At 53.2% G+C, this 70,832-nt stretch overlaps 1 protein-coding gene and 1 non-coding gene across 2 annotated transcripts; both read right to left on the minus strand.

Moving 5' to 3' along the window:
- Positions 1-867: 867 nt before the first annotated feature.
- On the minus strand, positions 868-1,005 carry LOC114813948. The gene has a single exon (XR_003761692.1). It is a non-coding gene; the product is annotated as a small nucleolar RNA SNORA7 (small nucleolar RNA).
- A 10,420-nt stretch (positions 1,006-11,425) lies between these two features.
- Positions 11,426-51,747, minus strand: ONECUT1 (one cut homeobox 1). The gene is made up of 2 exons (XM_029070920.2): positions 50,470-51,747; positions 11,426-16,335 (listed from the first exon to the last, which is right to left on the minus strand). The coding sequence occupies exons 1-2, from the start codon at positions 51,710-51,712 to the stop codon at positions 16,043-16,045; spliced, it is 1,536 nt and encodes a 511-aa protein (XP_028926753.1). The 5' UTR covers positions 51,713-51,747; the 3' UTR covers positions 11,426-16,042.
- Positions 51,748-70,832: the final 19,085 nt, after the last annotated feature.

The raw sequence follows: 70,832 nt of genomic DNA on the forward strand, positions 1-70,832 counted from the left end.
AGGGCCCAGGAACAAGTGCAGGATCACTTGGGTGCGGCTCAGATATCTCTTCAAATCAATCAATCACTCAATCACATGTGTTGGGCACCTACAGTGTTTAGGAAAACATTAAGAGACATAATAATAATAATAATGTTGGTATTTGTTAAGCGCTTACTATGTGCAGAGCACTGTTCTAAGCGCTGGGGTAGACACAGGGGAATCAGGTTGTCCCACGTGGGGCTCACAGTCTTAATCCCCATTTTACAGATGAGGGAACTGAGGCACAGAGAAGTTAAGTGACTTGCCCACAGTCACACAGCTGACAAGTGGCAGAGCTGGGATTCGAACTTATGAGCCCTGACTCCAAAGCCCGTGCTCTTTCCACTGCGCCACGCTGCTTCTCGTGATTCTGCCCTCAAGGAACTTCCAGTTTAGTGCGAGGAGTCAGATATGTAAATATGTTTCAGATGGGAGAGAATAAGATTGTCTAAGCTCCACATAGAAGTGCTTAGGGGGCTGTGGGAACTTCAGTACTAAAGTGGCATGGAAGATCTAACGGGACGGTTAGGGGATATAAAGTAGGGAGACGAGAGATTATTTGGGAAAGTCCTTCTTAATCAGTGGTGTTTACTGAGTGCCTACCCAGTTCAGGGCCCTGTCTTGTCTTAGGCCGTCGAGTCGTTTCCGACTCATAGCGACACCACAGACATATCTCTCCCAGAACACCCTGCTCTCCATCTGTTATCATTCTGGCAGCCAATCCATAGATTTTTCTTGGCAAAAATACGGAAGTGGTTTACCGTCGCCGCCTTCCGAGCAGTAAACTTGAGTCTCCACCGTCGACTCTCTCCCGTGCCACTGCTGCCCAGCACGGGTGAGTTTTGAATCTGTAGCAGATTGCCTTCCACTAGCTAGCCACTGTCCAAACTAAGAATGGAATGAATAAGCCTCTGCTTGACTCTCCCTCCCGTAGCCGAGACTGGTAGAGGACTGGACACTCTCCAGGTGTGACCCTGAGAGGGGAAGGAAGACTTGAACAGTATTACATTTTAGGAAAGATTAACTGGTCAACAAAATAAAATGTGCACCAGAGACTTGAGTCAGGGAGGCCAGTGGGAAGGCTGACATCAAGCCAGAATATGAGAAGTACCTGGGCCAGAACTGTGGAGAGGAAAGATCCTGGGAATGTTGTGGAGGAAAAACCAATAGGATTTTGTGAGGGACTGAACGTGGGGATTGAAAAAGAGGGTGGAGTCAAGGATAATGCCAAGGTTGCAGGCTTCAGAGTCAGGGAGAAAGGACTGTGATGGGAAGGTGAGATGGAGAAGAGAATTTTTTGGGGATTATGTGGGATTAGTCATTAAGTGTATGTCCAACTTGGAGGTTTTCTGGAGGCAGAAGGGGATGCAAGATTCCTTAGGTGTATATTGTGTTTGTATATGTGTGTGCATAGAGAGATTGTGAGAGAGCGATGGATTCCTCAGGATTAAAAATGCTGCTGCTTCTTTAGTGAGGTTTTATCCCTGTGTGTGCGTGGATGTAGCTGGCTGAGCTTGTTGCCTTTGCTCTCCTTCCTGCAGGCAGTGTGGGAGCCCAGGACCATTTCTAGTGGGGGCTCTCTTTGTCTGTGGAAAGACAATAAGTGAGGATGAGGATGGTGCCTGAGCTTCCACAGGGAAACGTGAGATGCCAGCTGGACTTCTAAGCCTTGGAGTGAAAGGTCGCTACGTCGATTTGTCCTTTGGTTGTCCAGTTTGCTGTGTGACCTGGTGACTCACCTCACTGAGTCTCTGAAGGATTCAGGAGCTGGGACATCGTGACTCCCCTTGAGTTTTTATGACCAGCCCATACCACCGCTGTCCCGGAAATGGCAGTCCTGCTTTACACTTGCTTTTATGTTAATCCCTTGAACCGACCCCCAAATCAGGTGTCTTGTAAACCACTAATACCGATTGAAGTACAACTTCCTTCCATTCAGGTCACGCTGTCCAGAGTATTTTTGCCAAAAGAAAGTCTCACACATCCATCGTAGAGGCATGTGTCAGTCACTCAATCGATATGTCACATCTACTTTGCGTAGAGTACTGTACTCAGCGCTTGGAAGGGTATGATCGAGTTAGTCGATGTGATCCCCGCCCTCAGGAACTTACAGTTTAACGGGGAGAAAGATACTAAAATAAATTGCAGGTAGTAGTCTGGTTTAGTGGATAGAGCAAAGGCCTTGGAGTTAGAGGACCTGGATTCTAATCCTGGCTTTGCCACCTGCCTCCTGTGTGACCCTGGGCAAGTCACTGAACTGCTCTGAGCCTCAGTTACCTCATCTATAAAGTGGAGATAAAATATTAGTCCTCTTTCCCTCTTAGGTTATGAGCCCCATATGTGACAGGGACTTTGCTCCATCAGCTTACATTGAATCCATCCTACTACTTAGTACAGTGGTTTTGCACATAGTAAGCGCTTAACAAATACCAACATTATTATTATTATTAATAATAATAACTGTGGTATTTGTTAAGCGCTTACTATGTGCAGAGCACTGTTCTTAGCGCTGGGGTAGACACAGGGGAATCAGGTTGTCCCACGTGGGGCTCACAGTCTTAATCCCCATTTTACAGATGAGGTAACTGAGGCACAGAGAAGTCAAGTGACTTGCCCACAGTCACACAGCTGACAAGTGGCAGAGCTGGGATTCGAACCCATGACCTCTGACTCCAAAGCCCGTGCTCCTTCCACTGAGCGATTACATGTAGGAGGGAGCAATTGCATATAAAAATATGTACATAAGTGCTGCGATGGGTGGGAGAGGCAGGAGGGCTGCGTACCCAAGAGCTCAGGTGACGAGTTAATGCTGAAATGGCAGTTTTGGGTTGGAGACAAGGTAGAAGGGTGAAAGATAAATTAGGAATTGCCTCCTGGAGGAGATGTGATGTCAGAATGGGGAGAGCAGTGGATTACATCTTGTCAAGGAGGAGAGTGCTCCAGTCGAAAGGACAGACAGAAGGAAAGACCTAAGCAAGAGATTGTTGGTGGGAGAGGGCTTGAAAGAATCAAAACATGTGCGGCGCCAACTCCTCGGCCAATCAATCGTTAGTATTTATTGAGAACCCACTGTGTGCAGAGCTCTGTACTCAGTGCTTGGGAGAAAACCCTAGAAATAGCCGACATGATCCTGGCCACAGTGGAACTTTCAGTGTTTCAGAGAAGTTGCACTTGACTGCCCCTTGGTTCACCAAACTCTGGATTTTGCATAAAGGAAGAAGAGGGAAAAGTGGTTGTGTGTATGATTTATTGCTGAAATAATAGGGGAAGTGAGGCAGGTTAGAAATGATATGGGTGGACGGGAATACCACTCACAGTTGGTATAGTTGGCCCCAAAATGGTGAAGCTGTGGTTGGGGATGCAGCCTGGAGAGAAGATAAATTAATCAGGGAAGGCCTCCTGGAGGAGATGCAATTTGAGGAGGGTTTTGAAGGGGGGGAGAGCTGTGGTTTTAGCACATTTGAAGAGGGTGGGCGTTCTGGGTAGGGAGAAAGTCACGATTTTTTAGACGGTATTTGTTAAGCACTTACTGTGTTCCAGGCAGTGTACTAAGTGCTGGGGAAAATACAAGCTTATTAGGTTGGAAACAGTCCCTCTCCCACATAATAATAATAGTGGTATTTGTTAAGCACTTACTGCATACCAGGCACTGTGCTAAGCATTGGAGTGGATACAAGCAAAGCAGGTTGGACAGTGTCCCTGTCCCACATGGGGCTCACATTCTGAATCTCCATTTTACAAATGAGGTAACTGAGGCCCAGGGAAGTTAAGTAAGTTGCCCAAGTCACACAGCAGACAAGTGGTAGAGCCAGGATTATATATTGTTATACATTATAAATTATTCATATTCATCTCTCTCTCCCCCTCTAGACTGTAAGCCCGTTATGGGCAGGCCACGTGTCTGCTAATTCTGTTGCACCATACCCTCCCAAGCTCTTCGTACAGTGCTTTGCACATAGTACATAATCATTCATTCATTCATTCAATAGTATTTATTGAGCGCTTACTATGTGCAGAGCACTGTACTGAGCGCTTGGGATGAACAAGTCGGCAACAGATAGAGACGGTCCCTGCCGTTTGACGGGCTTACAGTCTAATCGGGGGAGACGGACAGACGAGAACGATGGCAATAAACAGAGTCAAGGGGAAGAACATCTCGTAAAGACAATGGCAACTAAATAGAATCGAGGCGATGTACAATTCATTAACAAAATAAATAGGGTAACGAAAATATATACAGTTGAGCGGACGAGTACAGTGCTGTGGGGATGGGAAGGGAGAGGTGGAGGAGCAGAGGGAAAAGGGGAAAATGAGGGTTTAGCTGCGGAGAGGTAAAGGGGGGATGGCAGAGGGAGTAGAGGGAGAAGAGGAGCTCAGTCTGGGAACGCCTCTTGGAGGAGGTGAGTTTTAAGTAGGGTTTTGAAGAGGGAAAGAGAATCAGTTTGGCGGAGGTGAGGAGGGAGGGCGTTCCAGGACCGCGGGAGGACGTGACCGGGGGGTCGACGGCGGGATGGGCGAGACCGAGGGACGGTGAGGAGGTGGGCGGCAGAGGAGCGGAGCGTGCGGGGTGGGCGGTAGAAAGAGAGAAGGGAGGAGAGGTAGGAAGGGGCAAGGTGATGGAGAGCCTTGAAGCCTAGAGTGAGGAGTTTTTGTTTGGAGCGGAGGTTGATAGGCAACAGATAAAATTGATTGATTCATTGCAATGAGGAGGAGGAAGGGATATGGTCTTCCCAATCCCATTTCCTAACAGTGTCTCACAGAATCAGTGAATCAACGAATCAGTGATATTTATTGAATGCTTACTGAATGCAGAGCACAGAACTAAGCATTTTTTATGGTCTTTGTTAAGCACTTACTTTGTGCCAAGCACTCTGCTAAAGACTGGGGTAGATACAAGCTCTTGGGAGAGTACAATGCAACAGACTTGGTAGAAACATTCCCTGCTCACAACGAGCTTACAGTCTGGGGAGGGAGGCAGACATTAATATAAGTAATTTATAGGTATGTACATAAATGCTGTGTGGTTGAGAATGGGGAAATACCAGATGCCCAAAAGGCACAGATCCAAAGGGTATAGACAATGCAGAAGGGAGAGAGAGAGTCAGGGGAAAGAGAGCTTAATTGGGGAAGGCCTCTTGGAGGAGATGTGGCCTTAAAAAAGCTTTGAAGGTGGGGAGATTGGTGGTCTAGCAGATGTGGATGAGGAGAGGGAGTTCCAGGTGAGAGGGAGGATGTTGGAAAGGGGTTGACGGTGAGAAATGAGATCGGGGCATAGTAAGTAAGCTGGAATTAGATCAGCAAAGGGTGCAGGCTGGGCTGTATTAGGAAGACCCCCAAAACCCCAGAAGCTTCAGTTCTGGACATTCCTCCCAATGAGCTGGGATCTCATGAATTTATCTGACCTGCTAGGTTAAGGAAGCCCAACTCCGCTAACAAGCCAACGGTACTAAAACCCAATCAGTATAGTATTCCTTAGCATCCTTTGCCTTCCGAACCCAGAGTGAACTCAGCATTAGTGAGATGAAACACTGCTTGAGCTGTGCTCAGGAGAGCTCAGCTCATTTTATAAAAATAGTATTTGTTAAGCACCTCCTAGGTGCCAGGCACTGTACTAACCAATGGGGTAGATACAAGATAATCAGGGTGGGCAGTCTGTGTCCCACGTGGGGCTCAAAGTCTTAATCTCCATTTTATAGATGACATAACTGAGGCACAGAGAAGTTAAGTGACTTGTCCAAGGTCACAGAGTAGGCAAGTGGAGGAGCTGGGATTAGAACCCAGGTCCTCTGACTCCCAGGCTCATGCTCTTTCCACTAGGCCACACATTTCCCAGCAGCTTTCCCCGAGTCCCTCGATAAATTGGATTTTGGTTCTGAGGCTACAAGAGACCATACTGCCACCTGATTTCAACCCCGGGGTAGGATTTCGCAGCCAAATATTTGACCCTGGAAACCTGGTGAAGACCTGAGTGAAACTGGAAAGCTCACAGGGCCCCCAGATCTCAAGTGGGTCCCAGTGAGCTGGGAGAAGTGAAACATTCTCTTTTAGAGAGAACTGCTCTTTTCAATGTTTAAAAATGTGGTTAGTTCCATCTCATGTGGTATAGCTCGTTTAGACGTTAAGCTTCTGGAAGGCGGGGTCCGTACATTAGCAGGCATCCTGGACACCCCCCCCCCCTTCTTTCAGGTTGGGTCACATGACATTATCCTTAGCTCCTCTCTTACAATCCCCCATATTCAATTTTTTCCAAATCCTCCTTCTCCCCCCAGAATCTGCACTTTCCTCTCCATCCAAAATGCTACTGTGCTGGTCCAAACATCTTGATTACTACATTAATCTCCTCACAGACCTCCCTGCCTCCTGTCTCTCTCCTTTTCCAGGCCATACTTCGCTCTGGTATCTGGATCATTTTTCTAAAAGGAGAAGCAACGTGGCCTAGTGGGTCAAGCACAGGCCTGGGAGTCAGAAGGACCTGGGTTCTAATCACTGCTCCGCCACTTGTCTGCCATGTGTCTCCTTGGGCAAGTCATTTCACTTCTCTGTGCCTCAGCTTCTTTAACTGCAAAATGGGGATTCAACATCTATTCTCCCTGCCCTTTATTCATTCAGTAGTATTTATTGAGTGCTTACGATGTGCAGAGCATTGTACTAAGCGCTTGGAACGTACAGTTCGGCAACAGAGAGAGACAGAACGTCTGACCAATGATGGGCTCACAGTCTAAACGGGGGAGACAGACAGCAAAGCAAAACAGAACAAAAGCAAACTACCCATTTGACGATATTCCCAGTGTGGGACCATGAACTGTGTCTGAACTGATTGAAATCTATCTCCTCCAGCACTTAACATAGTTCCTGGCACATTCTAGGCACTTAAAAAAACCCACAATTATCCTTATTATAACTCAAAAGGGGCTCATCTTCTGTTGTTGGGATGGGATTTAGGATTTAAAAGAAAAAAACTTCCAAAAATAATTTCCAGTCCATGTGAACTCCCATACCATTAAAAAGAACAAAACCAAAAAGCCCCTCCTCAAGCCTCTCTTCCAGTTTTCACCAGCCCACTCCTCCAGGCCTCTTCACATTTGAGAGGCTCCAGAATTGCGATATTCCAGGTCTGTGGCCAGAATTATGCCTCACACTCCCCGCTGATCTCACTGGAACGATTTGCTTCCCAAATGAATGGTTTCAGCATCTCTCCCAAATGCCTGTTCGAGGATTATGAGGTGGAGAGAGGTTTTCCCCAACAGAGATCTCCCCCAGGGTATTCTGAGAGATCACCCAGCCACAAATCACTGGACTTTTCAAACTGAACTGCAGGAATGTGGAGGCAATTTTCCAGTACTGGTGATGGGTGCCAGGTGTCGCCTCCTGACTCCACCAGGACCCATCCTTTTGGAGAAAAAGCCCCAAATGGAGATCCCATTGCTGAGGAGGTGCCATGTTTTCCTCCCCACCCACTCACAGCTTCATCCAGGAATGTGCCGCCCAGCCAGAGTCCTGTCGGGGGAGAGGAAAGGCCACACTGCAGGAGAAGAAAAGAAGAAGATTTGCGGACAGAAAAGCAGAGGTAATGGTAATAATAATAATAATGTTGGTATTTGTTAAGCGTTTACTAAGGTAAGTTGATACACAGATAGTGTTTCCTTGTGCGCTTGGTTTTGCTTTCTTACTCTTCTGGATCCTTGCTAATAATCCTAGGTAGGTCAGCTACGGGGCTACCGAGGCGGCATGGCCCAGTGGAAAGGCTAAGGGACTGACCACTGGGAAACTGACTGTTGGGAGACCTCAGTTTCAGTCCCGGCTCTGTCCCTGGGCTGCTGTGTTGCCTCGGGCAATTCGCCTAACCTCTCTGGGTTTCTTTCCTCATCTGTACATTGGAAACAAGACTGAGTCCTGTTTGGAATGGGGACTGTGTCTGATCTGCTTATCTTGTATCTACCCCAGTGCTTAGCAAAATGCTTGGCACAGAATGAGCAGTTAATTGGCACGGTAACTGAGTTGCCATTTTGCAGCCTTCTGCTCTGACTCCTCTCTCGAGGAGGCCTCGCCCTCCCTCTGGGAGTATTTGGGCTTGCCCTCAGCCATGAGCTGGAAGTTTCCTAGGGCTCCCAGGGCCTCAGCATAGTTTGCTACAGAAGTCCCTTCCTTCTTGAGCCCGAAGGGTTTGCTCTTCTCCCCAACGGGGCCACTGGAACCTCCCCGGGTCTAGCAGGAGTAACCGAAGCCGACAGCCGGCAGGAGCTTAGCACAAGCCATTTTCCCCAGTATCCACTCAGGGCCCCGTGCTGGCCAGCTACGCCATCCAAGCTGATGTCTGCTGGAGAGCCGCCTTCCCCTTCAGCTGTCTTCTCCTACGGCTGCTGACGCCAACTTTGATCATTCCGCACTTGAAAAGAAAAGTCCCTGCATCAGAAATGACCTACTTGCTATCCCCGTTCCAAGGTGTGACGACCAAAGAACTGAAAGACAATCTGGTTTTCTTCATAGGCCCTTAGGTTTCCCTTTCTTTCAGAACCTATGATAAGGTCGAGGGGCCAGCAGTATCCGGAGTACTCACCGAGATCATCTGTTCCACCACCCCAGACTGAGCCCTTGATCCCGGCCAGCCGTCTCGCCCTTCGAGCTGCCGGTCCCAAGGGACCCAGGTGAGAGTGGCGGACTTTCAGAAGACAGTATTTTCAAACTCCCTTCTTTGTAAAACCTGAAGGTCATTCCTTCAGCCAACCGGTTGAAAGTCCACCAGCCCCCAGCAGATCACAGATGTCCCGCTGTTGAAAAAACATCCTCCTGACTAATCTGACCTGTTGGCTTCTCACTTCTCTGCCTCTCCTGAAGCCTGAGGAGCTACTGCGTTTGGAAACTCCACCCTTATCTCTGTTCTCTTCCCACCCACTGAAAGAGGCCTGGGACCTACTCTCTTGTGCCTGGAAGAGGAAAAACCAAAGAAGGCAAGGAATGTCTAAATTTAAAGTGCTGGAAAATCCAACATTTTATTTACTACATTTTTGTGACTACATAAACGCTGAAACATTTTAACACTGAAAAGCATGATGGCGTCATCACTTGCTTTTTTTTTTCATTTTTTTCTTTTTGCTTAGCAAACACAGCAGATGATATTGCACGGCATAAAGTGAAAACAGTAGCAAAGCTTCAAAAAAGAAAAAAGGAAACCTCAATGCAGATAACAGGAGATACCCATAACCAAACCAGAATAATGCCTAAAGCATTACACTTTTTGTAGCTACACACAAAAATACAGAAGAAGCGATTGACTAAGAGAGAGAGCTAGACAAAATATCAGCAATCAACTGTAATTTGATACAACAATCACTTAGTTTGAAATGTGGATGCAATGTATAATCCACCACTGCTTTCTAAATGGCAGACGAAAAGATGACTGCATCATTTGTCTTTTATCAAAATCTTCTAAGCCCCTCATGTTTTTGTTTTTTTTTAGATTTGAAGTTTTCCACTGCTAAGGAAGAACTCCCTTTTGCTCTCGAAAGATTTTCTACCTCTACTGATCCTTTTTTTTTTTTCCACCTGATGATTGTCTTAGGCACCCTCCTTACATGATAAACCATCAAGCTAACTTGAACGCGGAGATCGGCTCCCCCTTAAGCAGAAGCCAGAGTCAAAAGTGTTTTGTGGATGAGAAAAGAAAAGCGGGGACGAGGGGAGGAGTGGCGACTCATGCAAATGACATTTCTCGGGCTGGTTTCACACTGGTCGGAGAACACAGCGGGGAGGATATGAAGACAACTACTGAAGCCGGTAAAAGACAATGCTTTAAAGTTTATTTTTTTTTAATACTGTCGTTTGGTTCATACTGCAAAACTAAAATGATCCCACAATGATTATGCAATAAATGCAGAACATACCATGAAAAATCAAGATACTAACACAGAAACCGAAAACATTCTTCTGTTAATACAGTTCTGTTCAGGGTTTAATTGTTGATGGTAAAAGACTAGTACTCATTTTTTCCTGGGTTTCTCCTTGTCTCATACATAACTCACTGCACGGCATTAGTGTATGTATTCAAGCAGATAATTAGCCAATGCTTACCAACAGACCATTTAATGATCCTGCATCTCAGAGCATCTTTATTGCCCTATTTAAATACTTGAAAAGTATAAAAATGTACCTAAGAAAGTGTAACGTTTGACCAAAAGCCCAAACCCTCCCTTTCCTTCCCACCCTGAACCCCACATTATATCCCTGAAAATGAAAACAATGTACACCTTGAACTGAACTGTTGTGCCTGTAAAGAAAATATTTACATCCATCAGAGATCATGTTGGAACACGATAGTCAGGTAAAACAGAACCCATCGTTCAGATAACATAAATTTATACAGCAGGCATCCTCTCCCCTGGGCCAGAATGCCTCTTGTCAGCTCTGCAGAATTCTCATTGTCTCAATACCACCGAAAAAAAGGTGTATGCGTGCGAGTGTGCACACATGTCTATGGGTATTTATATACAAAATAAAACTCAGGGAAAAAATGGCATTAAGTGAGGCCAAGCAACTGAAGAGCACCTGGGACACGGTGCAAGGAATCATTTCTCGATGGGGAACGATGGATGAGGTGGGACAGGGAGGGAAAAAGAAACTCGACCTGTTTGGGAAACCAATCGGTGGCCAAATCGTTGGTTACTAGGAACCCCAAGTTCCAGAGTTAAGGATCATTCTTTGGGGGGGATGTGTGTGTAGAAAACTGGATGTGGAGGTAGGAAGAGAAGGTAGGGGGAGAAGAGACCATGTCATATGCGCTTTTAGCTCAGCAAATGGCTAGGTGGAATGAAAGAAGGGGATGCTGTTCCCAATCAGTAGTGGCATGAAACCACCTTCGATCCCTCTCCATGGGTCAAATGGGCTGGCTTCGGGCTCTAGGCTTCAGCTCCAGGTTCCAGGATCCAGGGCAGTTCAGAGCTTGGTAAAACTTAGGGGATTTCTAAATTCAAGTTAGCTCGTCTTTAAAATATTTACACTCTCCACACCTTCCATACCCGTGAGAATGGTAAATTGCAGAAAAATGAAGGAAAGAAAAAATCGACAACATCTCTCACAAACACTAGTGCTTTCAAACATCCAAGAAAATTGAAATTCTTTGGAAACGCAGGTCTGACCCGTGAAGTAATTTCTTTTTAAAACAAGACAAATAAATTAAAAGGAAACCGACCCACTAATAATGTCCTCCTGCTTCCTATGTGAGAAAACGACTACGGTGAGACACTCTTTTTTGGCATGTACGGTGTTTGTGGAGGGGAGTCCCGGCAGTGTTTATAACACACATCGAAGTGTCAGCCCAGATGAGGCTGAAGATACACCCTGCAGTTAGGAGAAGCTCTCTCCTTCAGCTTGTCTTAGCATAAAGAATGAAAAGATTGTAACATAAAGCTTTGGCTGTTTCAAATCTACTATATACAATTTTCTGTTTCAACTACACAGTCATAAATTAAAGCAGTGATTAAATAAGCTCATACAAAACGTAATTAAATTAAAAATCACAGCACATTATAGAGAAAAAATAGCGACCCAGTGTCACAAGAGAATATATATATATATTTTTACCCTGTGAAAAAAACGTCACCTAACAAACACAAAATTCCATAATTAAGCATCATATCCTTTCCTGCAATCATACGCAACCCTTAACCAATCTGGGAAACACTTCCAGAAATAGTCATCCTTGAGCATCACCGAGCAGTTCTGTCAACAAAACAAACCCTCGAACAGAATGACAACGAAAACGCCCCAACGACACAAACTACAAAATAAATACGAATTATAAAGCTTTTTGAAAAGTAATTTTTAACAATTATCAAACTAGTAAGTTCTGCCTTATCACATAGACTCTCTATACAACGTAACCCTAAAGATTTATTACTATGAGGTATTTGGAGGAATTGGTAAAAGCGATGCACGGCCTCGTCTGCCGGAAGGACTCAGCGGTGATGGGAGCATCTCAAGGGAAGAAGGAGAAGGAGGAGCTTTGGTTTGTCAGCGAGAAAGTGGGAAAAATAATTTTCCTTTGGTATCAAAGAAAGCTTCATTGCATGGTTGCACGGGAAAAGCACCACGGTGAATAATTATTCCTTTTTTTTTTCATTAGTGGCCTTTCTAAGAGGCTGAGGTATTCAAAGAGTATAAGGTGAGAGAGGTCGACAGCGGTTTAACACTTTGGTTCAAGCAAGGCACTCGTCCTATGAGTTTACAAAGTTTGCAATATGTTCGCCTAGAGATTTATTAAGTAATACTAGCAGTAGTCATGTTCACGTTATTATTATTAATATCATGATGATTACCATTATTATTATTCAGAATGAAGGTAAGTCTACACACTGAGTGAACATTGGGAAGGGGGAGGGAAGGCAAGAGGGGCGCGGGGAGGGGGCGGGGGGAGGAGCTGAGTTCCCTCTGCAGAACAAGGCCGTGCATGAAATATCTTTGGTATTCTTTGGTATCATCAATGTGATTAAAATCACCAATGGAAATCGAGTGAGGTAGCGTCTTTGGTTCACACTATAAATAGCAATCTTTACACATTTTTTTTTTACACGTGGAAGTAGCTATTTCTTACCTTTTGCTTCTTTGTCCTTAACATTTAGGAAATAGTTACCAAATGTATTGTAAAGCTAACCACACCACAATAACAAACCCGAAGGCCAAACCAGTCTCAAAATGGCCTCCGACCGGTGAATGCACCCTAAACACGGCGAGTTAGAAAAGGGAGATAGTGCTTTCTCTTTGTTTGCTAAATGCATAGTTTTCATCCTTGATGTATGAAGAAGGGGAGGGGCTTTTTGCAGCTCACGTGAGGAGACGTGTCCTACGACTCTTTGGTATAGCTAGGTCTGTTTCAGCCTGCGAGGACGAGGCTGTCCAGGAGAGCGGGGAGAGCGAGCCCAGCGCTTCCCGAAAGGAAAGCGGCCCTTATGGCTTTGGAGCCGGGGGAACGGCACTGGTCAGTTCAACCTTGGGCCTTCCGTCGCCCCGACCCCTCCACCTCCCCTTACCGCCCTGGTTCTTTGGTCTCTGGAATCGGCCTTCTGAGATTGGCGTGCTAAGCCCTGGGCCCAGAACCCTTTCTCCTGAACTGAGCCTGAAGCCCTGTCTCTCAAGAGGTCCAGCCCACCTCCCCAGACCCTCTCCCGCCATCCCGCCGCACCCCCCGCTCGGCTCCCCGTAGAGAACCCTTCCTGGCGTGGCCGGACCTGAACGATCGATTGACGGGTGGGATCTGTTTTCTCAAGGAACTGGGAAGGGGATCGTTTAAGTGCAGCTTTGGAACTAAGAAATGTAAAATGTTTTCCTGGGGTCAGTTTTGTGAGGGGACCCCCAAGCGATCGGATCTCGAGTGAGTCAGGCAGTGGTGGGGATTCTGTTTCGGTCAATGGAGTGGGTCGGTATCCCGAACACAAGATCAATAAAAAACTAACCAGAACTTGGGTCATTTCTTTTTCCTCGTGGCATTGGGAGTGGGAGTGAAGAAGGTGTTCCCGGGGCATGAGATAGGATTAGGCTATTGAGTATGAGGAGGCTGAATTTGTCCAGAACTGATTTTAAACAGCGAATGTCTTCTATAGTCCCGAACAGAAGACTGATTAAAAGAAGAAAATCAACTCGTGCAACAATTATTTCTGAGGAAGAGTAACTTTAGGTTCTGAAAATGCATATTGGTGCAAATTCTACGCTGGTATGAATATTCTCTTTGGTTTGAGCAAATAGGTAAATCGCTTGCTTTTCAAAAGACATTACGATGGAAAATTCTAAAAATGTGGTAATGTATTTTGAATCTCCCTGCATTTTTCATGGTCAAGTTTTAAATAAGGCTTTTTTCTATAAATTATAAGTAAATTATGTAGTAGTTTTTAATCCTGGAGAGAGTACATATCAATTGGTGCCGTCCCTCTATTCAGACAGTTCCGACAGTGCATTTATAGAGGAACCTGAAGGGACACAATTTAAATGTTTTCTTTCAATAGCCGAGTTCTGATTTGATAATTATGGTGTGCATAGAAGGCAATGTTGAAAAAAAAAAGACTAGGATTTTGGAAAAAAATAAAAACAGAGAAAACCCCACAAGGCAAATGCACTGTAGCTTTTGGGTTATTATTATTTTTTTTTTTGGTAAAAAATCAACTGGTAGTTTGGATGTTGGCATCCTTTTCTCACTCAGCGGTGGTCTCGGGAGGAGTCATGACAGTTTAGTCTTGCATCTTTCCGAAATGGTGTCGACTAGAATTCAGTGAGCTTGGTCCTAGGGATCCCCAAAGTGTGTCAAAATTGTGCAGCCTCTTTGCTGACAAGAGAATTACATTTTGCCAGACTCTAGTTTAATAGCCGAGGCAACTAAACTCGCGCAAGTCAGCCTCTTAGTCTAATTTTAATTAGGAGATAACTTTCCAGAGGGAACTCCGACCTCTGTAGGTGACCTCGCTCTGACTCCAATACCCCTTTGTTATCTTTAGTTCACTTCTGGTTCTAGAAATCTCCTTGGCCCTGTCTGGGTTTGGGCAGAAATGTGAGGAGGATAGAGCAAGGTCATATTCTGTTGAGGAGAATGGAGCAGTGTGTCACATTCTGTTTGGAGAATTGATTCAGGGACCCTATCAGTGACAACTCTTAAGAGAGTGGAATCTTAGATTTGCATTACCCTTCTCACTGGAGCAGCAACAAGAAAGAATGTGAATTTCTATGGAGGCTGAAATTGTTGAGGTAAAACCTTCTCTTTCAGGACCCTCTGCCACCCAAACTCCCCGTCTTCCCATTTTTAACACTTTGGGAAGAAGACCTGGAAAGAATAGAAATCCCATCAGGAGGGTCTCAGGCCTTTCCTCAGTGTGTGTGTTTGTTGGGGGTGGGAGAACCTGTCGAACTGTGTTTGCCTGGTACAACGTTCGGACCCTTTTATGGCAGGGGCTGGGGTCGGCCTGGGCCGCAGATGGAATCTTAGTGGGGAGTCCTGGATGGGGTTTGTGAAGATTTGGGGCATCTTCCGTCAGGTTAAACCTAAGGAACATTAACGGGGACTGCAGGGAGAGAATCTAGCCCATCAGGGCACGTGCTGCCTTGACCTCTCTGCTGGCACCTTGGTTGCTCCTCTGAAGCTACATTCTTTCTTGCCAGTTCCGAAAATCAACCTATCAAACAAATGCTGCAAGAATTGGAAATAACAGTCGTGATTATATGTGTGTAATGTGTCATACAGCTAGATCAGTTTATACCTATAACTTTACATAGTATTTTGTGTAAAAATAGCTTTGGAATATTAAAATCATTGCAATAAAATACCTGCACTAGGATATTAAATGTGTTCTTTGGTACCTAGGAGATGAACTTTTTTTTCATGGATGGATTTTTGTTTTTTTTTTTCTTCTTTTTTTTTTTTTTTTAGATCTGAACATCCCTTAACAAACAAAGAGAATGCACTGGTTCCAAATTTCTCTGCCGGGTTTGAACCCGCACGCAGGGCTCTTGCCAGGCAGGTTCAAACGATAAAGGAGCGAAATCACACCACCGTCCCAATGAATGCAGACGCCGCCGCACACCCGTGGTTCCGCCATCCCAACCCTTCCCGAAGACCGGCCCTGACCAAGTCCCTAAACCCCGGCCTGTGTGCACAGTGCGAAGACCCCCCAGCCACCTGGGTGGGGCATGGCCGGCGATGAAAGCGCTGGATCGGATGAGGTGACCATTCGACTGCGAGAAATCACGGCCCTCCAACCCACGGACCAGGCAAGTACCAAGAAATGATCGTGAGCTGAAGGCGTAAGACCCAGCGGCTTGTTCGTCCATTGGCCGAGCCGTCCCCTTGCCGAAGTGTGAGTTCCGGAAACAAAGTCGAAAATGCAGGTGAGCTAAGTCTTTGGTTTCTTTGGACTTATAAATATTTTTTTTTTCAAATAGTATAAACCTGCTCTCTTGAGGTTCCAGTCTTTGTCTTCTGGGGTTTTTAAAAATTTTTATTTAATTTAAAGCTTTTCCACCGAGGTTTGAGTCCGTGGTTAATCCTTCATGCTTTGGTACAAGTGCTTGATGAAGAAGATGAATTGCCTGAATTGGCACTGCCCTCATCCTGCCACTTATCCAGACTCCTCCTCCTTGCATTCATGAAAAAGTTGCTGACGGTGCTCAGCTCCAAGCCTAGCTGCTGGGAAATGGTGATTTGTAATTCTTTGGATGGACGCTTATTTTCCTTGAATATTGCATGTAGAGTTCGACGCTGGACATCCGTGAAGACCAACCTGGGCTTTTTGGGGGTGTTTCCTCGGTCCTTCCCGTGCTCTTGTTCTTTCCTTTTGCAGGCTGCGAGAGAAAACAGACAAAGTTAGAGCCAGGCCCAGGAGATGGACGGGCAAGGTGGAGGAGGTCAGGACGCACCGCGGGGGCTTCGTTCCAAGTCCGACCTCTTGTTTTCCCAGCGAGCAGGACCCTTCAGGATTACAATATCGCCCTCGCTCTGCCCGGAGGCAGGACACTGATGGCCTTCACAGAAACCGGACACCCAGATGCCCGGGACTGTCTTGTGTGTTGTGCCGGGCCGGTGGTGCAACCCGATGATGTCCAATGCCTCGTTTGTTGGGTGTCCCCAACCCAAGTCCACCACCTGAACCTAGAGAGTCTCTCTGGGGGCTGGGGGGAAAGCCTGATTACCCCCCCCCCCTCACATCAAAGCCACAGCGGTCCCCACCTGGTTCCCTGCGAACTCGAGCGCTGCTTCTGAGCGCCTCGAGGACAGTAGCTGAGGCGGAGGGAGACTAGGTGCTGAAAATCAAGTTAGTTAACTTAAAGGTGTCACAGTACCAGGCAGGGGAGAGACCCGCTGAAAATGGGACCCACCCAGCGTAAAACCAGAACAACAGCCGGGTCCCTATCCACCCACCACCTGCTAAGTGAGCACTTCTGGGAATTCTACTTCTCAAGATTCCTTCTGTGGGTATGTGCCAACCAAATACAGCCAAAGCTTTGATATCTAGCCCCTCACTGCCTGGGGAATTAGGAAACCGGTCATTGTGAAGGAACCCCAATATGTGGGCAAATTTGGTGAATTGGAAACTCCTTCTTCACAAGGGATCCATGTCTCCCAGGTATCCTCACAGACTTCCTGGATCTTCCTGAGCCCTTGGTTTGATTATGCAGCATTCCTAGCGGGGCCCTCTGACTTGTAGATAATGGACATATTTCATTGTCTGGCACCGTCTGTTCCCCAAAATCATCAGGATATAAAACTTTATTGTGCCGGGAAGCCACCTTCTTCCCCAACCCTCCCCTTCCAGAAACCAGATTGGTCCCAGTTGGACTCAGCCAAGAGAAAACTGTAAGGTTCAGGACAGAACCCACTCACTGGATTTGACTCAGGCTGAGTGAGACCTAACTGTGGAATGGCAACTCATGCCCATCATTTTCCTCATCACAGCCCACTTTCAAATAAAAAATCGAGGCAAGAAAAAGTACTGGATCCTCTGCTGTTTTGGGTCCATAACCGATTCACCCATTCTCCATTAAGAAGGCAATTTTAGCTATATTTTCTTCTTCTTCTTCCCTTCTAGCATATTTTAAAAATAATCTATTCCTTCTGTTGTCCCCCAGATGTCTAGGACAAGTATTTTGCCCACAGGAGGGAACCCAGTAAATGTCCTGTTCCTGGTGTTAATGCTTCTCTTTTTCTTCTGGGCACATCAACAATCAACTCATGGTTCCACAAGGACTCATCCATTCAACGGACGCTAAACAGAATGTAAGCATTCCTTTTTTGCGATTGCCTGAAAATTGAATTTTCGGTACCATATTATTGACAAAAACCAGATCACTTTTCTAAATAGGCAGTAGATTTTCACTGTAATGAAATGTGGCACAAATAGGAAGTAAGTAATATTTGAATTTAGCCACATGAGGGAGATGACATCGCCAATGTGGATCTAGAAAATCTTCAGAAGCCGTTATTTCTCATTCTGTCCCAGTCACCTCAACATGCAAAGCTCCTCTTCCTCCTACTCTTCTGTCTTTTCCTCCTCCTCTTTCTTCTTCTCCTCCTCCTCAGCATGATGTCCTGCAAAGCTGACAATCTAGTGTACTCCAAAGTGTTTATGATTTTCATTTAGTTGCAATTCTGTACATTCTATTATAGGTGAATCGATATCGTTTTATTTATAGGGAGAGAAGGATTTACGAGTGTTAATTAAAGTTCGGACTCTGCTCCATTTTTCCAGAACATATATTTCCAAACCCAGTTTAGAGTAGAAAGTGAAGGCAGTATTAAGAAATAATCTGGCTGGAAATAGGATGAACCAGTCATTACATAAACGAAAACACCCAAAAGGCACCCTAGTCTATGATGACAGAACTTGTAAATATTGTACTCCAAAATGTCCTTAGATATGAGGGTTTTGGATGTGACTGGAGCGACTGTGGATGAAGGGGGAGGGAGGGTCAAAGTGGGAAGAGGTGAGCTCTTTCAAAGCATTTTGCAAGGGGGAGGATGTGGTTTGGTGAAGAACTGGGGAAGGACACTGCAGGAAGAGGGAATGGAGTTGGTAATGGGGAGGGGAGGGAGGAGAAAGTGAGTGGGCAGTTCTCACAGGCCGGGGGGCGAGGGAGGGGTGGTGGAAGAGTTGAGAGCAGAGGAGGTGAGATGGATGAGATCAGAGTAGTGGGCAGAAGAGAGAGCATTCCCTCTGCTGCTCAGCCGCAGCTGCAGCGGATTTTCTCCCCACAGGATGAGAGCCCCAACTCCCCTCTTCCTCAATTGCTTCGTCCCCTACAGTTTTCAAGACCGGAAAAAAACCCCAGGATTGTAATGCCAACCCTCCGCCCTGCTGACCGGATGCTTGGCGCCGAGTGGCACGGCTAAAGAGGCAGCGTGGCCTAGTGGCTAGAGCCCAGGCCTGGGAGTCAGAAGGACCTGGGTTCTAATCCTGGCTCCTCCACTTGTCAGCCGTGTGCCCTAGGGAAAATCACTTTAATTCTCTGGGCCTCAGTTCCCTCATCCTCAAAATGAGAATTAAGACTGCGGGACAGGGACTGGGTCCAGCTGTATTACCTTGTGTCTACCCCAGCACTTAGGACAGTGCCCAGCACATAGTAACTGCTTCAAAAGTGTCATCATCATCATCCCTACTTCCCACACTCACTCTGCTGTCCCTGGACCTGTCTCAGGTTGCACTGGTTAAAACAAAACCAGTTTCTTTCGGAGAAGGTAATTCATCCAGCCCTCCTACTGCACCTCCACAGGGGTAGGCTGCAGACAGAGCTCCCAAACCCTTGTGTGGACGTTTATTTTGAGTAAATTAGTTCATTTTTAGGTGGCACAAATAAGTAATTAAGGTATAACTTAAGCATTTACTTTAGACCAAACACTATTCTAAATGCTGGAGAAGATTCAGGATAACCTGATCTGGCACAATCCCTTCTCCGCTGTTTAAGAGGGAAATAGAACAGGTACTTTATCCCCAAATTAATAATATTAATAATAATAAGAAGAGTGGTATTGTTTAGACTGTGAACCCATTATTGGGCAGGGATTGTCTCTCTCTGTTGCCGAATTATACATTCTAGGCACTTAGTACAGTGCTCTGCACATAGTAATTGCTCAATAAATACTATTGAATGAATGGTATTTGATAAGCATTTACTACATGTCAAGCACTGTTTTCAGCCCTAGGGTAGATACAGCTAATCAGGTTGGACACAGTCCCTCTCCTACATGGGGCTCACAGTCTTCATCCCCATTTTACAGATGAGATAACTGAGGCATAGAGAAGTTAAGTGACTTGCCCAAGGTCACACAGCAGACACGTGGCAGAGCTGGGATTTGAACCCAGATCCTTCTGACTCCCAAGCCTGTTCTCTATCCACTAGGCCATGCTGCTTCCCATTTCTCATGTGGAAACAGGCATTTGAGAGGATAAGCAACTCAGGCCACGCAGGAGGCCAGGAGGAGGGCCGGGACTGGAATCTGCCAGGAACTAAATCAGGATGGCCTGAGTATTTCTCTGGAGGCTCGTCCCATTCCCGGAAAACGAAGCGAGGAACAGAAAGTCAGTTGCTAAGGCAGGATTGCAACTCAGGTGGATGACACCACACATCCTATCCGTTACCAAGACCTGCCGGTTTCACCTTTACAATATCACCAAGATCCGCCCTTTCCTCTCCACCCAAACGGCTACCTTACTGCTACGTGCTCTTGTTATATCCCGGCTTCTCTCTGATCTCCCTTCCTCCTCTCTCGCCCCGCTCCAGTCTATTCTTCACTCTGCTGCCCGGCTCATCTTCCTGCAGAAACGATCTGGGCATGTCACTCCCCTTCTTAAACAACCTCCAGTGGTTGCCTATCGGCCTCCGCTCCAAACAAAAACTCCTCACTCTAGGCTTCAAGGCTCTCCATCACCTTGCCCCTTCCTACCTCTCCTCCCTTCTCTCTTTCTACTGCCCACCCCACACGCTCCGCTCCTCTGCCGCCCACCTCCTCCCGTGGTCCTGGAATGCCCTCCCTCCTCACGTCAGACAATCTAATTCTCTTCCCCTCTTCAAATCCCGACTTAAAACTCACCTCCTCCAAGAGGCCTTCCCACACTGAGCTCCCCCCCTTTTTCCCTCTGCTCCCTCTACCCCCCCTTCACCTCTCCACAGCTAGACCCTCTTCTCCCCCCTTTCCCTCTCCTCCTCCCCCTCTCCCATCCCACCCCCTCAGCACTGTACTCGTCCGCTCGGCTGTATATATCTTTATCACCCTATTTATTTTGTTTAATGAGATGTACATCACCCTGATTCTACTTAGTTGCCATTGTTTTTATGAGATGTCCTTCCCCTGGACTCTATTTATTGCCATTGTTCTTGTCTGCCTGTCTGCCGCGATTAGACTGTAAGCCCATCAAATGGCAGGGACTGTCTCTATCTGTTGGCGACTTGTTCATTCCAAGCGCTTAGTACAGTGCTCTGCACATAGCAAGCGCTCAATAAATACTATTGAATGAATGAAAAGTTTCTGTCTATTCCCGAGCTCCTTCACGTGCTTTAGTGAGGGGGCCTTCCAAGCTGCCCTCTCGGGCTTCTATACTGGCTCCTGACCTCCCCAGGGCCCTCCAAATCCCAGTCATTCAGGCCTTGGAGCTTCCATGCCCCACTGCAATGCACCATTTGATAGGAGGCAGGCAAGGCCCTGACAGGAGCTGGCTCTGCTGGTAAGAGAGTGATCTAAAGTGCTCAGAAAGAAGAGCATGCAAAAATGTTTGAATCTAGGCTATTTTGCTCAACTGGCTCAGAATGCCCTCCCCCGAGTATATCCAGACCAACAGACGGACCAGACCAGAGAAGCCACACTGCTTCTCATTGCCTTGAAATGGGGGCAGGTGTCATCTGTCAGCTTCTCGACCCTCTCCCAGTTCCCAAGAGGATCACCTTTCAGTGTCAGGTGTCAGAAGGGCCAGGTCCTACATATTAGGGCACGGGAAAGGGGTGATTTGGATTTTGTTGGCTGGATGAGGCAAATTACCATTTTCCAAAGGGAAATCCCTTCACTCCTGCCCACTCTTCCTCTCTCTCATCAACAGACCAGCATTTTCCTTTTTTTAAAAGCCGTATTGAAAATCCTATCACCTCCAGGAAGCCTTTCCCCACGAACCTCTCACCCCACACCGAGCTCTCATCCCCCCACCCTCCTTTCCCTCCCTCTGCCTCTCCCACACATTTAGTCCCACCCCCTAAGTAGCATGGTGTACTGGATAGAGCATGGGAGAAGGGTTTGCATGTCAGAAAATTTGCAGCCTGGAGCAGGTAAAAATCAAGAATACAGTTTTGACAAACTCCTGGGCAGAATCCTGACCTCTTTGCCCAGCTGCTTGTTCTATCTTTGTTCTTCCATCTGTTCCACTGTTTACTGACAATTTTATCTCTCTCTCTCTTTCCTACTGGACTATAAGTTTTTGAGGTTAGGAAATGGGTGTCTTGCTTCTGCTTTACTCTCCCAAGTACTTAGAACAGTTCTATGTACTCAATCAGTCAGTGAATCAGTTGTATTTATCGCACATCTACCCTGTTTAGGAGAGTGCAATAGAATTGAGTAGACATGATCCCTGCCCTCAAAAAGCTTTCAGACTAACAGGTTCAGCAAGAATTCAAAAAATACTATTAATTGAATGGTCAATTGGTTTGGTTACTGAAGAGCTTGGCTTCGTGGATAGAGCATAGGCCTGGGAGTCAGAAAGGACCTGGGTTCTAATCCCAGCTCCACCACTTGTCTGCTGGGCAACCTTGGGCAAGTCACTTCACTTCTCTATACCTCGGTTCCTTCATCTGTAAAATGGGGATTCAGGCTGTGAACCCCTTGCAGGATGTGGATGGGGTCCAACCTGATTAGCTTGTATCTAGTCCAGTGCTTAGAACAGTGCCTGGCACATAATAAGCGCTTAACAAATACCATCATTATTATTATTAAGAGGGAGAGAAGGGGGTCAGTGGGGGAAGGAGGAGGAGAAGTGAGGGATGAAGAGTGCTGACATCCACATTGTTAATTGGCTTTTTCTGTGGTTTGGCCAGATGAAAGGTCGGCACCAACACCAAGAACAAGATAAGAGAAGAGGCTCTATGGATTTCTGGAGAGGCTGATTGCAGGGAGGGCAGCCTTCTAGAGAAAGATTTGGAATAAGGATCAAGTTTACAAGAGAAGCAGCATGGTGGAGTGGATAGAGAACAGGCCTGTGTCAAGGTCATGGGTTCTGATGCCAGATTCTCCACTTGTCTGCTGTGTGGTCTTCAGCAAGTCCCTGTACTTCTCTGGGCCTCAGTTACCTCATCTGTAAAATGGGGATTAAGACTGTGAGCCCTTTGCGGGACAGGGACTGTGTCAATCCCAGTTTTCTGGCATCTACCCCAGTGCCAGGCACATAGTAAGTGCTAAACAAATACCGTAATAATAATAATGATAATAATGAGTCATATGAACAGTGTCATCCTGGACAGCACGTGGTGAGATTGGGGATCCCTGAGTCATTAAAGGGGTCCTTGGGGGCATTTCCTGTGCTCCAGAGCCCAGGCGTGGAAGAGATCAAATCAGAAGCAGATCAATGGGATGCATTTGGAAGTTTCTTGAGAAAAGGACACAGTGTTGGGAGAAGAGCTTAGTAGTGGACGCAGAAGGAAAATGTTGGCCTGTGTCATTATGGCTTCTCTGACTTTCAGGGAGCCTCAGGCTCCAGTGACAAACCCCTGGGGACACTGACCCAGGAGTCATCTTGGAGCCCAGTTCCCTCCTGCTGTCTGGGCATGGGTCAGGCTCAGGGTCCACGGTGCCCTCAGGTCCTCTTCTCCAGCTTTGTTTGGAGCTGGATCTGGACAAGGGTTGGCAACTGAGCTACTGCTGTGCCTGGCCAAGGCACTGAGGTGCTCTCCGTGCGCTGCTGGGACTAAAATCCCACAGAAGTCCTCAGGGGATCAATGCACATCACATGGACGACAGTGACTGTGCTCTTGGGGCCTAGACTTGATCTGGGCCGAAACCCCACACTGGGATCCCGGGAAAGGAACTGGGGGTGGTTGGATTGGGTGGAAGAAATACAGCGTCAAAAGGGCAGATGCGGGTGGGACCAGCTTCTCTTTCCCTGTTCCAGCCACCGACTCCAGGCTCACTACGCCCCAAGGCGGCATTAAGACTTCCAAGGAAAGGAGCTGGCCCCGAGGTAGTTCTGCTAAGCAAGATCTCCCAGGGATCTGCAGATGGTTAAGTGGGCCTTTGATAAAGTGGAGAGCGTCACTTCAAAGAGGAGGGGTGCACCTTGTGTCTGGGGATTGGGAGAGTTACTGATGCTCGGGGGAACAGCAAAGAGGAGGAGGAGGGTATTGGGAATTGGCATCGGACCACTGTCAGATTTGGGAACTGTGAGTGGTCCGTATTGAAGTTTACACATCTGGATCTACAGCCAGGTGACTCCTCCTCCTTTGCTCTCCCTTCTCCCGTGCCTCCCTCCCTCTAGCATCTCTTGCAGAGCTCTGGGAACAACTTCAGAGGGTCTCGGGTTGCAGGAGGGCAGGAGAGAGGAGAGGAGAGGTCCAGGAGGATCACAGTGGGAGCGGGATTTTTCTTTACCCCACTCCTACCCTACTTACAGCCTGCCCTCCCCACCACTCCCCTGCTCATTGCCTCCTCTCCCTCTCCCTCCCATCCCAGATTACCTGAAACCCCAAATGCCATATAATAATAATGATGGCATTTGTTAAGCACTTACTATGTGCCAAGCACTGTTCTGAGCACTGATATATAGGCAGCAAGGCTTAGTGGATAGAACACAGGCCTGGGAGTCAGAAGGACGTGGGTTCTGATCCCGCCTCTGCCACTTGTCTGCTGTGTGGCCTTAGGCAAGTCACTTAACTTTTCTGGGCCTCAGTTACCTTATCTGTAAAATGGGGATTAAGGCTGTGAGTCGCATGTGGGACAGGGACTTTGTCCAACCTGATTTGCTTATATCCACCCCAGGGTTTAGTATGGTGCCTGGCACCTAGTAAGTACTTCACAAATACCATAATAATTATCATTATTATTATGTCCTGGGGGCAGAGCCCTTCCAAAAGACCAGCTTCTATCCTGTGCCTAAAGAATCCAGGGTTCTTCAACCTCCGGTAGGCAATCACTCCAGCCCCATGATAGTTATGAAAATATTCTTATCCCTCTAGACTGTAAGCTTGTGGGAAGGGAAGGTGTCTGTTTAGTGTTGTACTGTACTCTGATAAGCACTTAGTATAGTGTTCTGCACACAGTAAGTGCTCAATAAATATGAATGAACGATTGAACGAATATTTGTATATCGTATATAAATAATAACAACCAATCTCAAGGGCCCACTCACCTCCAAAACTCCTAACAGCTCTATCTTCCCTAAAGAAACCCTCCCCTCTTCAGGTTACCTTCCTTCCACCCCGCCCGATCCCTATCCCATAAAGGCAGTCACCATCCCTGACCTCAAGACTTCCAAATGCCCTCAAGAGGATGAAATCAGAGGTGGTGGAGTGTCATGTAAAGCAAGGCCAGTGCTAAGCAGTTTGGTGAGGGTGGAGAAGGAACGGGGACAAGAGGCAGGGGCTGAGGAAAGGAAGGTGACTTTGAAGAGCGAGGAGGCCAGGAGTGTGTGTGTGTGTGACAGGGGGCAGTTGACCTGAGAGGGGAAGGAGGGCAGGGGTGATGGGGAGGTTCCTCAGCAAGGCTTTCTCCACAATCCTGCCAAGGCCCCCAAAGTGACGGAGGGCTAAGGAAGGGTTTCCATGGCCATGATGCTTTTGAAAAGTGTTGGGAAGAAGATCTGGGGAGTGGTGATGTTTGGTGTAATCTCACGATGAGAAGGGTCATCAGGGGCAAAGAGGATCTGGATCAAGACCCGGAATGAGCGGAGAGCAGAAATGTCCTAACGGTAATGCCTGTGAGACTTTCAGTGGCTAATGCTTGCATGGGTTTTCCTATAGCTGTTACGTGATGCTACAGCAAACCTTTAGGGTTAACAGTGAGACTCTTTTATCAGTGAGACTGTGCCTGTCGGTGTCTTCACAGGGCAAGGGCAAAACTTCTCATTGTCCTTTAATGGCATGAAACCTATCTGACCTTTTAGCCAGCTAATGCTGGGAACGTTTTGTCTCAATTCAGGATGGGAGAATGGAAAGCTGTTAGTGGAAGAGAGGTTTCTTCCTGTGAGAAAACATCCCTGAGCAGGCCTTTTGGATTGGCTCGGGAGCCCTCCTGATTGGCCATGGTTGCCCAGAAGTACCGGCCAGAGATGGGCCTGGAAACATCCCCGCCTCAGTCCTGCCACCGGCTTGTTTGGAATCTGGGGGACATTAATGGCAAAAATGAATGGCTGAATTATTTTGTGAAAGGAGGGAGAAAAGGATCTAGAGGCTGGAAGAGAGCACAAGCCAACAGTGTTTCGTCATTATTTTAAAAGAAATAATGATACTCTGCATTTTCCACCTTCTCTCTAGACTAAGCTCCTTGAGGGTAGGGATTGTATCTACTAACTCTTTTGTATTATTCTTTTCCAAAATGCTTAGTCCAGTGTTCTGCATGCAGTAAGCACTCAGTGAATACCATTGATAAATTAATCCCCCTTGGGCACGGATTCCCTCTACATCCTGGTACACAACAGTTTCTATGGTGCCCAATAGGCCCAATTGTGTCTGTTGTGCTCTTCCCCATACCTACCCACACCAAGCTAGTGTATCTTGTGCCTGAGGGTGCTCCTAGGGTCCCCATCTGCCCTCCAGTTGGGGCTCAGTTTCCTGGGCCTGCCGCTTCCAGCCCAGCCTTTAGTCAGCAGGAGAGTCAGGGAGTCAGAACCTGGGAGTCAGTGGATCTGATTTTAATTTCATTACCATCACTCGTCTGCTGTGTGACCTTGGACAAGTCACTAACTTCCCTGTATCTTAGAAAATCATCTGTAAAATGGGAATTAATACGAGCCCCATGTGGGACATGGACTGTGTCTGACCCGAACACCTGGCAAATACTAAGAGCTTAACAAATATGAAAAATATGTCCACTTGGTGCCAAGAGGCTGTAGATTCTGATCAGAACCCTGGAAGGGCAAAGAAATGGCAGAAGAAAGTAGCATTGGAGCCAGAAATTAGGCTGGGCACGGAAGCTACTCCTTCCTTATCTCTCTCTCCCCTTCAACTCCCTAAGGAATTCTTCCCCAACTTCTAGGGCTCCCGAGAAGGTCAGTTCATATCAGAGATGTTAAAGTCACCAAGATGCCGATAAGAATGACAGCACCCTCGGAGGCTTCAAAACGGGTATCACCATGTGACCCAATCTCTGAAAGGAGTCACAAGAATTCAGTGTAAGAGCTGGGGTTAAGATCCCTGGAAAGGCCCTCAAGAGATCATCTGACTAAATCCCCTGCCTCCAGGCACTTACTACCTCATCCAAGACAGATGGGTGACTCTTCTGTTCTTACAGGGCCCCAGCAAGGGAGACTGCGAGAGTTCAAGGTCTCTCTACCTTCTGCCCCTGTTCTCAGCCTTTTTCTGAGATACAAGGAACCACAACTGTCCTACCCGTGAGGCTCTTGGTTGAATGGGAAGATTAGGGAACAGAAAACATGAGGGGCAAAAACTGGAATCCCAAGCAGATGTGTGAGTGTGAAAGCTGAGTTCACTGGCAGCAGCCATTTTAGGATTCCATTCTTCTCTAAATTCTCCAAGGGCACAGAGTGTTCCCACTCCCACTGATGACTGGGGCCCCACGTTGCTCAAGATACATTTCATTCCCCCCACCACACTGAAGGGTTTAACTGAATCATCCCCTGGTTGGCTGGCGAGTAGGAGGGGCCGTTATAAAGGAGGGTTCTGGCTTTTAATGGTCCGGCTGAATATGTTATTGTGTCAGTTCCGGAGCTCCAGCGACCTTACCTTTGCTTCCAGTCCTGCTGAATGGTATCCAGCACCCAGAGTGTGCACAGTGCAGACTCGTTGCTGATGGTGTCCGAGCCACGCTTAGGAAGGCCCGTTTCGTTTCCGGACAGGGCTCGGGGAGAAGGGGGTGGGAATAGCGGGTGGGACGCAGACGTTTCCAAGTTTCCTCTCTTAGCTCTCATTCGTTGACTCTCTCTGCCACAGTTCAGCTTCATCTTGTAATTTCCGGTCAGCCACCATTTGGTCTGGGATGAGGGTTGGGCAGAAGGGATGTGGGAGAGGGCTGATTCATCTGGCCAAGAGGGCAGGCCGTCTCCCTGTCCTCTAAGCGTCCTGGTGCCGTTATTGGAGGCAGAATCCTGGGATAGATGGGCCATGGATCTGATCCAGGACATCACTCAAAGCCTCATAATCATAACAGCTGTCTGACCTCAGTTTTCTCATGGTGGGAGTGAGGAATTGCTCTTGAAGAAGTGATTGGGAAAGGTAATTAGAATTATGATATGTGATATTTGTTAAGTGCTTACTGTGTTCCAAACACTGAGGGAGATACTAGTTAATCAAGTCAGATACAGTCCCTGCCCCATATGGGTCTCACAAGCAAAGAAGGAGGGAGAAAAGGTACAGATGAGGAAACTGATGCACAGAGAAGTTGTGAGTTGCTCATGGTCATACAGCAGGCAAACGGCAAAGCCAGGATTGGAATCCAGGTCCCCTGATTCCCAGGCGATTCTTTCCACTAGGCCTCACTGCTGCTCCTCAGCAGCAGAGAGGTGAAGTGGTCAAGCTGATCTGTGGTAGTGTCCACCTGCTAATTCAGGGCTTTGATGGTAGCCAGGCTAGCTACCTGGGGGACCCTGGAGTGGAATCAGCCCTCAGGAGAGAGGGGCGTGGAGTACAGCCTGGGTCTGTCTGCTCCGAGACTGGGGCTCTGTCCTACTGCCCAAAGAGATGCTGGTCCAGGCTGCTCACTCACTGCAGACCTGCACTGACCCAGTTCCCTCACATTAGCCTCTCCCCACCCCTCCCACAGCCACCCCAGACTGCTCCGCAGCTGGACCTCTGGGCCCTAGGGTTGGAGCCCATTGCTCGACCTTGGAGGCCAGGGGCCGTCCACACGTTTCACTCTGGAGGCAGTTTCAACAGGGTGACAGGATCGATTGATTGATTGGCAGGTGGCTGGATCCACGTTTCTGCCAAGGAAATGCTTGCCCAGCGGCAGTCCCCGCTCCCTTACTGGTGGGCAAGCAGTGTTGGACTGTAACCGACTGTGTGGTCTTATACAGCCCACCAGCCTTTCCACAAGACACACCCAGAGGGTCATGAATTCTAATCCCGGCTCCGCCAGCTGTCTGCTGGGTGACCTCGGGCAAGTCGCTTAACTTCTCTGGGTCTTAGTTAAGTCATCTGTAAAATGAGGACTGAGAACTGTGCGTCCCACGTGGGCAGGGACTGTGTCCAACCTGATTTGCTTATATACACCCCAGTGTACAGTGCCTGGCACATAGGAAGTGCCTAAAGAATACTACAATAATAGTAATAATTATTATTATTATTAATTTGGCTTTTACCTGGACCCTTGGGGGTCCATTGGGGGCATCAGAGTCCCCCCAAGTTGACCTAGGGACCCACCCACGTTTCCCTGAGGACAAGCCCTGCTGTCTCCTATCCATCAGTCTATAGTATTTTTTGCACAGCTATTAAGTGCAGAACACTGTACTAAGCGCTTGAGTGAATACAATTGAGGAAGAGATACAGACCCTAGAGACTAATAGGAGAGAATGACAGACACAAGGAGTTAACCAACGCTACAGCCACTGATAGCCAAAGAAGGGAAGAAAAAAACAGGCAAATAAGTGTAAATTCATCTAAGCTGCAAATGTGCTTAAGTGCAAGGTTGTAGAACCCTAAGAGCTAATCCTTCTTTCTCCCAGATGCTGCTTAAGCCTCACCCCCTCCACGAACGAGAGCACTCTGAGCAGGATTTTGTCTTTCATTAGCAGATTGTGTCCAGGTTTCGTCTCTGTACTGGGTGGAAAAAACCTCAAGGAGACCCAGCGATGAAAAACAAAAAATGAGTGAAATGTTGGAGAATAGGTCCTTAGATGGTAGAGCCCCCTGTGAGAAAGGAACTGAGCTCACCCTGATTATCTTGTACCTACCCCAATCCTTAGAACAGTGCTAGGCACATAATGATGACGATAATAATAATGATCATATTTGTCAAGCGCTTACTAACTGTCAAGCACAGTTCTAGGCAGTGTTCTAAGCTAATCAGCTGAGATACAAACTAATCAGGTTGGGCCTAGTCTGTGTGCTACATGGGGCTCACAGTCTTAATCCCCATTTTACAGATGAGGTAACTGAGGCACAAGGTCACACAGCTGACAAGTGGTAGAGCTAGGATTAGAACCCAGGTCCTTCTGACGCCCAGGCCCATCCTTGATCCACTAGGCCTTGTGCTTCTCACGAGCACTTAAAAATCCCGTTATTATTCTTGTTGTTAGTGTTGTTGCTGTTATTATTATGTCCTGAGAAGAGAGGTTAAAAGACCCTGGAGCAGTTTAGCCTGGAGAAGGCAGAGGGTTGGCCTGGGAATGGTCTATTAAGGGTTTTATGGGAAGAAGGCTGACCAGGAGTTCTTGGCATCCATTAGACTGAAAGCTTCTACAGGGAGAGACCACATCTTTTATGTCTGCTGTACGTTCACAAGTGCCCCGAGCAGAGGTCTGCCCATTCAATGTGTTAATCAATGCTGCTGCAGCTGATGAGTCAGGGCCAGGCTTCCCAGTGGAAGGAGCAAACGTGACAGGTTGAAAGGGCCTTCAGTTCCAGAGGGGCTAAGGGGAGATGACTTCAGCTCCAGAGAAGGGAAGCAGCATGGCTTAATGGATAGACCTGGGAGCTGGGCGTCAGAAGGACCTGGGTTCTAATCCAGACTCGGCCATTTGACTGCTGTGTGACCTTGGGCAAGAGTCTTAACTTCTCTGTGCCTCAGTTCCCGCGTCTGCATAATGGGGATTCAATACTTCTTCTTCCTCCTTCTTAGACTGAGAACTCCATGTGGGGCTTGGTTATCTTGTATTCATTCATTCAATCAGTCGTATTTATTGAGCGCTTACTGTGTTCAGAGCACTGTAGCTAGTACAGTACAACAATAAACAGACACATTCCCTGCCCGTAACGAGCTTACAGTGTGCTGGAGGAGGCAGGAATCAACACAAATAAATAAATGACAGATATGTACTTAAGTGCTGTGGGGCTGGGAAGGGGGAAGAGCAAAGGGAGCTTGTCAGGATGACGCAGAAGGGAGTGAGAGAAGAGGAAAGGAGGGCTTAGGGAAGGCCTGTTAGATGACTTGCCTTCAATAAGGCTTTGAAGCGAGGGGAGAGTGATTAAATGTCGGATTTGAAGAGGGCGGGCAGAGCAAGCCAGAAACAGGACGTGGGCGACGGGTCAGCGGCGGGACAGATGAGATCGAGGTACAGTGAGAAGGTTGGCATTAGAGGAACAAAGTATGCGGGCTGGGTTGTAGTAGGAGAGTAGCGAGGTGAGGTAGGAGGAGGCAAGCTGATTGAGTACTTTAAAGCCACTGGTGAGTTTTTGTTTGCTTTTTTGTTTGTTGGATAGGCAACCCCTGAAGTTTCTTGAGCAGAGGGAACCCATGTATCTACCTCAGCGTTGAGTACATTAATTGCCACATAGTAACGCTTCACAAATTCCGTAATTATGATTACAATTATTATTATCATTCCGAAGGACTAAGGGGTGTGAGTCACCTTCAGCTCGAGAAGGCCTCAGGGGAGTTTCTTTCAACTAAAGCGGGGTTCTGTGGGGTCAGGTGCCTGTGAAACTAAGTGGTGGGGAAAATTGGCTGTTTGGATCCAGTGGGTTACCTGGAAACTGTTAGCCAGAACCTCTCCCAGCTGGGACCTTCACTCTTCCTCTTTAAATCCGGGTTGCTGTCCCAAATCTGCCACAGGGACAATCCCTGGAGTGGGGGCATGTGGCCTGGGGGGGCGGAGAGCGGGTTGTGAAAAGCAGCGTGGTTTAGTGGAAAGAGCACAGGCTTGGCAGTCAGAGATCGTGGATTCTAATCCCGCCTCTGCCACTTGTCAGCTGTGTGACTTGGAGTAAGTCACTTCACTTCTTTGGGTCTCAATTCCCTCATCTGTAAAATGGGGATTTAGAGTGGGAGCCCCACGTGAGACAACCTGATTACCTTGTATCTACCCCAGCGCTTAGAACGGTGCTTGGCACATAGTAAGCGCTTAACAAATACCATCATTATTATTATTATCATCGAGTAAAAGAACTACTTCCAGTGAGGCAGTTCTATCTCTTAACCTGCTGCCTCTGCCCCGAGACTTCCAGTCGTTTGTCCCCGGGGGCCAATTTTCTCTACCCTACCACTTTTTCCGGACCAAGCGGCTCTGTCTCTCCCAAAGAGATACTGGGTTCCCTCCAATGTGGAGCCTGGGCATCTTGCCTTAGGTACTGCCCTGCTTTCTCCCATCTCTCACAGTAGTCCCTGGCTATCACAGCCCAGATCGCTCAGTACGGGATGGGGAAAGCCAGACAGTGGTCCCAGTGGCCCCGGATGAGATTCTGCCTCCAGCTGTAGGTTTTGCTCCCTCTTGGGGGGTGGATCCCGAGGCCTGGCCGCACCCGGAGCCGGGATGGGTTTGTTGGCGGGGGCCGCTCTAGGGCACCTGGGACAGTATGGTCCAGACTGGGGAGCCACGGAGAGGGTGGACCATACCTGTGCGGCTGGGTGTTTTACATCAGTGGTTCTTAATTTGTCGTTTCAAGTGAGGACTGTTGAGGGTTTCAATGGGCCAATGTTTCTGATGACCAGGGAACAAAGGAATTCAGAGACAGCTAAGTCCTCTTTTCTTCTTCTCCCACTCCCTCCTGAGTCGCCCTGACTTGATCCCTTTATTCATCCCCCTCTCAGCCCCTCAGCAGTTATGTAAATATCTGTAATTTATTTCTATTACTGTCTGTCTTTCCCTCTAGACTGTAAGCTCGTTGTGGGTGGGGAATGTGTCTGTTTTTTGCTGTATTGTACTCTCCCAAATGCTTAGTAATAATAATAACAATAATGACGATTGCATCTGTTAAGCGCTTACTATGTGGTATTCACTGGACTAAGCACTGGGGTGGATACAAGCAAATGGGGTTGGACCCAGTCCCCGTCCCACGTGGGGCTCACAGTTTCAATCCCCTTTTTGCAGATGTGGTGACTGTGGCACAGAGAAGTGAAGTGACTTGCCCCAGGTCTCGCAGCAGACCAGCAGTGGAGCTGGGATTAGAACTCATGACCCTCTGGCTCCCAGGCCCATGCTCTACCCACTGCGCCATGCTGCTTCTCTTAGAACAGTGCTGTGCACACAGTAAGCTCTCAGTAAATATGACTGCCTGACTGATTTACTTCACCAGAGGCTTAAGCCTCCCCAGGGGCCCTCTGTGCTGGAGGTTCGAGACACGGACCTTGCTTCGGGCTCCACTTTGGCCTCCCGACAGGTCTGGGCAGCCTTCTCTTGTCCACACCAATATAAGACACATTATTTTGCTGGGGGTGATGCACGCAGGTGTCCACCCCCAACTCTGCCCCTACCACCCCCACCAAAAAGAAGACCCAACCCCCAGCCCAGGCAGTGTTTCCATGTGGATCATACCCATGCTTCCCCCCAGGAGCTCAGTTACCAGAAGCTCCCAATGGTCCAGTTACTAGAATTCAAGAGACAGCAAGAGTCATTCCCGCTCTTGTCCCCACTTCCCCCTCCAGTTATCACCCTATCTCCCTACTACCCTTTCTTTCCAAAATCCTAGAACGAGTCGTCTACAATTGATGCTTGGAATTCCTTAAATCCCATTCTCTCATAGACCCCATCCGATCTGGCTTCCGTCCCCTCCACTCTACCGAGACTGCTCTCTCTAAGGTAACCCATGACCTCCTTCTTGCCAAATCCAATGACTCCTACTCCATTCTGATCCTTCTTGACCTCTCTGCTGCCTTTGACACCGTCGACCATCCCCTCCTCCTCCATACCTTATCTCACCTTGGCTTCACGGACTCCGTCCTCTCCCGGTTCTCCTCTCACCTCTCTGGCCGGTCATTCTCGGTCTCCTTTGCTGGTGCCTCCTCCCCCTCCCATCCTTTAACTGTTGGAGTTCCTCAAGGGTCAGTTCTTGGCCCTCTTATGTTCTCCATTTACACTCACTCCCTCGGTGAACTCATTCGCTCTCACGGCTTTGACTACCATCTCTACACAGATGACACGCAGATCTACATCTCCACCCCTGTCCTCTCCCCCTCCCTTCAGGCTCGCATCTCCTCCTGCCTCCGGGACGTCTCCACCTGGATGTCGGCCCGCCACCTAAAACTCAATATGAGCAAGACTGAGCTCCTCATCTTTCCTCCCAAACCCGGTCCTCTCCCAGACTTCTCTATCACCGTGGATGGCACGACCATCCTTCCCGTCTCTCGGGCCCGCAATCTCGGTGTCATCCTTGACTCGTCTCTCTCGTTCACCCCACACATCCTATCCGTTACCAAGACCTGCCGGTTTCACCTTTACGATATTGCCAAGATCCGCCCTTTCCCCTCCACCCAGACGGCTACCTTACTGCTACGGGCTCTCGTTATATCCCGGCTAGACTACTGTGTCAGCCTTCTCTCTGACCTCCCTTCCTCCTCTCTCGCCCCACTCCGGTCTGTTCTTCACTCCGCTGCCCAGCTCATCTTCCTGCAGAAACGATCTGGGCATGTCACTCCCCTTCTTAAACAACTCCAGTGGTTGCCTATCGACCTCCGCTCCAAACAAAAACTCCTCACTCTAAGCTTCAAGGCTCTACATCACCTTGCCCCTTCCTACCTCTCCTCCCTTCTCTCTTTCTACCACCCACCCCGCACGCTCCGCTCCTCTGCCGCCCACCTCCTCGCCATCCCTCGGTCTCGCCTATCCCGCCGTCGACCCCTGGGCCACGTCCTCCCGCGGTCCCGGAACGCCCTCCCTCCTCACCTCCGCCAAACTGATTCTCTTCCCCTCTTCAAAACCCTACTTAAAACTCACCTCCTCCAAGAGGCCTTCCCAGACTGAGCTTCTCTTCTCCCTCTACTCCCTCTACCACCCCCCTTCACCTCTCCGCAGCTAAACCCTCTTTTCCCCCTTTCCCTCTGCTCCTCCCCCTCTCCCTTCCCATCCCCTCAGCACTGCACTCGTCCGCTCAACTGTATATATTTCCATTACCCTATTTATTTTGTTAATGAAATGTACATCGCCTTGATTCTGTTTAGTTGCCATTGTTTTTAACGAGATGTTCTTCCCCTCGACTCTGTTTATTGCCATTGTTCTCGTCTGTCCGTCTCCCCCGATTAGACTGTAAGCCCGTCAAACGGCAGGGACTGTCTCTATCTGTTGCCGACTTGTTCATTCCAAGCACTTAGTACAGTGCTCTGCACATAGTAAGCGCTCAATAAATACTATTGAATGAATGAATGAATGAATCATTCGACAGCCCCAGATGATCCCAACCTCTCTCGCCATGGGCTGAGCTTGGGCCCCTCTTCCCGTGTAAGTCAGAGCTGGCTGGCCAGCCCAGCTTGTAAAGGCTGCCTCCGGCACCCTTCCTCCTTCTGCAGGGGCAAGAATTGCCCTCTCTCTCTGTCCGTCATCACCCACTTTTCTCAGGGATCCCCCGGGGGACAGGCCCTCTCTCACAACAGAGACACTCCACAGCCTTGGTTGCCCTGGGCCTGCTCTTCCACCCATGGAGATGGGCTGGATTTGGGGGCAGCCTCCAAACAACCATCGTTCCACATTGGCTGTGGCCTGCTCTGCTGCCGCTGCTCTTTCTCTCCTCCCCCGACCCAAACAATCCATGCTCCCTCTCCTCCCACCCCTACTGCTCGGTTCTGGGTCCACACTGGGCTCAACCCTCCCACCTTGGGTGACTGAGATGGATGTGACCAGGGGAAAGAAGCTGCTGCCAGGAAAAAAGCGTGTGCGTGGGGCAGGGGGTGGGGAGGGGAAGAGGAGAAGGTGAGAAAGTGCAGGTGGCCTGCAAAGCGACCCCAACAATCGATCAGTGGGATTTCCTGAGCACCTACTATGACAAAACTTCATCCTCTGTGTTTGGAAAACTCCAGTAGATCCAATCCTTGCCCTCAAGGAGCTTACAGGCTAGCAGATGGGTGGCCCTCGATTCAAGTTCTAAAGACCCTCCCCTCCTGTTTCCATGATCAAAATAGTAACAGGTTTGGTCCTAATTGAGAAGCTTAGAGCATCAGGCAATCACACCCAGTGTTTCTTAGTACGATGTTAATAGTGCCACCCAGCCACACCCTTGGGAGGGCATCTAATTATCTTTCGCTCGCTGGGACTGGGTGTGAGTTTGTGTGTTTGTGTGTGTGTGTGTGTGTGTGTAAGTTACTACTGCTATCGATGTCCTCCTGACTCCCCTGCCATCACTCAGCTTGTCCCTTGGACAGCAGTCAGGCAAAGAGTAGTGATTTCATCCATTGATGGAAGGGCAAAACTTCATTTGGGTCAGCAATCCCCAGGTGCCGTTACCGCTAAATCGGGGGACAGTGAGAGACAGGAAGTGTCCAGTGCTGCCTAGGCCTAACTTTCACTCCTACCTCATGCTCAAAAACAAAAGGCAGAAGGCCAAAAGGAATGACAAGGCAGCAGAGTTGAGTGAAGACCAAAGGCCTGGAAATCAGGAAAGCTCTGCCACCGGGCTGCCGTGTGACTTTGGCCGAGTCGCTCAATCTCTCTTGGTAGCTGTTTCCTCACCTCCGTACTGAGCGGAAACTACTCACCACTGGCTTTGAACACTCAATTGGTCTGCCCCCTCCTACCTTACCTCGCTGATTTCCTACTACTACCCAGCCCACACACTTTGCTCCTCTAGTCCAGCTTGCTCACTGTCACCCGATCTTGATAATTTAATCGCTGACCCCTTTCCCACATCCTTCCTCTGGCCTGGAACTTCCTTCCTCTCCAAACACTCCAAACCAACACTCTTCCCATCATCAAAGCCTTTATTAAGGTCATCGCTCCAAGAGGTCTTCAGGGATTACACCCTGTTTTCACCAACTCCCTCTCCCTCCTGCGTTGTCTACGTACTTGGATCTTTACCCTGTGGATATTTGGTATTCACCCCACACTCAGTCCCAGAGTATTTATGTACATGTCCGTAAATTAATTGTTTATATTAATGTCTATTTCCCCCTCTAGAGTGTAAGCTCACTGTGCGCAAGGATTGTGTCTACCAACTGTCGTATTGTACTCTTCCAAATGTTTAATACAGTGTTCTGCACACAGTATGTGCTCAGTTATATTGATCGATTTAAAATGGAAAATAAATCCCTCTTCTCCCTAACCGGTGATGTTGATGTGAGGATCAAACGATGCCATGTGAAAATGTTTGGAAAAAGTAAAAAGTGCCCGACAAGTTCAAGGTGTAAAAGGGAGTAACTCCTCACTCTAGGCTTCAAGGCTCTACATCACCTTGCCCCTTCCTACCTCTCCTCCCTTCTCTCTTTCTACCACCCACCCCGCACGCTCCGCTCCTCCGCCGCCCACCTCCTCACCGTCCCTCTGTCTCGCCTATCCCGCCGTCGACCCCTGGGCCACGTCCTCCCGCGGTCCTGGAACGCCCTCCCTCCTCACCTCCGCCAAACTGATTCTCTTCCCCTCTTCAAAACCCTACTTAAAACTCACCTCCTCCAAGAGGCCTTCCCAGACTGAGCTCCTCTTCTCCCTCTACTCCCTCTGCCACCCCCCCTTTACCTCTCCGCAGCTAAACCCCCTTTTTCCCCTTTTCCCTCTGCTCCTCCACCTCTCCCTTCCCATCCCCACAGCACTGTACTCGTCCGCTCAACTGTATCTATTTTCATTACCCTATTTATTTTGTTAATGAATTGTACATCGCCTTGATTCTATTTAGTTGCCATTGTTTTTACGAGATGTTCTTCCCCTCGACTCTATTTATTGCCATCGTTCTTGTCTGTCCGTCTCCCCCGATTAGACTGTAAGCCCGTCAAACGGCAGGAACTGTCTCTATCTGTTGCCGACTTGTTCATCCCAAGCGCTTAGTACAGTGCTCTGCACATAGTAAGCACTCAATAAATACTATTGAATGAATGAATGAGTGACAGAAGGGTGAGGGGAGGAGAGTGTGTGGGTTGTCTCTTCAGTGCGGAGAAGCTTCCTGAACTGGGGTGGGTGCTGCCCGTCTGAGGCTGAATACCAGGGAAAGTCATCCTCTTGTCTAACATGAGTTCATTTCTATTTTTAAATAATCTCTTGGTTTGGCAAGGAAGCCCTGGGTCTGCAGGGCTCTGGGGAGCGCACGTGCTCACTCAAAATCTTCCCTAGCCCGTCCTGCCCCTAGGAACAGGATAAAAATGAGGGCCATTTTTAGAAAATAAAGTAGTCCTCTTCCTCCTTCTCCCTCTGCTCCTACTCTTTCTCTCCAATCTCTTCCTTCTCTTCCTCCTCATCTTCCCCCCCTTCCTCAGTTTTCTCTTCGATCCCTTCCTCCTTTTACTCCTCTTCTTTCTCCTCTTCCTCAGCTCATCCCCGGGGGCAGACTCAGTCAATCCATCGGTGGTATTTATCGAGCTCCTACTTTGCGCAGAGCCCTATACTAAGCCTAAATGGCAGGTTTTTTGTTCCATTCATTCATTCAGTGGTACTTATTGAGTGCTTACTATGTGCAGAGCACTGTACTAAGCGCTTGGGATAGACAGTTCGGCAACAGATAGAGACAATCCCTGCCCAATGACGGGCAAACAGTCTAATCGACCGGTTCTAATCGTTCCAGGTCCCCCCGAGATGGTCGTTTTCTCCAGGCCTGCACCAGTCTGAGTCTGTCACCCCCTTCCCCAAGGATCCGGAACCCCAGATTAATGGGCAAACGAGGAGCCGATTTTTCCAGCCGCACCACCCCGCGGACGGTAACTTTCTTTGGCCGAGTCCTTACGTTAACCGCATTAGTGTGACAGATCCTTCTTTGTCCGGCATAAGTAATTAGAATTTAATCACTTGAACTGCATCTTAATTACCACAAATGAATTGAAAGGACATTTAATAGCAAAGATTAAATTGCCTTAATGAACGATTTTTGCGACTCCATCAATACCTGAATTGCCTGGGCCACTCGACTGGGGGGCTGGCGCTGCAGGGGCAGGGTGGCGTCAGTAGGTGGCGCCCTCTCACCGTGTCTTCCCATTGACCCAGGGAAGATGGGAAGATGGGAAGATGGGAAGAGGAGGAAGAGAAGGAAGAGATTGGAGAGAAAGAGTAGAAGAAGATGGGAGCCAGTGGACAAGGGGGAAATAGTCCATCCCAGTGGATACAATATTTCCCCTCTGTCCTCTGGTTCCCAGCTGCTCTTGTCCCCCAGGTCTGCCCTGAGCGGGCTAATAGCCTCCCCGATGAGGGACCGAATGCCTCAGATGCAAGGGACTTTCGAACCCAACGATGCCGTCCTAGCTAAATCTCCCTTTGCTTCTTCTCCAAATGGAACCCTGGACGGACAGGACTGAGCTCAGGTCACCGGCGTTTCAGGCCTCGAGCCCCTCAAGCCCACCCGGACATTGCTCCAAGGCAGCGGGGCCCCGGGGAGCAAGAGCTAGGGGCTGGGACACCTGGGATCCGGCCCTGGAGTATGAATGCCACCCTAGGAAATAATAATAGTATTTGTTAAGCGTTTACTATGTGCCAGGCACTAAGCGCTAGGGTGAATACGAGCAAATTGGGTTGGACACCAGTCCCTGTCCCACGTGGGGCTCACAGTCGCAATCCCCATTTTACAGATGAGGTAATTGAGGCCCAGGGAAGTGAAGTCACTCGCCCAAGATCACAGAGCAGACAAGTGGCAGAGCTGGGATTAGAAACCATGGCTTCTGATTCCCAGCCCTGTGCTCTATCCACTACGCCTCTGTGCCTCAGTCTCCCCACTTGTCCAATGGGAGGGGTGATAAGTCCTAAGTGTCAAAAGGAAAATGAGCTGATGGATTTCCAGGTTTCACGGCTATTGACTGCGGTCCCATCCTCCCTGAGCTGGCGCTGGATTTCCTGGGGTTTCCTTCAAGAACCACTATATTTTCGAGGGAAAAATCCAGAAAGCTGATTTAATTGGCCAGAGGACCGAAGAAAGGGGGAGGATATGACCCAACCAATAACCCCCGCTCCCCCCCCTTCCTTCCCTGAGAAAATGTAGAGAAGATTCTAAAACGTTTTGTAACATGTAATTCCTAGTTTTGAAAGAACATGCAATAATGGAATGCTGGAACAAAGCCATTAATGTTTCTTGAACTCTAGCGTGGAGCCTGCATCATCAAACACCGACCTTAAAGGGTCGGGTTTTGTTTCTAACCCGACTCAGTCAGTCTGCCCTGTACAGCCATTATTCGCCAAGAATTCTTCAACCTCGGCACTTGATTTTAAAAGTTGTGGATTGAACATCTGGAAGGCAAAAAGGCAAGCACAATTTGGGGACAACTTCCCGCACCATCTTTCCTTAAACACAATCTGAAGAGCACAGAAGAGAGAATTATTAAAACATTTCCCAGCCTTTGGTTGTGAGAGCCTGGAAGAGGAACTGCAATTGAAAGTAAGTATTTTGAGGATTCACCATTCAAATGAACAGAAACAGGGTATTCACATCCATGTGATACTTTAGAGTCACCGATCCTATTAAGAGTTTTCCTTCCCCGCATTGTCTCAAAGAATAACCTTCTGTCCTTCCTATGGACTGTTTTCTTACATTACCAGAGTGTTCGGCTGTAAACGTTCAGCTAGGTTAGGATCTCTTTAGGTCCACAAAAGAATTGTTCTCTAAGCTGCCCAATTTCCTCTTATCTTATCCTTTACCCAGTCTCTCTCCTCCATATGCCATCGCCTCTCTCTCCCCTTGTCCCCGTCCAGCCACGCACACGCACCAGAGCTCCAGCCCTGAGCAGTTGGAAGAAATACAATAATAATGAGGTGGGTCATTCCATTATTGTGGAAAAGGCCTTCACACTGTGGATCTGGGCTATTTGGGATTTGGACCATATTATCTTGACCTACCAAAGTTCATGCTGGTAATGTCCTAGAAGCCCGGGGTAATCAATCAATCAATCAATCAATCAATCAATCAATCGATGAATCCATTTTAAGGTCAATGCAGGTGTTTAAAGAATCTGACCAAGTCTGTAACCTCACAATCCAAACTCAGATCAGACAGAAATGGTCTCAGTTTAAATTCAGGTTTTTTGGTAAAAATCTAGTATCACCCTTTCAGTGGAGGAGTTCAGTTGATAACTTCTAACCTGACCCTTTTCTCGGTGATTTCCATAAAACTCACCTGGCAACGATCTTGGGAAAAAAATCAAGCCCTCGGATTTTACACATCTGAGAAGTGCAACTCTATATACCCTGTGGATGGAGCCGAGAGACAGATCTGTGGCTGTAAAAAGAATCCACTTATGTGAGCCACAGAGGCGATGTCTTAGCAGGATTTATGTGGCTGAAAGTTTTCCTGTGGAAATCTCACTGCACTAAAGCAAATGTGCTTATTCATTTCTAGTCAAGCTCCTTTCTCGGAAGAGCGGACACTGATCGGACGCTAATGAGGCAGACGGGGGTCTGGTTCCAACTCCCCAAGCAAGTTTCTTCTGAGCCAAGGATGCGGCCGTGCCCTTCGCCCGGGGCCCCTGCCATCCTGCCCTCTGTAACTGGGGCTGAGATGAAATCACCCAAGTCCTTTTTCCTCTGATCCGGACCCGCCTTCCCTCTCCTGTCCCCACCCCACTTCCTCTAGCCCTCAGTGGATGGGGCCTAGCCCAGCTGGGCCCTAAAGGCCCAGTTTGGGGGGGGACAAAAGTTTCCTTAGGAAGCCACAGAGCCAATGAAATGACGCAGTATCAGATATGCACCCTCTGAGGCCCTCAGGGAGGGTGGCGGGACTCACACAGGGGGGCACAAACGGGCCTCATCTCTTGCCCTGTGCCATAGCCTTCAGCTGGCTCATATGAAGTGGCTATCCAGACCTAGGAGTCCTGGCCCTGCACTGCAGAGCTTGGGTTACGTGTGTGGGAGATCATCCACATCATAGACAGAAATAAATTCTCAGACCCAAATAGATACAAACTGCCACTAACATGTACCTAAATTTGCATGTGTTCACACATATAGATACAGACCCACAAATATAGGTGCATACTCGCACACAGATTCACCCACCCACACACAGTCACCCAGTCATTGATTCATACCCACCTGATACACAAATACCTACAGGCACATATCTTCAGATTCACACACAGATTCACCCTCACACAGAGATTTCTACAGATTTCTACGCAATCACACTGTCAGAGATTCACTCCGACGGATACCCTGCCCTCCTCCGGCCTCGGCCCCAGCGTCCCTCTTCGGACCCACCTCCGTCGAGGACCGAGGTGTGAGCCGGGGTCACCCCGATGAACTTGGGCCACATGGCCTGGGGACCGCCCACTCCGGGCCTTCAACGCTCCCCCCGCCCTGCGGCGGGTTGGGTTTGGGGGGGTTATTTTCTGGAATCTTGACCACTTGAAGCGGCGTGGCCTCGTGGCAAGAGCATGGGCCTGGAAGTCGGAGGACGTGGGTTCTAATCCCGACTCCGCCCCTCGCTTGTTGTGTGATCTTGACTTCTCTCTGGGCCTCAGTTACCTCATCTGTAAAATGGGGAGTAAGACTGTCACTTCCACGTGGGACAATCTGATTACCTGGGATTTACCCCAGTGTTTAGAACAGTGCCTGGCACATGGTAAGTTCTTATAATACCGTGCTTAGAGAAGCAGCATGGCTCAGTGGAAAGAGCCCGGGCTCGGGAGTCAGAGGTCAAGGGTTCGAATCCCGGCTCTGCCACTTGTCAGCTGTGTGACTGTGGGCAGGTCACAACTTCTCTGTGCCTCAGTGACCTCATCTGTAAAATGGGGATGAAGACTGTAAGCCTCACGTGGGACAACCCGATTACCCTGTATCTCCCCCCGCGCTAAGAACAGTGCTCTGCACATAGTAAGCGCTTAACAAATACCACCATTATTATTATTATTATTATTATTATTATTATTGTCGTCATTACTGGCTCTCTGAGCCCGCGTCGGGAGCGGGCGGCGGGGCCTTGTCCGTGGTGCTGAAGCCCGTCCCCGCCCCGGTCCATTCATTCATTCACTCATTCACTCATTCAATCGCGCTTATTGAGCGCTTGCGGTGTGCAGAGCACTGTACTAAGCGCTTGGAAAGTACAACTGGGCAACAGGTAGAGACCGCCTCTACCCAACAACGGGCTCTAGAAGGATGGGGAGGGGGAGACGGACGGCCAAACAAGTAGACGGGCATCACTACCATCCAAATAGAGAACCAGCGCCCACCCCCTGCCCGGCCCGGGCACCGGCCTGACCCTGGAGCCCGGAGATCTGGAGAACCGAGCAGTGCAGAGATAGGGTTGGTGTTTGTTAAGCGCTTACTATGTGCAGAGCACTGTTCTAAGCGCTGGGGGAGATCCAGGGTAATCAGGATGTCCCACATGAGGCTCACAGTCTTAATCCCCATTTTACAGATGAGGGAACCGAGGCGCAGAGAAGTCACACAGTTGACAAGTGGCAGACCAGGGATTCGAACCCATGACCTCTGACTCCCAAGTCCGTGCTCTTTTCACTGAGCCACGCCTTGCCGTTGGCTCAGTGTGATGAGGACGGTGGCGGCTGCCCTGGCGTTGATGACTCCGCTGCCCGGAGGAGGGACCGACGGGGCTGGGCAAGACCCCTGATAATACTAATGTTGGCATTTGGTAAGCGCTTACTCTGTGCAGAGCACGGTTCTAAGCGCTGGGGGAGATACAGGGTAATGAGGTGGTCCCACAGGAGGCTCACAGTTGATCCCCATTTTCCAGATGAGGCCCGGAGAAGTGAAGTGACTTGCTTACAGTCACACAGCTGCCAAGTGGCAGAGCCGGGACTCGAACCCGTGACCTCTGCCCCCCCAAGTGCCTCCTCCGCGGCCCCGAGGCGGCCGGCGGGGCAGGGCCGTGGGCTGCACCGCCCCCGCGTGGCCAGCAGAGGGGGCGCCGACCTCGCGGGACCCGCTGGCCCCGGGGCCGCGCGGGGCCGTGCACGCGCGCGCGCGGCCGTGCGCGCCCCCGCCGGAGCCGCCGGGCCCCTCCATCGCAGGCAGGTGTAGACACGCCCCAGGAGGGCCGCCGCCCCCGAGAGCGGACGATGATAATCATCATGCTCAGGGGATTAGGGAAGCAGCGTGGCTCAGGGAAAAGAGCCCGGGCTGGGGAGGCAGAGGTCCTGGGTTCGAATCCCGCCTCTGCCACTTGGCAGATGAGTGACTGCGCCTTCACTTCTCGGTGCCTCAGTTACCTCATCTGGAAAACGGGGATGAAGATTGTCAGCCTCACGTGGGACAACCTGATTGCCCTGTATCTCCCCCAGCGCTTAGAACAGTGCTCTGCACGTAGTAAGCGCTTTCCAAATACCAACATTATTATTATTAATAAGCGCTGACTACGTGCCGAGCATCGTTCTCGGTTCACTGTCCCAGACTGAGCCCCCCTTTCCCTCTGCTCCCCCACCCTCTGCTCTTCCCCCTTCCCCTCCCTCTGCGCTCATCTGTATGCATTATTTATTACCTTATTTTTTTGTGTTAATAAGGTGTATATGGCCTTGATTCTATCGATCTTGATGATGTTGTCTTGTTTTTCTTCGTTCGGTTTTGCTCGGCCCTCTGACTCCCCCGTTTAGGCTGTGAGCCCGTCATTGGGCAGGGATGGTCTCTCTCTGTCGCCGAACTGTACATTCCAAGCGCCGAGTACAGTGCTCTGCACATAGTAAGCGCTCAGGAAATACTATTGAACGAATGAATGTTCTGAGCGCTGGGGTGGATAGAGGTCATCAGGTGGTTCCACGTGGGGCTCACTGTCCTAATCCCCGCTTTCCAGACGAGGTAACTGAGGCACAGAGAAGTTAAGCGGCTTGCCCAAGGTCACCCAGCAGACCAGCGGCAGAGCCGGGATTAGAACCTACGTCCTCTGATTCCCAAACCCGGGCTCCCCCGCAGAGGATGGAGGTCACCTCTCCTCATTCTCACTGCCCCCTCCATCCTCGAACTCCACCGCCCCGAGACCGCAAAACCAACGAGCAAGGGGAGCCAAGTCTCTTCTGGGTTCGGGGCAAAACCAATCTGGGTCTGCCCGAGGGGAAAAAAAAATCTGCGGAGATGGAAATCTTGCACCGCCCGTCCAGGGTCAGTACCGGAGGCCTCTGAGCAGGACCAGAAGGATGCTCCGGCCCTGAGAGAGGGCGGGGAGGATGCCCCGGGCCTTCCCGGTGCGCCTGGCTTCTTCCCGGGCCTGCACCGGGACTCCACACACATTTAAACCCGCACACACACACACACACACACGGGCGCACGGGCGCACGTGGACAGGTACAGAGACTCTTGTGCAGATCCTGAGCGGACACTGGAACCCACAGAGAAACACCATCACAGGCTGCCACACAGAAACACACTGAGGTACTGAAAGGCGAACTGACAGTGACCCACCAACAGGCACTGCGGGAATCCACAGACACGTGTGCCCACACACTGAAAAAGACAGACGCATATTCAGCTACAAACACCCACATACACACAGAGACGTATTCATAATCTCAAACAAATCACACACACACAAAAAAACCCCCAAATACTATCACAGACCGACCCAAACGCCCAAGGAAGAACCCCATTCCCTCACATGCCAGATGCGAGTATAAACATGTATAGACATCCAAATAGCATGTACAATACAAATAGCAAAGAAATAGCATACACATATTGTACAATAGTCATACGAATAGCAACCCACCCAGACGCAGGAACAGAAAAATCAGACACAAACGTAAACCCGACCAGAAATCCCCAAATCCCCACCCCTCGCCGCAAACACTCACACCCAGAGATAGAATGGAGAGCTCAGATGGATCTTTAATTAATGGAAAACTCCTAAATAGGCTAACAATCGGGTGTATACGCGTGTTAATATCTGCATGCTAAGTGGACTGCATGTGGGCTCCTGTATCTGTGGGCCTGAGCGTGTGTACGTACATGTATGTGAATATATGTGTAAGGGACTGCGTGTAGAATATATGCGGGCATCTGTGTGCTCTGTAGTGTGTGTGTGTGTGTGTGTATGTGTTTGGGACGCCGTTGTAGGGGGGCTGCGGGGAGCTCCGTCCCGCAAAAGGAGATTTTTGGCTGGTTCGGCCCAGTCAGAAGGGGTTCAACTCCCCGGCCCACCCAGGTCGCGCCCGAGGGGGCGGGGTCCCTGGCAGCCGCCTCTCTAATGGGGAAGCGGCGATGATTAGATCGGAAAAAATATTGATTTTTTTTTTAACAGTTAATTCGGTGAGAATTTCCTCCGGTTGCCAGGCTCAGATCAGCCTATCTAATTTCGAGAGGTCCTTAACCTCCCTCTCCCCCAGGTCACGGACCCTCCCACAGACAGCACACTTTCCTGCGCGCACACATCCCCACTCGCATACATGACACGCGTGCCTCGGTACTGTGCCCTCCCGCACACACATGCCCCCCCGCCCCCCGTCTCCCACCCACACAGACGCCAGGTTTCACACGCCCCCGAAGTCCCAGTCTGCTCGCCGCCCCCGCTGGCCGCCCCCCACCTCTCAAGGACTGCCCACTCCCACCCACTAGTGGAGTCTGTTTTTACCTGACCCTCGACCCGGCCCGAAATATTTCCCCTTTTCTCTCGGTTTTTGGCCATTTTCGAAAGGTCTCCGGGCCTCGGTATCTCGCCTTGGCCGCCGTGGGGCCGTCGTGGGGTGGGGTGGGGGTGGGGGTCCCCACGGCTGTGTCCGCCCCATTCCGTCCACCGCCTCTCTCCGCTCTTCCACGCCCCGATCCTCAGTCGCTTACACCGCCCCCTTAACACTCAAACATGTCGACACGGACCCTCACACACTTACACAGACCCACACTCACACAGATGCTCTCATGCTGACACGGGCCTTCTCACACACACAAATACACTCACACAGATGCTCACATGCTGACACAGATCCCCCCCCCCCACCACACTGACACAGATGCTCACATGCTGACACAGACCCCCCCCCCCACTTACACAGACACACACTAACACAGGTGTTCACATGCTGATACAGACCCCCCACACAGTTCCACAGACACAGATGTTCACGTGTTGGCCCAGACCCTCACACACAGACTCTCACACACTCACACAAATAGAGCAGGAGCCTGGGAGTCAGAAGTTCTTGGGTTTTAATCCCGGGTCCACCACTTATCTGCTGTGTGACCTCAGGCAAGTCACTTCACTTCTCTGTGCCTCAATTCCCTCATCTGTAAAATGGGGATTGAGACTGTGAGCTCCACATGAGACCGGATCTGTGTCCAACCCCATTTACGTCTATACGCCCTCCGCTGTTAGCACAGTGCCTGGGACATAGTAAGCGCTTAATACTATAATAATAATAATAATAAATGCGTGTGTACGCGCGCACACACACGCACACACACACAGAGTACATCTTTCTCTCGGTCTTCCCCGCTCCGTGACACGTAGGCACTGTCTGGCCCAGCGTGGGGGACTCTGCTCATTGTTGTATTTTACTCTCCCAAGCGTCTAGTATAGTGCTCTGCACCCAGTCAGCGCTCAATAAGTACTATCAAAAGAATGAATGAACGCAGAGCGGAGCTGCAGAGGCCCGAGCGCCGGGCTCGCACGGTCTCCAAACAAGGAAACTCAGCCCCGTCATTAGAACGGATCTGAACCCCAAGTTTTCCGAATAAGTGTGTGTGTGAGTGTTGGTCTGCCTGTGCGTTTGTGTCTGTGTGTGGGTGTGCAGGGGTGTGTGCTGCCGGCTGAGTATCCGGAAGCTTTATTTCTCCTGCCTGGGTCAGAGAGGCTGGGAACTTTTGAAGAAAGAACCTAGGAGATAGACGCCAACTTTCCTCTGCAGAGAAAGAGAAAGCGAAATGGGCTGAGGTTCTAGAGAGACGGGCGGAGAGAGAGACGCCGAGCCAGAGACAGCCGAGGGCCAGAGACAGAGCGAGAGAAGCGTCAGAGACAGAGAGGCCGTGGGAGAGAGACAAGGCAGTAGGGAGGAGCGGGGAGCGGGAGGGCGGGAAGGGGAGAAGGAAGAGGCAGCGAGGAGGCGGACAAAGGTGCGGGCGGGAGGGGAGAGGCAAGGTGATCGGGTCGACTTAAATTAGAGCTCTAAGAAGGTCGAAGCGGCATTTCTCGGGGATTTTGCTCATCGGCCGGGGGGGTCAGGGTTTCGGCGTGTCTCCGGGCCCCCTGCCACCCGCGAATGGCCCCGAGGGACCAGGCCAGGGAGCCTCAGTCAGCATCCGTCAGCTCTGCCCCGTGTGGGTCCCTGGACGGCGGGATGGGGGGAGGGGGAGGGGATCGTCCCTTGGGGTCGGGCCGGCGGGGGCGGGGTCTTCCGCGGCGGGAGGCGTCCCCCCCCCGCCCCCAGTCCAGTTTCCCCTCCTTTTTGGCGACCTTTGGCCGAGGCCCGGTGCCCGCCGCCCCCTTCGGCCCCAGTGTCCACGGCCCGGCCGGTCCCTCGGGGCTGACGGGGAGGCCGGGACAGGCTTCGCTCCCCTAAAAGGGCGAGCGGGAACCCCCCCAAACACAAATCTCCCCTCCCTTCTCCACTGCTCCTAGCCAGGGCCGGGGCTGGGCCTCTGTCTGTGGGCCCCCGACTATGCACCCGCGGGGGGCGGGGTGGGGGGTGGGGGGGACGACGCCAGTGGTGCACGCCTAGCTGAGTGTGTGTGTGTGTGTGTGTGTGTGTGTGTGAGGGTGAGTCGGGGGGAGGGGGAGGGTGACGGGGAGGGAGAGGGGTGCGGGGGTGAGGAGGAGGAGGAGATGGGGGCTTGCCGCTCCGTTTCACCCCAAAGGGCCCATCGCCGAGGTTGCACTGAGAACGATGGACCCGCCAGGCCCCGAGCCACTGAGGCCCTGAGAGCATCACCCCGCCAGAGAAGACAGAGAGACGGGCAGAGGGCTGGGGGGTGGGTAGGGGGCGGGGGGGGGCCTCGGGCTGGAGGTGCCGGGCGAAGCCCTGCGCCCCCCGGGGTGGGGGGCGGATTGGGCGGATTGGGCGGAGGCGGGGTAGCTCCTCCCTTCCTTTGTTTTTGCCTGGGAGAGGACCAAAGGGCCACCGCCTCGGCCCCGGGTCCGGCGTGGGTTGTGACCGTGTCGCCATCCCCAGGGGTTCATTCATGGGGGGCGACCTCATTCTTAACCTTTCCGCCCCGCCGCTACCCACGGGCTCGCGGCCGCCCCCCGACGCTGCCCGGCCCGGCCCAGTCGGCTCCATCCCCGGTCCCCAATAACCCTGTCCCCGCTCCGGCCTCTGAAATGAGTCGGTCCCCGTTCCCTGCTCTCCCTGCCCCCCGTTCCCCGCTCCCCCAACCCCCAATCGTCCCCCGGTGGGGGGATTAGCAGCCCCCAGCCCATCCTACCCAGAGGGAGCCCTAACTCCAACGAAACGAAAGGCAACCAACGCCTTGGGGGTGGGGGCGGGTCGAGACGGCTCCCGTCTGGCTCCGACTCCCGCTGCCCGCACCCCACGTCCCGGCCCCGCCATCAGCTCTCCCGAGGCGGCCTTCCGACCTTCGACCCGGGGCTCAGCAGGTGGCCCGGAGGCCAGGAACCCGGGGCCCGCGGCCAATCCAAGGCAGCGGGAGAGCAGGGCCCGGGAGAAGAGGGCCCGGGAGAGCAGGGCCCGGGAAAACAGGGACCGGGAGAGCAGGGGCCGGGAGAGCAGGGGTCGGGAGAGCAGGGCACGGGAGAGCAGGAGCCGGGAGGGCAGGAACCGGGAGAGCAGGAACCGGGAGAGCAGAGGCCCGGGAGAGCAGGGGTCGGGAGAGCAGGGCACGGGAGAGCAGGAGCCGGGAGGGCAGGAACCGGGAGAGCAGGAACCGGGAGAGCAGGAACCGGGAGAGCAGTGGCCGGGAGAGCAGAGGCCCGGGAGAGCAGAGGCCCGGGAGAGCGGGGCCGGGGCAGCGGACACTCGAGGGCTCGACTCGAGGGCTCACGGCCCTGGGCCGCTCACCTAAAGTGCCGCCCCACGTCGAAATGTGCCCGGCCGCGCGTGTGAGTGTGTACGCGTGCTCGTATACAGATTTATGGAAAGCGGTAACGCAGACCAATACAAACACACGTTCAGGCCCCCCCATTTCCGGCCACTTTAACGTACAAACACATACACGCACAGACACACACGCCTATACCCGCCAGCCCTCTTTCGTAGGAAAGAAGAGAAAACGGGATCCGGGGGCGGGACTGGTTCGGATTTCCGCGGCGGAGGCGAAGGCAGAGAGCTGGACTCGGTAGCCCGAACCTCTCTCCTCCGCCCTCTCGGGTCCCTCCCTCTCCTTCGTCTAGCCCGGAGAGATTCCCCCGGTCGGGAAAGAACACGCACCTACACACACACACGTACACACAGACGAATCCCGACGCCTAGCGAGCCCATCCAGGTACACACGGAAACGCTCCCCGACCCCACACAGACAGCCGTAGAGACTCTCCCGCGCCAAGTCACCCACTCGCTGTGGCCCAGTCGCACGTACAGAGACACAAAGCGACGGGCAGCCGTGCACACGCCATCGGACCCGCACAGTGACAGGCGGACGGACTGGGCGAATCTCCCCGGCCCGCACCCCCGACGCTCGAACATCCACACGGACGTCGGTGGGGGAGGTTGCCAGACCCCCTCTCGGCCGGGTGGTCCCCCGTCACCCCAGAGCGTGTCGCGCAGCGAGGTCACACGCCCCCCCGCCCCCCTCCCGCCCCCCTGCCTCCGTCCGGCCGAGAGCCAGGCGCTAGGCCCCGAGCGGGAAAGGGGTGGCCTCGCCGTCGCCGTCCCCGTCCCCAGCCCCGCTCGGCGGCCGGTCCTCCCTCCGTCCCTCCGGTCCCCCCCCCTCCCCCCCCCCCGCCGCCCCCTCCCCGGGGTCGGGCCCTGACCTGCCAGGCGGAGCGCGGACATCCTCTGGAACTCGGGCTCCTGCAGCCATTTCCACATCCTCCGGAAGGTCTCCCGGCCGGACTTGAGCTTGCTCCAGGGCTTGGGGTTGCGCAGCAGGTCGGACAGGGTGCCCTGGGAGCGGCACAGCACCCTCTGCGCGAAGATGGCCTGGGGGATGCTGTAGCGCTTGAGCTCGGTGGTGATGCGCTGGGCCACCTCTTTGGTGTTGATCTCCTCGGCGGGGCCGGGGCCGGGGCCGGGGCCGTGGGGGCCGGGGCCGTGGGGGCCGGGGCCGTGGGGCCCGGAGCCGGGCCCCGCCGGGGGGGCCTCCCGCCCGCCGCCCAGCACCTGCCCGGGGCCCGGGGCGCCCAGGTGGGCGTGCGGGTGCGGGGGCAGCCCGTTGAGGGGCACCAGGCCGGCCGACGGCGGGCCGAGGGGCTGCTGCTCGCCGTGCCGGCCCAGCAGCGCCGGGTGCGGGCCGTCGAAGCCGTTCGGCGGGAGCATCTTGTCGGCGTACGGGGGCAGGCCCGGCTGCGGCCCGTGCAGCGCGCCCAGCCCCGACCCCGCCAGCGGCGACAGGCCGGGGCCCAGCCCGGCCACGTCCTTGGGGTAGGGCGGCGGGTAGAGCCCGTTGAGGGACGCCAGCCCCCGCTCGTCCCGCAGGAGGGCGAAGCCGCCGTTGAGGCCGCCGCCGGCCAGCCGCTGCGGCGGGTGCGGGGCCGGCGGCGGGTGCGGGGCCGGCGGCGGGTGCGGCGCCGGGTGCGGGTGCGGGTGCGGGTGCGGCGCGGCCGGGTGCGGGTGGTGGTGGTGGTGGTGGTGGTGATGGTGGTGGTGGTGGTGCGGGGGCGGCGCGGGCGGGGGGAACTTGTCGGCCACGGTGGAGATGGGGGGCAGCGGCTGCAGCGGCTGCAGGGGCGTCAGCGTGGTGTAGGAGCCGCTGCCGCCCAGGCCCGGGGGCGTCTCGCACGCCATGGTCAGGGTGGGGTGCAGGGCGCCGGCCAGCGCGGGGTCCGGGCCCCGGGCCGGGGGCGCGGCGGCCGGGCCCGGGTAGTCGGCGGCGCCGCCGTCCAGCAGGCCGGCCATGGCCAGCGGGCGCGGGGGAGCGGCCAGCGGCGCGGCGCGGTGGGCCGCCGGCCCGCGGGGGTGGGCGCCGCTCAGCAGCTCGCCCGCCGGGCCGCCCACCGCCTCATGGCTCAGCCCCGACAGGTCCCCCAGCGCCTCCAGGGCCAGCTGCGCGTTCATGGCCGGACGGCGGCGGGCCCCTCATCGGGCGGCCGGGCCGGGCCGGGCCGGGCCGGGCCGGGCCGGGGAGGGGAGGGGAGGGAGGGCAAGGGAAGGGGACGGGACGGGACGGGACGGGACGGGACGGGACGGGACGGGACGGGACGGGACGGGAAGGGACGGGAAGGGACGGGACGGGAAGGCGAGGCCAGGCGAGGCCAGGCGAGGCCAGGCGAGGCCAGGCGAGGACCGGCGGGGGCCGGGCCCGGACGCCGCCGCCCCCCGCCCCCGCTCGCTCCGCTCCGCTCCGCTCCGCTCGGCTCTCGCTCTCCGTCCGTCGACGCCCCTCCCGCCCCCACCCGACGACCACCCCGAACCGAGGAAAGCCGCCCTCGCCCGGCCGAGCCCCGGCCGGCGCCCGAGGGGTGGTCCCCGGCGGGAGCGGGGTCCGGCCGCCCCCCACGCCCCCCCGGCCCGCCGCCCGGGCCCGCTCTGCGGGGCTCACGGCCGGCCGGGCCCCGGGCCCTTGGACAGCGTCCGGACGCCCGCCCGGCCCGCCGGCCCCAAGCCCGCCGGCCCCAAGCCCGCCGGCCCCATGCCCGCCGGACCGTTTGTCGGGCTTTGGCCGGCGCTTCGCCGCCGCGGCCGGGAAGCTGGGGGGGGGGGCGGGGGGAGGACTAGAGGGGCCGGCACATGCGCGCTGGCCCGGGCTCCGCCCCCCCGGCCCGGACCCCGCCCCCCGGACCCCGGCCCGCCCCCCGCCACGGCCGAAGCGAGAGGGACCGGCCCGCGGCCTCCCCGGCGCTGCCCGGCCCGGGAGGCGGCACCGGCCAGCGGGAGGGACGGAGCGGGGCTTGGGGGCCGGGGGAGCCGGGGGAGCCGGGCCCGGGGTGGGGGGAGCCTGGGGGGCGGCTGGGGGGCAGCTGGGGGGGCTAGTGGGGGGAGCTGGGGAGCCTAGTAGGAGAGCTGGGGGAGCTGGGGGAGCCGGTAGGGGGGAGCCGCCCCGGCCGCCGGAGCTGCGCGTGGCCATGGCGGGTGGGACCGGCCCCCGCAGCCCCCCACCCCCGGGAGGGAAGGTGACCCTCGCCCTTGGGTCCGGGCTCCGGCAGGTCGGTCCGCTCCCTCCGCCGCCCCCCGCCCCCGTCGGCCGGGGAGGGGCTTTCCGCCCCGGGCATCTGGCCGCTTGAGGGGAGGGGACGGGGGCGGGGGGAGAGCCACCCTGCCCTTCGCCGTGCTCCTCTTCCCCTCTCTCCCGTTGGATATGGGGGGGGGGGGGGCGGGCACGGACGGGACAGCGGCGGGAGCGGTGCCAGCCCCGACCCCCGGATCCCCGGACCCCCGAACCCCCCTGGGGGAGCGGTGGCACTGAGGGCCTGGCGTGGGAGCAGGTGTCCGGCCCGGGGGACCTGACCTCGCCGCTCCATCCCCTCCCGTAGCCCCCCCCTCATTAACGCGGCCGCCCGCCCCTCCCCCTCTCGTGACTTAGCATTTTCGGGCGGGTGGGGGGCTTGAGCATTTTAATTTCAATTTCCGGGTCCCCCCCCCCCCCCCCCCCAGGAAAGAGACGATGGGGAGGGGGCGGTGGAAGAGCAGGGACACCACCCGGGGGCCCCCCTCCCCTCCAGCCTCAGATCCCCCCACCCCCACATGGGCCTGGGCCGCGGGATGGGGAAGAGAGGGAGAGGATTTGGAAGTGATCTCGGGCGCCCCAGGCCTCCCGCAGCTACCGCCCCCCCCCCCCCCGCACCTCCCCGACGCGAGTTTCTTTCCTTCCCTAACAAAGGGCAGAGCCGGGTCGCCAAGGTGCTTTCATCCCCGGAGAAAGGACAGATGGACAGATGCGCCTATTGTCCGCCCATTAACACAACGGCCCCGGCCAGCCGCGCCGCTGAGCCCTGCGGGACCGGCAGGGAGCGGGGGTTGGGGAGTGGGGGGTTGGGGGTTGGGCGCTGACTCCCCGCCTCTCTTCACCCCTCCCCCCCCGCCGCCCGGGGCCCCCGCCCTCACCCACCTCCTATCGGGACCCCTCGGCTCCTGCCCTCGGCTGGCGCCACCCACCTCCCCCCCAGCCCTTTCCCGGACCCGTTTTCTGGGCCTCTGGTTGTGAAATGGGGCAAGGCGCGGGCAAGGGGCGACCCCAAACCTTTCGCCCTCGCATTCCACGAGAGGAAAGGGGGGGGCGAGGGAGGTCACCCCCTTCCCACCCTGCCGGGACTGCTCGTCCCCATGGCCAGGGGTCCCGCTTGCCCCCCCCCCCCCCGCCCCGATGCCGGGCGTCTGTCCACCTGGGGAGGGGGCAGCCCTATTCCCTCCCTCCTCCCGCAGGGAGACCCCCACCCATCCCTGCCTTCCACCCTCCGATGGTACTTTGGATTTTTCCAGAAAGGAAATGGGGATGGGGGCTGGCTCCCATCCGCTGGACGAAGAAGGAGCTGTCCAGCCCGCTCACCCTTTCCTTCTCACCCCGCCGCCCTCGCTCCCTCCCAGCCCTCAAAACCACTGGAACACGGAACCTGTTACCCAGAACCTGCGTGGGCACCGTGGCGCTTTCTGTTTCCAATCTGCTTGCAGATGGTCAGCGGGGACCCGGGAAGGATTAAACCGACCCAGGAACTTCCCTGTTTGGGGCGAATTGGCCAGGGACCTCTCCCTCCACTCCCCACCCCGTTAGAGGAAAGGTACCTGGAGCCTGGAAAATCGAGATCTCTTCGCGGGGTAGAACGCGTTCTGACACTGCGACCGACGCTGCTGGAACTCAGTGCCTGGCCGCGTTCCACCCCTAGGGAAGAGTGGGGGTGGGTTGCGGGATCCTCGCTAGGGAGGAGAGGAGCTCCCGGGGGAACCGACCCCGGAGAGACCGTCTGTTGGTGCTGGAGTAATAATAATCATAATAAATGATAGTGGTGTTCGTTAAGCCCTTACTATGGGCCAAGCACCGTCCTAGCTCTGAGGTAGATACAAGATAATCAGGTCCCACATGGGACTCATAGTCTAAGAAGGAGGAGGAACAGGTATTTTGCAGTTCCGCACTTTGCAGTTGAGGGAGCTGAGGCCCAGAGAAGTTAAGTGATTTGTCCAAGGTCACACAGCCGGGGTTAGAAGCCTGGTCCTCTGACTCCCAGGCCCCTGCTCTTTCCACCAGGCCGGGCTGCTTCTCTGGAAGCAGTCGGTGGCCGTCGCCCAGCCCCTCTCCCCGGCCATCCCGGTGACTCTGCGACTCCCTTTCTGGATCCCTGCTTTAAGACGACGGGCGCTCGCAGGAAGAGGACTAATCCTTCCCCGGGGCCAGGGGTGGATCATCAGCCTCTCCGACTTTCCTCCTTCCAGCCCCAGGTCTCTCCCGACTAACCCGTCCTGGACAGCTCGCTCGGGTCGCACCCCAAACCCCTCTGGAGCGGCCCACCCAATTTTCCATAGCGACGGCTTGCAGCCATCCCCGCCCGCCTCCGGCTGGGAATCCAGAAGCACGGCGTTCCCCGCCGTGCAATATCCCCCTTGGGCTGTTGCTTGCTGGGGCGGGTGTGAGGGAGGGGCATGGAGCCGGGGGAGCTGGTCGAGCCCTTGGGGGCTGCAGGAGGGTTGGAAAGCGGGAGGGGAGGAGGAGGTTCCCGAGCAAGGAGCAGGGCCTAACCCAGGGCGGGAAGGAGGAGGTGAATGGCCATGTTGAGGGAGATGGGGTGGGAGATTGGTGGGGGGGGGGGGGGGCGTGTCAAGGGTCCCTTGACTTTGTGGTGGGACTTCTCGTGGGAAATAAACGAGATTTCCGTGGGGGAAGCCAGGCCAGACCCCTGCCGACTGCTCGGGGCGAAGCGACTTGGATCCTTAGTGCCCGGCGGAGTCGGCCTCCAGTTAAGCAGAGAGCAACCGGAGAGGGCCGGGACCTCGTCGGGAGAGCGGGACCTGAGGCTCTTCCTTTACCGGGCCCGGGCTTTCCTTCGGATTCTTCCCGTCTCCTTCGGGGAGGAACGAATAGGTTAGGAAGCCTCTGGGGCCTGCTCCAGTTTGGGGGGGAGAAAGAGGAGGAGGAGGAGAAGGAGAAAAAGGAAGAATAGGAGAGGGGAAGGAGGAGGAGGAGACGGAGAAGAAGGAAGAGTGGGAGAAGGGAAAGAAGAGGAAGAGAAGGAGGAAGAGGAGAGGGAAGACAAAGAAGAGGAGGAAGATAGTAATGATGATTATGGTATTTATTAAGCGCTTACTACGTGCCAAGCCCTGTTCCAAGCGCTGGGGTAGATACCAGGTCATCAGGTTGTCCCACGTGGGGCTCACAGTCCTAGTCCCCATTTTACGGATGAGGTCACTGAGGCACAGAGAAGTGAAGTGGCTTGCCCAAGGTCACAGAGCAGACCAGGGGCCGAGGCGGGATTAGAACCCGCGTCCCCTGACTCCCAAACCCGTGCTCTTTCCACTAAACCACGCCACTTCGATGCAGAGGAGTCGGGAGAGGCGGCTAACAGGGACCCCGAGACCTAGCTCCACGGGGCGGGTGGGGTCCGGATTCAATTTCCCCAGCACCCGCGACCCCTGCGCTGTCAAAACCTCTCAGCCTCTGGAACACCTCCAAAGCGGAGAGCTCTGCCCTTCTCCCCCCCCTCCCCCCCTCCCCACGTGGCGGAACAGAACATACAAACACAAGGACACACACACACACACACCCCTGGGGCAAAGGGCAGCGGAGTCGGAGAGGGAAAGAGGGAGGGAGGGAGGGGGAGGAGCCGGCATTCTTGGCTCGGACCCGGCCCAGCACCCACAGCCAACAGACGGATCATTGACTGTTTTCTTGGCTTTTCTTTTGCAGTTCTTGTTTGAAAGGTGAAAGCGAAATATGTCCAGAGGATCCACACTATTGTTCCCAGGCAAAGGGCCAGAGTATAAGGAGCTGCGGCAAGACAGGGAGGAAGAGGGACCTGTCAGACTGTGTGTGTGTGTGTGTGTGTGTGTGTGTGTGAATGTGCATGTCACTATGTAGTTCGTATATGCGTCTGTGTGTGTTTGTTTGGGTACAGTTATATGCCTGCATGCTTGTGTGTAGGTGTGCGTTTGTGTATGGTGGCATGTAGTTGTGTATATTCAGGCTTGTGTGTAGGGGTTTGGCTGTGTGTTTTCCTGTGTAAGAGGTGGGGATCCTCGGGCTGTCGGAGGAGAAAGGGGCCTCAGTGGTCCCCCGAACCCTTCCCACCTCGGCTTCAGGCTAGGACTCACACTCCTCAGAGCCCTAATTTGGGGAATTGTCCCGACCGGTCCGGGAAGGATGGGTGGCGGCAGAAATCCCGCTGGGTGAGGGACCCGGGGCAGGGACAGGGGCAGAGACGGGGGGAGGGACAGGGGACAACGCAGATGCCCTTTTCATTTGGAGGGCGGGCATGAAAACTCTGTGTGTCTGCGCGTGTGCGCGCTTTAGGACTGGGGCCGGTGGATCGTGGGTCCAGAAACATACAATTCGGGCTGTTGCCAGAGATGAGCGAATCCAACCCCAAAAGCCGAGGGGCTGAAAACAATGATTTCGCTCCACAGGTGAAGACCTATGAGAACTCTGGCCCCTACTGCCCCTCAAGGACAGGGCAGAGCAGGGCAGAGAGGTGCGAGAGAGAAGGGAGTCTGTTTTCGTCTCCAGTCTCTGCCCTCCCCAGTCCACGCTTCATTCATTCATGCAGTCCGCATCGTCGTTCTGCCCACGTCTCTCCACTGCTCAAAAACCTGTAGGGGTTGCCCATTCCTCTCCACATCAAGGAGCAACTCCTCTTCTCCCACTACTCCCCATCTTGCACTCTCTGCTCCTCTGTCGCTGACGGTCTCTTGCTCACACCCTCCTCACTACTGCCTGTTTATATAAGAATAATGATGATAAGCGCTATGTGCCAAGCACTCTTCTAAGCGCTGGGGGGTGGAGGGGAGGGGGAAATACAAGGTAATCAGGTTGTACCACGTGGGGCTCACAGTCTTAATCCCCATTTGACGGATGAGGGAACTGAGGCACAGAGAAGTGAAGTGACTGGTTCAAAGTCACACAGCTGGCAAGTGGCGGAGCCGGAGTTAGAACCCATGACCTCTGACTCCCAAGCCCGTGTTCTTTCCCCTGAGCCACGCTGCCGCTGCTCTCCCCCCGTCTTCAAAGCTTTTGGAAATCACACCTCCTCCAGGAGGCCTTCCCCTACTCATTTCTCGAGGCCTTCCCCTACTCATTTCTCGTCTCCCCCGACTGCCATATCTGTCTTTCCATGCCACCTGAGCGCTTAAGTACTCGCAACGGTCATAACGCTTAGGTACTTGTTTTACATACCTTTAATCTCTCCTACCTGCAATTTATGTAGATATCTGTCTCCCTCTCCCCTCCCATTGTGAACTCCTAGAGGGCCCGGCCTTTACATTAATTCTGTCTTTCCAAGCCCTTAGTACAGGGCCCTGCACCCAGTAGGCTCTCCTGAAATACTACTGATCGAGTGGTTCGTGCTACGGAGAGGAGAAAGGAGAGGTGTACGAAGACGAGGGAAGGCGTGTACCAGGCGGCAGGACTTCGAAGGAAGTCCGAGCGGCAGGGGGCTAGAAAGGATGCTGAATCGGGCGCTGGATTGGGGGCTGGTCCGACTGGACGGGGGGCTGGACTGGCCGCTGAACCGGGAGCTGGACCAGGGGTTGGATAGAGTTCTGGAGCGGATGCTGGGCCGTGCAAGGAGAATGAGGGTTTCCCCGACCTTCCCCTCCCTCCTCACCGGGGTGCCGCCTCTCGTCTGGCCTGGAATCCTCGCTGCTGAGTCAAGGAGGGGAAAAAAAAACCCGCTTAAAACAAATCATTTCGGTGTCCAATCCATTACTGTTTGTGCAGTCAAGTACCACAGATTTAACAGAATAATCGTTACTGTCGTTAAGTCTTTATTTGAATAGCAGGCTCCTTCCTTCGCCCCTCCCCGTCTTCCCCTCCTAATCCTCCCCACCCCGGATCTGAGGTTCTCGGGGGTCGTTGGGGGGCGGGGAGGAAAGGGGGCCAGCCGGGGTCCGACCCTCCAGCAGTTCGGGGGATCCACGACAGACCTCACGTACACGTACTTCCTACACCCACGGGGGCTGCACACACGCAGGAACACACGCCCGTACACGCACATACAGGGGTTGCCCACAACTCCCACACGGGCTGCACACACGCACCTATCTGCACACACAGAGACTGCTCCCGGGCATCTAGAAAGAGAAGCACAGGTGAGCTGCACACTACCTTGCACGCAGAGAGGGATCCCTCTATCTTTAGGTCCAGGGGACTTTTTCTCCCAGCGCGAGGCCCTCCGGAAAGCAGCACCAAGACAGTCTCCGAGCCCCCAAGGTGTCTGACCTAGCCGGAGGCGGGGAGGAGGGACAGGGGACGGACATTTGGACCACCTCACCCAGAGGTGGTCTGAAGGCTCTGGGAGAGGGTGTATAATAATAATAATAATACTGTTGGTATTTGTTAAGCGCTTACTATGAGCTCTGTTCTAAGCGCTGGGGTAGGTACAGGGTAATCAGGTTGTCCTATGTGAGGCTCACAGGCTTAATTCCCATTTTACAGGTGAAGTCACTGAGGCACCGAGAAGTGACTTGGCCAAAGTCACACAGCTGACAGGTGGGGAAGCCGGGATTAGAACCCATGACCTCTGACTCCCAAACCCGGGCTCTTTCCACTGAGCCACGCTACCTGGGGGTGGGCTTGGGGGCCTGCCGGTTTCGGGGGACGTGACGGGGTCCCCAGGACGGCCTTCAGTAGCTGCCGGGTCCTGGCCTCGGGGCCCTCCAAGGGACCGCAGCTGGGCGGGAGCCGGAGACCGGGGGGGGAGGCCGCAGCCTCTCCAAGGGTGATAGAGGGTGGGGAGGGGAGGGGTCTGAGGGAAACGCCCCCCCCCCCCGACTGCTAGGGGCGACCCCATGGGAACGACTCCAGCAGCCGCAGAAAACCATCCACAACAGTGAGAAACAGCATGGCCTAGTAGAAAGGGCATGGGCCTGGATCTCAGACGGAGTGGGACAGGGACTGTGTCCAACCTATCTTGTAATAATAATAATAATAATTTTGGTATTTGTTAAGCGCTTACTATGTGCCAAGCACTGTTCTAAGCGCTGGTAGATACAAGGTAATCAAGTTGTCTCACGTGGGGCTCACAGTGTTTTTTTAATCCTCATTTTATAGATGAGGTAGCTGAGGCATAGGGAAGTGACTTGCCCAAGGTCACAGAGCAGACAGGTGGCGGAATTGGGATTAGAACCCACGACCTCTGACTCCCAAGCCCGTGCTCTTTCCACTGAGCCATGCTGCCCCAGAGCTTCGAACCGTGCCTGACACATAGTAAGCACTTAACAAATGCCATAATGATGATAATTATAAGGACATGGGTTCTAATTCCGCCTCTGCCGCTAGTCTGATTGAGACCCAGGCAAGGCATTTCACTTCTCTGTGCATTAGCTACCTCATCTGGAAAATGGGGATTAAGACCGTGAGCTTCATGTCGGGCAGGGACTGTGTCCAACCTTGTAACCATCCCAGCGCTTAGAACAGTGCTTGATTTGGCAATCGCTTAACAAGTACCATATAAAAAAGAAAACAATAAAAAGAACAGGAAAGCAGCACGGCCTAGTGGATAGAGCAAACGACTGGGAGTCAGAAGGACCTGGGTTCTAATTTTGGCTCTGCCGCTCATCTGTTTTGTGACCTTGGGCGGGTCACTTCACTCTGTGCCCCAGTTACCTCATTTGTGAAATGGAGATTAAGAGTGACTCCCAGGTGGGACGTGGACTGCGTCCAACCTGGTTAGCTTCTATCTACCCCATGGTTTAGAACGGTGTCTAGCATCTAGTAGACGCTTAACGAATAGCATAAAAACAAGCAAACAAACAACAACAACCTCAACAGGAAGAGTGCCAGAGCTTCGACAGATCCCCGATTCCGTATGTTTGGCCAACTCCCTCCTGTTAGTCCTTCCCCCCTCTCCCACCCCTGTCCTGTCCCCGGTAGCCCCTTGGCCCACTGGCCTAGCCGCGTGTAGCCGACAGCTCCCGGACCCCCCCCCCCCTCCCCCGAGTCCATCTGGGGCCTCTCCCGGTGCAGCCAGAGCCCCTCTGGACGAGTGGACAGTTTCCACAGTCTCTGCACGTGTTTTGGGGGTGAGGGCGAAGGGGTGGGGGGCGACTCCGAGGCGGGCCCCAGGGGCCGGGGTTTCCGATTTGATTTTTTCGTTTTTCCCTAACGAAAAGTGACCACCCAGCCCCTTCAGAGACCCCGTTCCCCAGGGCCCAGCCCCCCGCTTCCCCCTCCCCCGCTTCCACCACGTGCAACTGGTTCTCAGCTGGGGTTTCTCGTCGGGAGTTTGATTTGTCCTGAGACCGGTGCTTTCCACCTGGAAGCAGCAGACCGGAGGGGCTGGGTAATGAAGGAACTTAGGAGGTTTGCAAAACAGCGTAAATAATTTAGCATTATATTTCAAGGGGAAAAAATCGCTTTCTTAAATCATCCCCGCAATATAAATGGCAGCCTTACAGTATGGTCCTGGTAAGTCTAAATTTTTAAAGTACCAATATTCAAAGAGACATAGATGTCTCTATTAATTATTTATTCGCCGGTGCCTTCCTTCGTTTCTAACTCATTATTAATTAGGCGCCTTTAGTCTTTCGCAGAGAGCTCCACCGAGCCGGTTGCAGCTTTAAATATGAATTAAAAGCAAATCCAAGCTACTGTAATGCGAAAATTATTCCGTGTCCTGCATGGCAGAGATGAATGACCACGCGGATCAATACTGTGAGACTATGCTCCAAACGACAGGGTTATTGATAGCTTATATTAATGATGTTAATGATGGAAAAAGGGAAAACAACAACGAGCCGGCTCAGAAACTTTCTCTCCACCGAAACCCCCCGCAACGGACTGGAAAGGGGCAGGCAAGAAAGAGGTTGAGTGCAAGGAGAAAATCATTTATGAAACCGGACGAATAACTCCAGAGGCTCCATGCTGGGGAACTTTTAGGTGCTCGGCTCCTTCGGACGGGCCCGGGGAAAGGGAGGGAAATAGGAGCAGGAAGGGGAAGGAGGGATGGGAAGCTCCTTCCCCCTGCACGCAGGACCGACACCACCCTCCCCTCGGCCGCCCCCGACTTGTTCCTCCGGGGAGGGGAGGGAAAGGGTGTGGGGTCTTTCCTCCTCCCACCCCGGAAACCTCTGGATTTTGCTCCCCGTTCCCTTCCAGACCTTTGTCCCCTGCATCCAGCAGCCCCTGACCTCGGGTCTCGCTCCCATCTGGTCCTCCCCGCCACCATGGAGCTGGGGAGAAAGGGATCACCTCCTCCAAACACATAGATACACACACCCACACACACAGATACAAAAGACTCACAAGCATACACACTCCACACCCACAAACTCTCTCTCTCTCGCTCTCTTTCCTGGAGCGCACTTTTCCACTAGCTTGGCCTTAGCACCTCTGCCTTCCTCTTTCCAGCCCTCTTATAATAATAATGATCATGATGGTATCTGTTAAGCGCTTACTATGTGCCAAGCACTTTTCTAAGCGCGGGGATAGAGACTAGGTAAACAGGTTGTCCCACGTGGGGCTCACTGTCCTAATCCCCATTTTAGAGATGAGATAACTGAGGCCCGAGAGAAGTTAAATGGCTCGCCCAAGGCCCCATAGCAGACAAGTAGCGGAGCGGGCATTAGAACCCACTCCCTCTGTCTCCCAAGCCCCTGCTCTTTCTACTAGGCAACACTGCTTCTCTCCCGACTCCTCCCTCCCCGGCCCCAGTCCTGAAGGGCTAAACAATTTACCCGGCAAAACAGGGGGGCAGTAATCGGGTCCGCTCCCCCTCGCCCACTCCCGGCCCCACCTAGTCTCCCAGAGGTTTTCCCTAGGGCCTGTACCTCCTGGGCTTCCAATTCGCGCCCCCCCAGGGTAAAGATCTTCATCAAATAAATTCCCGATCCAGCCGGACAGCCTGGTCCGGCGGATGGCGAGGGGCCGAAGAGCAGGGTAAAGTAGCTGTGGAAAGAGCAGGGACTTGGGAGTCAGAGGTGGAGAGTTCTAATCCCGGCTCCGCTACTTGTCAGCTGTGTGTCTTTGGGCAAGTCACTTAACTTCTCTGTGCCTCAGTCCCTCATCTGTAAAATGGGGATTAAGACTGTGAGTCCCACGTGGGACAACCTGATGACCTTGTCTCTACCCCAGCGCTTAGAACTTTGCTTGGCGCGTAGTAAGCGCTCAACAAGTACCATAATTATTAACAGGATTAGTATTATTATTAATAAATGAGTCCGATCCCGGAGGGTTGCCTGTGGGTGGGTGGGTCAGAGACGGAGAGAACGAAAATTCCGGAGTATTGGAGCCTGGGATGGCTGGGAGCTGGCAAGGTGGGGGTCTTCAATGCCAGGATTCGGATGGTTGGGGGGTACGTTCCGGTTTTGTCAAAATGATCGGGGTTTTACATTTTAAGTGTTGTTCGCTTTGACCGAGGAATTGTGGCCGAGGAGACTGACATTGCGCATAATTATCCGGAAGATTTAGACCGGAAATACAAACTCACCTATTTCATATATCCACAGTGTGTATTATTCAGTACGTAAGAACTGAAATTATGGATCTTTCACGGCAAAGAGGAATTGCCATCGCTTAGAACAGAGCTTGGCACGTAGTAAGCGCTTAACAAATACCATAATGATTATTATTATGTGCAAAGGCCAAATCTCCCCCCCGCTATCTCCCTTCTTCTGGAGTAGACTCAGAACTCAGGCAAAAATATTCGTGGGGTCCGCGGGGATGGCGGCCTCCCGTTCCCCGTAAAACCTAAGTGCTCAACTCTACTGTATGTCTGTGGCGTTTGGTAAGCGCTTACTATACGCCAAGCGCTGGGGTAGATTCAAGATAAATCGCTTGAGTATCCATTCCCCGGTGTCCGTAGACACGGCCCAGCCCCGGCAGAGGCCGGCAACTCGACCTCCCCAGAGATCCTGCAGAAACCATTGGGTCCTGGAAAAAATGATCAATGTCGGAATTAGATTTATTGTCTGCTTACATGGTTAAAAATGACAAAGTGCTGCCTTTTATTTTCCTAAAAAGCCAGAAGACTGAGGAGGAAAAAGAAATCATTGAATAAAGCATCCAGCTGGTTTCATTAGTTTGGAACGGCCGGGGAGACGGACAGAGCAGGACACAGAGCTCTCCCGGGGGGTGGCGAGGAGGAAGAGGAGGGAGGGAGACCCAAATCACCGGGCGGATGGGAAAGGGTCCCGAGGACTGGGGACCCAGAGGGTCCCCTCCACCGACCCCGTCCTCTGGTTTTCCAGCCCCGGCATCCTCTCCATCGCCTCCTGTACCAATTCCGGAGGGAGAACGCGCTTCCCCAGTGAACCCACGGGTGACCAGGGTCCGCTGTCCACCCCTTTTCCTTCCCCCTCCCCCCATGAGTGGGATGGGGCCGGAGGCTGCCTCGGGGTGGGTCGGGGTTCGGGAATGGGGGATCGCCGGTGAACTGATAGGGACGCAAGCCCGCGAGGGTCAACGTGTGGCTCCACAGATGTGTGCCCGTCCGCATGCCCACGGAGCCACTGCTAGTTCTTCTCAGCCCCGGAGGGGCGCGAAAGTAGCCGACTCCCTGATCCATGGGGTCGATCCGTTTCCGGCAGGGCCATTCCGCCGGGACCACCCCCGCCTCCCCCGCTCCGAGCCGCCTGGACGGGATCTGGGAGGGGAGGTGTGAACGCGCTTCCAGCTCTGGCGCCCTGGTGCCCTGGAGCCCTGGTGCCCTGGAACCCTGGCGCCCTGGCCTCCGTCCAGCGAGAGGGGAGGAGAGCAGGTGGTCGGGGCGAGGGGCCGGGGAGATCTTCACCGGGAGGGAAGGAGCCAGAGGCTTTTGGTGTGGGCACAGGCCCTTTTGCAGTCCTTTCTCTGTTCCCCGGCTCTGCCTGGCCCAGGCCCACAGACGGAGAGCTGGATCGCCTTGAACCCCGGGCCGGGGGAGGGGAAGCAGGGAAGTCAGAGAAGGCAGAGGAAATGGAAGGCAGGAAAAGGGATGGACAGAGGAGAGGAACCCAGGGCTGGCGTTTCCCTGATCCACGTTCGACGGCTCCCGTTTGACACTATCTGTCTGTCTTTTCTTGCTGCCAGCCTGCCTGCCTGCCTGCCTGCCTGTCTGTCTGTTTGACCCTTAATTCTGTCCAGCCGGAGCGTCGAGTGTGCGTGGGCCTGTCCCGGGAGCCACTGAAGCACCAATGTGCGGAGGGAGCCGGGGTTTGTCTCGTCCTCGGCCAGAGGACGAAGCCGGGTCTGAACGAGCCAAGACATGGGGAGGGGGCGGGAAGGATTTATTGCGTTGAGATCCTTCAAAACAATTCCCCAAAGGCACAGTTGGCCGGAGTTGGGAACGGGTCGTGAGAGGGGCTTCGGTGATTTGGACGGTTCAGGAAGGAACATGATTTTTCCGTTTTGGGGGTTCGGATTTTCAGAGCGTTCCATAGTTCACCTCATTTCTCCCTAGGGTTGGCCAAAAGAGTCTCGTCACTTTCGCTGCCCCAAACCACATCCAACTTTGGCAGGGAGCTTAAGCCGGGTTCCCACCAGGCAGGCACCAAGGCCGTGGAAATGACTGTGGCCCACTTTTTCATGGAGGGAAAAAGCTCTGAAACGGGGCTTGTTCTTGTCAGCAAGGAGGGACGCGGAAAGGACCGTTTTGCGCGCTCGCTCACTATATCTAAAGCCAGAAGACGGTTCTTTCTCTTTATTTAGCTTTTAGCCGAGGCCACCCACCCTCGGTTTCGGTTCTCGCCCTGTGCGCGGAGGGCCACGGATTTAGAAATCTCTCTCGAACGAGGGCGATTGTCAATAGCGTTCTCTATATCAAATGAGCCATAATTTGCTGTGGCTACATGTTGGATAATGAAAGATGTTAGCGGGATCAATAAAAAATGAAAACACTCTTACTTACATCTTGAGTTACTGTTTTAAGAATGGAGCTGTGGTGTTTCAGCTCACCGACGGCGGGTTCTACAACCAGCGGGGCTTCTGTTCGAAACCTTAAGGCTAGTTTGTCGGCCTCCCTGACGGCCATTGTAGCTAGTGGAAATGTTGCTGTTTTGGGGGTCTTGGGATTGACAGGAGGTTCATTTTAAATCAGATTAGTTGCGTCTTCTTTGATTTATAAAACTAAACGAAGCCAAACCCACTTCGAGGCATGATTTCGTCGCCTCTGGTTTTAATTTCACTCAGCATTGTTTTCGGTTTGGACTAACGGTCACTAAACAGGTTGTAGCCCAGAGCATAAAATCAGTTTACTACCCGGACCCACACACATCGAAATACCTAACTCTCCTTCTCCTTTCCCCACTTCTGCTCCTAAGTCTCTCCAGTAATTGACTGCGTGGGCTGGGATTCTGGTGGTGTCTACGTGGGCGAAATGAAATGGCGATTTGAGCACTTATTTTATCTGTTGAGGTGTATCAGTCTCGGCAACCAATCCGGATAATTCAGGCCAAACCTCCATCCCAGCTCATCCCCTTCTCTTTTCCCCTCACAATAGCCGGGGTCTGTTTCCCACCCGACTGACCTCGGATCGTCACTCAATCAATTATTTTGCCCCAGATTTCCAGGATTACTATTAAGTGTCATTTCCTGACGGCATTATTCGCGTTTCCCTCTCCGCCGAGATCCACAGACACACGAGCGCATACCTGGTCGTTAGTTATTTATTTTGATATGATCTAAGAACCGTTTTCTTTTGATTTATTTTTATTCTGAGTCGCCAAAACTAAAACACACGGAAAAGAAACAGAACAGAACAGAAAAACAAACATTGAAGAGTGCTTCGCGGGAAGCAGACACGATAGCTATAACGGTACTTCAGCAACAAGACAAAACAGTGCGGATCTCGGTGGGGCCGAGTAACGAAGAACAAAAACGAAATTCGTCCTTTCCTCGGGGTCCGGGGGGCGAGGAGACCCCATGGGTGGAAGCAGACTCATTTCTCCCTCTCGCCTCTTCCTCCTCCTCCTCCTCCTCCCCCTCCCCTTCCTCTCCTCCTCCTTCTCTCTCTCGCTGTCTCTTAAACACGAGATCCAGCTGCCGCATTAATAACACTGGGCAAGAAGAACTGTTTGTATCCCTAAACGGACATTCAGCATGACACATGGCGGCACCGGAGAAAACGAAATACATCTGCCCTTCATGGTAATCAAATCTTCTTAAAAATACCAAGAGGAGAGAGGTCGGGAGTGGGGCGATGAGGTCGGCCCAGAGCCGATTATGCTGCCCACGGGACGTGGGAAGTCCACAGGCGGCCGCGGCGCGCAGGGCCAGGGCGGTGTAGACCCATCGAAGGAGGGAGTCTATTCCACTCTCTCCCCTCACCCTAACACCCCCGCGGGATTCCGGCCTGCGATCCAGCCGCAGTTCGGCCGAGCAGAACTCCCCCCCCCCCCCCCATCCTCGCAGCTCAGTGGCCCCCGGCTCCAACCTTTCCAGCCCCTGGATCTAGGGAGCGACTCCTTCACCCTTAGAATTTATTCTCACTCTGGCTTTTTTTTTTTTGTCTCGAAACTCGAAAGGAGAGAAGTGCCAGCTGCAGAGGAAGCAATCTGCTGCTGGGAAGAAGATTCAAATTCACACCCTCTTTTCTCCTCTCTCTCGCTTTCTCTCGCTCCCCCTTCTCCCCATTCGCATGCTCCTGTCAAATATGCTTACCCTCGTGCGTCGCGGTGCATTAGTGGATTTCATGCCAACTTGCCTCTTTTGACACCCGACGCCTGTTCGCATCCCCGGATTGCCCCCTAGGAGGGAGGGGGCTAAGCCCCCAAATCGAGCTTCGATCTGCATCATTGCACAGGAGGGAAAGAAGGGGAAACGGAATCCCTACTGCTCCCCGTCCAAACAAAGCCCCAAACTACTCAGTCTCTTAATAATGACAACAATAATCGTTATCATACTAGCTATTATTATTATTATCATTCTAAAAACCCCACCGACCACATTGCCGGGAAAAACGACGTCCAATCTAGGCTCGCACTCTTGGGAACAGGAAGGGATCCCATTTTCGAGACAGGAAAGCAGGGCACCGGGGTGGCCCCGGGGTGGCGGGCCGGGGCGGGGAAGGACAGGGTCAGGGTCTCCTTCCTCCCCCGCCCCCTCCCCCGCGTGTGGTCAGGGTCAAAACAAAAAAAAAAAGAGGAAAAAAACATTCCCTCCAGCGCCCTTTGCTCCATTCTGCAGACCTGGAATAGATCTCTGTCTCTCTCCCTCTTTCTTTCTCTCTCTCTGCCTCTCTCCCTCTTTCTCTCTCTCTCTCTCTTTCTTTCTCTCTCTGTGTCTCTCCCTCTTTCTTTCTCTCTCTGTCTCTCTCCCTCTTTCTTTCTTTCTCTGTCTCTCTCCCTCTTTCTTCTTCTCTCTGTCTCTCTCCCTCTTTCTTCCTCTCTCTCTGTCTCTCTCCCTCCCTCTCTCCCTCTTTCTTTTTTCTCTCTCTGTCTCTCTCCCTCCCTCTCTCCCTCTTTCTTTTTTTCTCTCTGTCTCTCTCCCTCCTTTTCTCCCCCTTTCTCTCTCTCTCCTTCTTTCTTTCTCTCTCTCTGTCTCTCTCTGTCTCTGTCTCTCCCACCCGGATCCAGCGAGGGATGGCCGCCCCCGGCCCCGCCTGCAAGAGAAGGGGAAGCTTCTGTCCGGTGGCGGTGGAGGGGCTGCGGTCTCCTCCTCTCCTGGTCGGGGCGGCCCAGTCCGGCGTTTAGGGATGCGGGCGAGGGTCTAGGGAGGGGATGGGGGGAGAGGGGATGGGGAGGGGGCTGGGATGGGGGGGTCTGGGCTCGTTGGGGCCGCCGAGGCCGACCGCCTGCCGGCCCCGGGGACGGTCTGGCAGGAATGGGCGATCACCAATCCCTATGCAGATGGTCCCGGGGGCGATCGACAGGTTCGATCTCCCGGAGCCGGGAGGAAGCTGATGTCAGCTCCGACCGCCGGGGCCGCCCGACTCTCCGCAGAGGGGAGCCCTCTCCTCCCCGGACCCCCACCCTCGCCCCCCACCCCCACACCAGCCCCTTCTCCTCCCCGCCCGGGACAGGGGGGCGGATGGAGGGGGGAGAGACCATCCATTTTTCTTTCTTTAATTTGGGCTCTGCAGGTGCATTGTCCGACCTCAATGGGGGGGGGGGGGGAAGGAAAACCAACCAAAGCCATGGAGCTGGGTCTGGAAGGCTAAGGTGGAGGCTTGGGGGGCGGGAGGAGGGGCTAATCGCCCTTCTGGCGCGGGGTGAGGGGGGTCTGCCCGGGCCAGGGTGTTGGGGGGCCTGAAGGAGGAGGGGGGCCGTTGGTGAAGGGTCTTTCGGAGCGGAGCCGGCCGAGGCGTCAGGGAAGGAGGGAGGGAGAGGGAGGCGGGGGGGGGGTCGGCCTGTCTGCCTCCCCCACCTCCCCCTCGCCCCCCAACCTCCGCCTGATCCACAATGCAGTCTGCGGATCGATACCCTCCGCTCTCCAACACGACGGGGCCCGAGGAGAGAGCCGCCAGCTCTGATTTTAAAGCGACAGGACAGCCTCGGTGGGGGAAGGGGGACACTTGGGGGGACAGTTGGGGGGGCTAGTGTGTTGGAGGGGCTGCCCTCCCCGAGCCTCTCCTCCACCTTCGGGGGAGAGGGGGCTAGTTTAGCCCGAGGATCCTGCGGGGGCCTATGCATTTCCCCTACCCTGGAGATTCCCGGGTCACATTCATTCATTCAGTAGTATTGATTGAGCGCTTACTATGTGCAGAGCACTGTACTAAGCGCTTGGAATGGACAATTCGACAACAGATGGAGACGATCCCTGCCCAATGACATTGACATCCCAGTGACCCAGAAACCCCTTTTCAGGCTCGTTTGGCTCTTGGACCCTGTCCACCCCCCCCCCCCCCCCATCTGTGCATCCCCTCACCCCGATGGGTACGACCCAGGCTGACCACCCCGCACCCCCCCCAACCCCGGTCCAGTCCGAGGTCTCTGGGTCACCAGGGCAGGGGAGGGGGGCAGCTTTAGCGGCCTTGGACATTGGCCGGAGTCTGCTACGGCCGGGCCACCGAGGGGAGGGGTCCCGCCTGGGTCCCGGGCCTGGGAGCAAGGGGGCAGCCTGTCCGGCCCCTTCAGGCCCCTCCCGACCCCTCGGGCCTGTCCGGGCTGGGGGTTGCCCGGGCCCGCAGCCGGCCGGCCGGAGCTGACCATCTGTCATTCAATTAAGGTTTCGAGGCAGCTGATGGGGGGGGGGAGCCTGGGGGTCAGGACCCCGGGACAAAACGCCCTGCTGCCTGCCCAGGGGGGAGAAGTTCAAATGTTAAACGCCGAACACTGTCCAGTCCCCGCTCCCCCCCTCCTCGTCCCCCCAGGTCCGGTCCCCCGGGGTCGGAGGCCGGGGATTGACCCTGCAGGCGGCCGGTCCGGGTCCGGGGCAGCGGTGGCCGGAGGCCAGCGGCTATCGGCCGTCGGGGCAGGCCAGCAGGCCCGGCCGGGCCACCTTCTGCGGATTCCTTGTGACCTCATACCCTTCACCCTCTCCTGACCTCGGACAGACGAGGAAAGTGCAGCTGCGAGGAAGAGCACACAAGCACACACTCGTACACAAAGCGTCCTGTTTCGAACGCACAAAGTACACCTCTCCCAGCACACACACACACCACAGATTTGTACACATCCATACAGTACACACCCACACATTCAGGCACACACACACGCACATGGTAATAATAATAATGGCATTTAAGTGCTTACTATGTGTCAAGCACTGTCCTAAACGCTGGGGAGGGGGGGCGGTACAAGGTAATCAGGTTGTCTCTCTTGGGGCTCACAGTCTCAATCCCCATTTTACATAGGAGGTAACTCAGGCCCAGAGAAGTGAAGTGACTTGCCCAAAGTCACACAGCTGACAAGTGGCGGAGCCGGGATTAGAACCCATGACCTCTGACTCTCAAGCCTCGGCTCTTTCCACTGAGCCACGCACATAGACACGGATGGATCTACGGCGCACACGCATTCCACTCACTCTTAAAAGAGAACCAAGAGGAGAGAGGGAGACTTTTCAGATTCAATAAAGGGAAAAATGAAGTGAGGGATACACACACACACACACACACACACACACACACACACACACACACAAATACACACACGTGACCTGTGAATCCCCTGGGAGGATGCAGGATAC

The sequence above is a fragment of the Ornithorhynchus anatinus genome, chromosome 8 (assembly GCF_004115215.2).
Source record: "Ornithorhynchus anatinus isolate Pmale09 chromosome 8, mOrnAna1.pri.v4, whole genome shotgun sequence".
Classification (NCBI taxonomy): Eukaryota; Metazoa; Chordata; class Mammalia; order Monotremata; family Ornithorhynchidae; genus Ornithorhynchus; species Ornithorhynchus anatinus.

Bases quoted from the DNA above. Each gene is read 5' to 3' on its own strand.
- ONECUT1 (XM_029070920.2), bottom strand. From the start codon at position 51,712: ATGAACGCGCAGCTGGCCCTGGAGGCGCTGGGGGACCTGTCGGGGCTG. The intron at 16,336-50,469 runs GTCAGGGCCCGA...TTTCTCTCGCAG, and splicing joins GTCCGCGCTCCGCCTGGCAG to CCTGCAAAAGGAAAGAACAA.